The sequence below is a fragment of the Solanum dulcamara genome, chromosome 6, assembly GCF_947179165.1.
Source record: "Solanum dulcamara chromosome 6, daSolDulc1.2, whole genome shotgun sequence".
In the NCBI taxonomy this organism is placed as follows: Eukaryota; Viridiplantae; Streptophyta; class Magnoliopsida; order Solanales; family Solanaceae; genus Solanum; species Solanum dulcamara.
In genome coordinates this window covers 74,663,865-74,735,953 of record NC_077242.1, presented here as the reverse complement: position 1 = coordinate 74,735,953, position 72,089 = coordinate 74,663,865, and the positions used below count along the sequence as shown (strand labels likewise).

The following is a 72,089-nucleotide window of genomic DNA, read 5'->3' as shown; positions in this document are numbered from 1 at the left end:
GAGCTTATTAATCGGACATTTGAGATTATCTGGCCCGTATCTTGGCAGGGCATAACCCCAGATTTTCTGGTGGTTTTTGCAGCCATGGCTTCATTGGATCATTTTTTGCTCGGGATATACCACAGATCTGTGCCTCATTATCTGGGAACTCTTCTTAGTATAAGTCTGAGGTTGCGGTGAAAACAGAGAGCTGTGGGGAGTTTTTATGGGTGGTTTTGCCCCTCTCTGTCATTCTCCACTGCCAATGATCTCTCAAATGAAAGTTTTTTAATTGCAAATTCATCCTTAGTTGATTTACTTATTACTCCCTCCGTTCCACTCTTTAGAGACTATGAAAATTGTTGTTTGTGAAAGATGATCAGACATTTTCCTCTTGAGCTGAAAAGACTGTTGAAGCTGAGAAATTCTCTTATATGCAGAATTTTGATGTCTTTTCGTTTAAGCTCTCATATAAGCGAATTCCATTTGTTAGGTTAGCCCAAAAATAGAGAGTGAGGCTGCAGAGAGTATGGGATTTCTTTCAAGGGTGGTTGCCCCTGTCTGCTTTGCCTATGATTCTCCCCTTCTCAACAAACCAACAGCCTTGAAGAGAAAGAAAGAGCAACATAGTACTTCAGTTTTTGGTTTTCTGGATGATCATTCATGAAATTTCCCTAATCTTCAGTTTTATGTGTTAGACTGATGTGATAAGCAACTACCACCACGTCATTTCTGCTCAAAGAATGAGGCTTTGGGGGATCAGTTGATTCTCAGAGTGGATGACCATCTTCGACATGCAGGTGCTTTCTTTTCACTCTAAACCAGGCAACCTTTTTTTTTTTTATGTTTCTGCATATGAGTATATGTGGATTTGTGCTTATGTTTCGGTTGTCGTAATTTGTCTTCACTGGCTCTTCCAAAGCAATGAACTAAAAGAGGGGAAACAACAGGGCTGAGCTTGTTAACATCGGGCATTAAACTTTTGTTACCTGTATCTTGGCATGGCAACTTGAATTTCTGTGATTTGCTGGCATGGCAGGTTTCCAGAAATTTCAATGCTCCAGATACAAATCTGAGCCTCCAGTTGAAAGCAAAGCATTAACGTAGTAATAGTAGTACTTGGACCCTCAGTCTGATTTATGAGCTTAATTCAAAGTATCCTAATATCTTGAAAATTATGCAGCTATTTTCTCAAGGTGGCAGTGATAATACTTGCTTTTCTGGGCTTTGGGAATAAAGACAATCAGACCCGTATCTTGCCTTGGCAAACCCCAGTTGCTATGTGATTTAAGGCTTCTCTTTCACATGCAACCTGTACTTTTGCAGCCGTGGCGTGGTCTCTTTCTCTGTTCCTCATTGATAGTTCAGATCTGAGCCTCAAAATTGCAAGTAGTCCTGGGCATTTGCTTGGTGGAAACCAAACCCATTTCACTTATTTTGAAAGCCAGCTCAATGAGGCATCATGAGAAATGCGGACTATTTATTTATTTATTTATTTGTTCATTCAGTCAGTTTTGCTAGTAAGCCCAAGATTTCTTGCTGCTGCATGGTTGCGTGAACACCTAAACAGAGAGAATCATACTAGAAAAAGGTGAAGTTGAGACAGTGGTGATATGGTTCTTGGCAAACAAAAGCTACAAGTTGAGCATAGCTTAGAAAGGAAGAAGAATGAGGCATCAGAGAAATTGGGGTTTTCTTAAAGGGTGGTTGACCCTTTCTGCTATGCCAGTGATTTCTCCATCAATGGACCATAGAAACCAACAGCCCTTTGAAATAAACAAGAAAAAACAAAAAATCTTCATACCAAACACACCCCTATACCCTCTTGCTCTTCCTCTTTCTCTTTTCTTTGTGCTGCTAATGTTGTAAAGGGGCTATGATGATTGATTACTTCCTTTCTGGTTATGTTCAATCATGGCAATTGAGAAAATATCCGACCCTTATCTTGGCATGGCGACCTGGTTATGGCTTTGAATAGCAAACCGGTGTCTGCAGCCATGGCGATTGGCGGTGTCGCTCTTCTCTTGTTCAAATACAGCTAATCTGAGCTCCCAATAACCCATTACTACAACAACAATATATCCATAAGTGGGGTTGGGGAGGAGTGGTGTGTATGAAGCCTTACCGCTCAATTACCCATTCGAGTTGGAAAATCTATAATGGGTTTGTGTTGAAATTTCAGCTCTGAAGAATGAGGCATCGAGAAATTGGGATTTCCTGTAAAGGGTGGTTGCCCATCTCTGCTTTGCCAGTGATTTCTCCATTAATGGAACAAAAAAACCAACAGCCCTTTGAAATAAACAACAACAACAAAAAAATCATATCGAACACACCCCTATACTCCTCTTGCTCTTCCTCTTTCTCCTCTCTTTGTGCTGCTAATGTTTTGAAGGGGCTATGATGATTGATTGCTTCCTTTCTGGGCTATGTTCAATCATGGCAATTGAGAAAATATTTGACCCGTATCTTGGCAGGGCGACCTGGTTTGGCTTTGAATAGCAAACTGGTGTCTGCAGCCATGGCGGTGTTGCTACTCTTTTGCTTTGTTCAAATACAGCAAATCTGAGCCCTCAATAACCCAATATGGTTGGAAAATGCATTTTCTTTGAAATTTCAACTCTGAAGAATGAGTCGTCGGAGAAATTAGGATTTTCTGTGAAGGGTGGTTGCCCATTTCTGTTTGTGCAGTGACTTCTCCATTAGTGGATGAAAAAACCCAACAGCCCTTTGAAATAAACAAAAAGAAAACATAATAAAAAAATTTCATCCAAACACACCCTTATATTCTTCTTGCTCTGTCTCTTTATGCTGCTGCTGCTGTTACTATTGCTGTAAATGGGCTGTGATGATTGCTTGCTTCCTTTATGGGCTATATTCAATCATGGACCCGTATCTTGGCAGGGGGACCCAGTACGGCTTTGAATAGTTAACTATTGTCTGCAGCCATGGCGGTGTTGCTCTTCTCTTGTGCTTTGTTCAAATTCAGAAAATCTGAGCCTCAATAACCCATTTGGGTCGGCGAACCCATTAGGGGTTTGCATTTCAATTTCAGCTCTGATGAATGAGGAGTCGGAGAAATTGGGATTTTCTATGAAGGATGGTTGCCCATCTCTGCTTTGCCGTGATTTCACCATTGATGACGCAAAAAACCAACAGCCCTTTGAAACAAACAAAAAAGGAAAAAGAAAACAAATTGAGAACTTCATCCAAAGACACCTTATACTCTTCCACTGTCTCTTTGTGCTGCTGCTGCTGCTGATGTTGTAAAGGGGTTGTGATGATTGCTTGCTTCCTTTCGATAAAAGCAAGATTAGAAAAGAGAAAAACTTTCATCCAAACACACCCTTTGTGCTGCTTCTTATCTTGTAAAGGGGCTGTGAAGATTGCTTTTTATGGGCTATGTTCAATCACGGCATTGAGAAATATCTGACCTGTATCTTGGCGGACGACCCGGTATGGCTTAATGTAGCAAACTGTTGTCTGCAGCCATGTTTTGGTTGCCTTCTCTTTTGCTGTGTTACAATACAGCAAATCTGAGCCTCAATGACCCGTTTCATGGTCTTTGATAGTTTGTCCATTGTTGAAGGTGAATAAACCAAAGAGTTTACCCAAATACGGAAAAGATTAGCCCAGAAAGAAAGAAATGAGGCAAAACAGAGAGTATTGGGATTTTCTTTAAAGGGTGGTTGCCCTCTCCGTTCTGCCATTGATTTTCCTCCATTATCAAACAACCAACAGCCCTTTTTTTCATGAGAAAAGCAGAAAGAGAAAATGCAAAATGCAAAATGGGTTTAACTTATATAGAGTCTTTTCTTGTGTGCGTGTTTACTGTGTTCATGGAATGACATAAAAAGGCAGTGATGATGATATTTCTATATCTGGGCTAACCAATGCGGGCATAGAGATGACCTGACCTGTATCTTGGTGTGGCAACACGGTATGGCCTGTGATTGAGATTTCTCTCTCACATGCAACCAGTGTTTGCAGCCATGGTGTAGCTGGCTTCTCTTTTGCCTTATCATAAAACACATCTGATAAATATGAGTAGGAAAGTGGTGAAGCATGTGACTTTGTGCTCTTGACATGGAAACCTAAATGAATATTGGAAAATAATTAACTTCTTTCCTACGTTTGGTGAAGGTGGGAAGGCTATAGTAGAGTCTGGAAGTAATCACTATCTTGTCTTAATTGCAAAAATAAGGTTCAGAAATATGTTCATTTTTGTGTAAAGGATCCAGCCCAGAATGAAGGATGAGACTGGCTAGAATTAACTTATCCTCGGAAGACTATAGTAGAGTTCCTTGAGATTATTACGTGGAAGGACTTCTCCTCATTTTCCCAGTACTGTAAGTTTTTTATTTTCTTCCAGTTTGGTGTAATTTTATACTTTGTTCTTAAAAAAAACATGTTTCTACAGATAAATATGCTTCCTGGTTATTGCTAATTCACATAAGTATCATCCTTTTTCTTTATGCTGGTTAGCAAGCAAAGACCATGCTTCTGCTTCTGCATGGTTGCTATTCACAGGAAAATATTTAGAACAAAATATCTAAGAAAATGAAAAAAAATGGTGTTTATCTTGGTGCTAATTGAGTCAAACATTGGAGCTGAGCTGTTGAAATGTTGGTGAAATTCAAATTGAATACCTAAGTTACAAATCCAATTCTTCCAATTTGCAGATGCCTTTGCTTCTGAAATGGTGAGTTATAATACATTAATGATATTGTACCAATTTGCCTAAAACACATTGTGTTAAAGATCTGTTCAATTGAGTTCTAAAATAGTTCTATTAAGGCAACCTTTTTTAAAAAAAGGTAATAATTGAGTTCTAAAATAGTTCTATTAAGGCAACCTTTTTATAAAAATATGGTAATAATTGAGTTCTACTAAAGCAACCCTTTTATGAGAAACAATCTTGATGTTCATGAAATCTATCTTCAATTTTTTTGCTGACTTTTCTTTCGGCACATAATACCTGTAAAGATATGACACGTGGGCCTAACTCAACTCCAAAAACTAGCTCCTGAGGGGAAGATTGCCCAAGTCCATATAAAGAGACCACCAGTCCATTCCCCAACCAATGTGAGATTTTTACCCACTCTAACACTCCCCTCCACGCCCAGACCCAACTAGAGTGTGAATCGTGAGCCCAAATGGGGATGGACCTGGCTCTGATACCATGTAAAGATATGGCATCTGGCCTAATTCAAACCCAAGAGCTAGGGTTGAGTTAGACCTAGGTGTCATATTTTTACATGGTATCAATTACTGAATGTACATAGACATATTATCATATTGTATACATAGCACAATCATAGATAGAAGATATTTAGGGATTTTCTGATTTTGTTTCCTTAGATAGACTTGCTTGTACACATATAAATAACTCTCATTCTTGGAATGACATGAGTAGGAAGATTGTTCCATTGTCTCTATATTTTACATGGTATCAGAGCTACTAGGGCTCAAAATCATTGATTAGAAATTCCATACCTTCCTGGTAGCTTGAGAGGAGGTCTCGGCTATTTGGGTTGTCTTTCACTTACCAGTCCATGGTCTGGCAGAACTTGTTTTGGCTTACTGCTCCAGTATCTTCTCGGCATTCACGACATATTCTGGTAATCTTCTGGCACTAAAACTCTGCTTGGAAAGTGTGTTGTTCACTTCCTATTTTTTGACTCTAGCTCTTCGAAAGATCTTTTTTGATCTCTTTTTCCAACCACCATTAATTTTGAGCATTGGGTTTTGGTATTTGTTGGGTTTTGGTATCTGTGGATCTTAGATTCAAATTCTATTTGAACCTTTCCAGTGGTACTGTCTAGATTTAAGAATTCTGTTTGGAGACTGTTTGTTTCTAGGACTTGGGTGAAGTTTTAAGTTTCTTTTTAGGTCTGTTCAAGTCCATTTTCCAGATTGGGTTCAGGTCTCACCATTGTCCAAATATCTTCTTGGTCTGTGAGGGACATCTTTGTTGGCAGATAACTTATTTACAGGTCTTGTTAATTTGGTTGCAACCCTTGTTACCTGTAATCATCTGTAATCTATTTTAAAATCCTTTTGGACTAAACATTAGTTCAAAATGTCTGATCGGGTTTCAGCTGATGAGTTTGCTAAATTCTTTCAATATCATAAATCAGAGAAGGAATCCGCTTCAATTAACGTCTTTGTTGAGTCAAATAAAACATGTCTTATCATCTCTTCAAATAAATGGGTGATTGATTCAGGTGCCACAAATTACATGACAGGGAATCCTAATATTTTTTCTAGCTTCCAATCACACAAAGCACCCTCTCCGGTTACCGTAGCCGATGGATTAACTTGTAATAGTCTTGGATCAGGGACTGTTAAACCAACCTCATCTATTACTCTGTCATCTGTATTAAGTCTACCAAAACTGGCCTTTAATTTGATTTCTGTTTGTAAACTTACAAGAGACCTTAAGTGTTATATCTCTTTCTATCCCGATCATTGTTTGTTTCGTGATCTTACGATGAATTAGGTTATTGGTAATGGATATGTATCCGCTGATCTCTACATCCTTGATGAATGGGAATCTCTATCTGTTGCATGCTATAGTGTTGTGTCTCCATTTGAAGCATATTGTCGATTGGGTCATCCTTCTTACCTGTGTTGAAGAAACTGTCCTCAGTTTCAAAAAATTTCTACATTGGATTGTGAGTCATGTAAATTTGCAAAACACCATCCCATCTCATTAGGTCTAAGGGTTAATAAACGAGTTGAGTCATCTTTTGAGTTAGTTCATTCTGATGTTTGGGGACCATGTCCTGTTGTTTCCAAAATTGGGCGTAAGTATTTTGTCACTTTTGTGGATGATTTCTCTCGAATGACTTAGATTTATTTTATGAAGAGTAGCTTTGAAGTATTTACTCACTTTTGTGCCTTTCATGTTGAAGTCAAAACTCAATTCAATGCTTTGGTATGTACTCTAAGGAGTGATAATGCTAAAGAATACATGTCAGAAATGTTTCAGTCTTACATGAGACAACACGGTATTCTCCATCAGTTTTCATGTGTTGATACACCTTCTCAAAATGGAGTTGCTGAGCGGAAGAATAGACATCTACTTGAGATAGCTCAGGCACTTTTGTTCCAAATGAAGGTTCCTAAACAGTTTTGGGCAGATGCGGTCTTTACCACTTGTTTTCGGATTAATCGAATGTCATCAACTGTGCTTGTTGGTAATGTGCCTTACATTGTCCTTTTTCCAAACAAGTCACTATTTTTGTTGGAACCTAAGGTGTTTGGTATCACATTTTATTTCCCAGATTTTCGACCATCTGTTGCCAAGTTAGACCCGAAGGCATTGAAGTGTGTTTTCTTGGGCTATTCTGGCCTTCAGAAAGGGTATCAATGTTATTCTACTGAACTTGGCAAATATTTGGTGGCAACTGATGTGGTGTTTTCAGAGACTACACCATTCTTCTATGCACCTCCTGTTTCTACAAGTCAGGGGGAGGAAGATGAATGCTTAGTCTATCGGGTTACTCGTTTTGTGACAGAGCAATCACATGATGTTGTTCTTCAATCTCTTAGTTTTTCTATTGAGCATCAATCAACTATTGTGCCTTTAACGCATGCTCTATCTATACCAACAAGACCACCAATTATCCAAGTTTACACGCGGAGGCGAGAAACTGATGACACATGTCCTACATCAATTCCTTTGTCATCAAATCCTCCTCCATTTGATGCTTTAGAAAATCTAGACCTTTTTATTGCTCTTCGAAAAGGTACATGTCAGTGCAAATCCACTTATTCCATTGCCAATGTTGTTTCTTATGACCACTTATCTCTTGCATCTAGTTGTTTGATTGCCTCTCTAGACTCTATATAAAAGGGCAGCCCGGTGCACTAAAGCTCCCGCTATGCGCAGGGTCCGGGGAAGGGCCCGACCACAAGGGTCTATTGTACGCAGCCTTACCTTGCATTTCTGCCAGAGGCTGTTTCCAAGGCTTGAACCCGTGACATCCTGGTCACATGACAGCAACTTTACCAGTTACTCCAAGGCTCCCCTTCCCTCTCTAGACTCTATATCAATCCCCCAAACAGTGAAGGAACCTTAAATCATCCCGAATGGCACGACGAAATGCTTGAGGAGATATATGCTCTAGATGAAAATCATACTCAGGATTTGATGGATTTACCCAAAGGAAAGAAAGCAGTAGGGTGCAAGTGGGTGTTTGCAGTGAAAGTTGATCCTGATGGCTCTGTTGCAAGACTTAAGGCTAGACTTGTAGCTAAAGGCTATGCTCAGATTTGTGGGGTGGATTAGTTTGACACCTTCTCTCTGGTAGCCAAGCTCAGCTCTGTCCGTTTGTTTATTTCCTTGTCTGCTTCTCAACATTGGCCTTTACATCAGTTGGATATCAAGAATGCGTTCCTTCATGGTGATCTTCATGAAGAGGTATATATGGACCAACCACCTGGGTTTGTTGCTCGGGACGTATGGGGAAGTTTGTCATCTGAGAAAGTTTTTATATGTCTGAAGCATAGTCCTCGTGCCTGGTTTGGAAAATTCAACGATGTAGTTCAAGAATTTGGATTGAAAAAGAATAAGTGTGATCACTCAGCCTTCTATAGACAATCAACATTTGGTGTCATTTTTCTTAGATAGACTTACTTGTACACATATCTAATAGTCGTGCTTAATTCTACTAGAGGTTGCCACGTGGCAATTTGGTAACCGGAAAGTGTAATTGCAGTAAATTCATTGTAAGTGAGATTTATATATATAACATATCTTTATATATTAAAGTAAAGATATCCATCATATTTTATTACCTGAGAAGTATAAAAAATCATCTCAATTGTTGCATGTCACCTTAAACCTATGTTGATTGAACTCTTCAAAAATGTTGCCGCACTCATGTCGGATTCTCCAAAAATACACTATTTTTGGAGTATCCGACACTCGCCCTTCGATATTTTTGAAGAGTTCAACCAAAATAGCCACAAACAATAGCATGGTACATTTCTGCCAGACGGGCTAAAAGAGAATCTAGATATTAGTATGAGCCCGTTTGGATTGACTTAAAAAAAGTAACTTTTATGTATGAAGTGCTTTTAGAACTTTGAAGTGCTGAAAGTTATTTTTATAAATAAGCAGTTGAGTGTTTGGATAAAAGTGCTTATGATGTGAATTTTAGGGTTAAAAGAATAAAAAAAGGTAGTTTGAGAATTTAGTTAAAATATAAGGGATATAAAAGTAATTTCCATGGTCAAAGAAAATGACTTTAAGCACTTTGGAAAAAAAAGTTAGGAATCCTAACTTTTCATTTTTGACTGACTTTAAGAACTTTATGGCTTAAAGTCAGCATTAGGCAAACACGTCCAAAAGCTAAAAAGGGGCTTTAAGTTGGTTTTGACCAACTTAAAGCCAATCCAAACGGGCTCTATGTTGTATAACTACAAGCTTTTTCCTCGACAAAAGTAACAATGGAGATTGAGCCCAGAAGGAAAATGAGGCCAACAGGGGTAAGAGGGACGTCTAGGAGGGCAGTGTCCCCTCTGTTTGGCCTATGACTTCTCAAATAACAAAACTAACAACCCTCTTATTCTTCCTTTGCTCGAAGAAAACCAAGGAAATATCTGGCGCCTTCGCCGTCAGGCGTTACTAGATCCTTTACTCCAAAATTTCTACAATTTCCTGAAATCTATGGAAGAGTGAACATTTTCTGAAAGAGGCTGTGACGATTCTTGTTTATCGGCATTTACAGATATGGTCTGTTTTGAGGCCACTTTAAATTCCGTCCTCATTTCCATTTGGGCATAGAGACATCCCAACCTGTATCTTGGCTTGGCAAACACCAGCAAGGGCTGTGATTTGAGGCTTCTCTTTCACATGCAATTGGTTCTTTTGCAGCCATGGCATGGTCACCTTCACTTTACCCCAATAGAAAATTGAGATCTGAGCCTCATTTTCCAAATTTTCTTTCATGGAATCGAACACGAGACCTTCTTTGATGGAGAGAGATCAATAACACCCTCTTTATGCGACTGTTAATTAGTCTTCAATGGAAAGTTACTCTGGAATTGGTATTCTTCTGTTTTATGTGTTAGACTGACGTGATAACCAACTACACCATCACAACCGTTTCAACTCAGAATGAGGCGTTGGGGAAGTGATTCTCAATGTGGATGACCATCTTCAACATGCCAATGATTTCCTTTATGCTCTAAACCAGACAACCCTTTTTGATGTATGTTTCTGTATGTGTAGATGTGGATTTGTACTTATAATTCAGGCATCTTGGCTTTGTCCTCACTGACTGTGTTCTAAAGCAATGAACTAGAAAAGGGAAACAATTGGGCTTTGATGATAATGTCTGCTGAGCTAAATAAAATCGTGCATTAGATTCTTGTTGTCTGTATCTTGGCATGGCAACTTGAATATCTGTGGGTTGCAGCCATGGCAGGTGCCAGAAAATTCAATGCCCCAGATACACATCTGAGCATCCAGTTGAAAGCAAAGCATTAACAGTGCCAGTAGTATTAATACTTGGACCTCAATCTGGTTAGTAAGGCTTAATCCAAAGTATCCTAATTTCTTGAAAACTATGCAACCATTTTCTCAAAGTGGCAGTATGATATTTTCTTATCTGGCTTCGGGATAAAGACAATCAGACCCGTATCTTGGCTTGGCGAACCCCAGATGCTATGTGATTTAAGGCTTCTCTATCATAGGCAACCGTTACTTTTGCAGCCATGGCGTGGTCTCGTTCTCTTTTCCCCTTTAATAGCCCAGATCTGAGCCTCAATTGCAAGTAGTTGTTGACATTGTTTGGTGAAAACCCATTTTCACTTATTTTGAAAGCCAGCTCATAAATGAGGCATCAATGAGAAATGGGAATTGTTTATTTGTTTATTTATTTATTCATTTGGTCAGTTCTGCTACTGATGGTTCTCTTGTCTTGCTGCTGCATGGCTGTGTGAACATCAACAGCGAGAATCATACTAGAAAAAAAATGAAACATTGAGGCAGTGATGATATGGTTCTTGGTAGCCCAGGTGCCAGGTTTAGGGCAGCAAGAGATGGTTCTGTTAGCGAATCAAGTCCAAATTCAACTCAAACTCGGTGTGACATTTACAAAAAACTAGCCATTTTTGGATCCCAGATTCTTGTCCCTTAATTCATTATAATTGTTCTCTAATGGCTAAATCCTTTGCATTTTTCTTTTCCCCTTTTTTCCATGGAAGGTATGGTGAATTGGTCAGAACCAAAATATGATCTACTTGTTACAACAGTTATGGAGGATTTCATTGTATTTGGTGCTGTTTGTATAAATCATGGTGAAGTGCAGCTACTAAAGAAAATTTTGATGCCTCATCTCCCCAAGTTCCTTTGCTTATGCTGTCTGCTTATAAAGATGACGATTACCAAGAATTTTACTCTGTTTCCAAGGAGAAAATTTCAAGCAGAGTCTTTCTCGCAGAAGCTAAAGGGCGAGTGTCTTTCAACAAAGGGATGGTTTGCACTGTGCAATACACAGCTATAGGGAGATGACGTGGTTGCATCCTTTCTCACACACCCAAATTCAGCTTCCTGAACATACTTCCTCCAAACACACCCCTATATTCTTCTTGCTCTTCCTCTGTCTCTTTGTGCTGTTGCTTCTACTGATGTTGTAAAGGGGCTATGATGATAGCTTGCTTTCCTTTATGGGCTATGTTCAACTATAGCATTGAGAAAAACCTGTATCTTGGCAGGGAGACCCAGTTACAGCTTTGAATAGCAAACTGGTGTCTGCATCCATGGCGGCATCACTTTTCTCTTTTGCTTTGTTCAAATATAGCAAATCTGAGCCCTCAAATGAGATTTCAGCCTTGAAGAATGAGGCATCAGAGAAATTGGGATTTACTATAAAAGGGTGGTTGCCCATCTATGTTTTGCCAGTGATTTCGCCATTGATGACCAAAAAAATTAACAGCCCTATGAAATAAACAAAAAGGGAAAAAAATGAAGAAATGTCATCCAAACACACCTCTATACTCTTCTTGTTCTTCCTCTGTCTCTTTGTGTTGCTGTTGCTGCTGATGCTGATGTTGTAAAGGGGCTATGATGATTGCTTACTTTCCTTTCTGGGCTATGTTCAATTATAGCATTGAGAAAAACCTGTATCTTGGCAGGGGGACCTGGTTACGGCTTTGAATAGCAAACTGGTGTCTGCATCCATGGCGGCGGCATTCTTCTCTTTTTCTTTGTTAAGAAACACAACAAATCTGACCCCTCAATAACCCATTTCATGATCTTCATAGTGAGTCTATTCTCGAGTTGGAAAACCTATTACGGTTTTGTGTTGAAAATGACAAATCTGTTATGTTTGAGGGTATGTCCAAAATAGTCCCTTAAATATGCACTTAATAATTTTGGTCCTGGAAGTTTTCCAAAAGCTATCTCTTTTAGACTTCGTAAAATAATTTGATGGAAATAGTGGGGAAAAAAGGAAATTAGCTGGAACTCACATCAACAACATACCCAGTGTAATCCCACAATTGGGGTCTGGGGAGTGTGGCGTGTATGCAACCTTACCCCTACCTTGTGAAGATAGTGAGTTCCCGCTAATTTTGGGGGATATCTGGGGTGTTTGACCTTCTCAGATATGCCGATGATTTAGCTGTCAAGCCAAAGAATTTGCCCTAAATGGGAAAAGGTTAGCCCTGAAATGAGGCAAAACAGAGAGTTTGGGATTTTTTTTAAAGGGTGGTTGCCCCTCTCTATTGCGCCGCTGATTTTCCTCCATTATCAAACCAACAGCCATTGTTTATGAAAAAACAAAAACTGGAGAAACCATAATGGATTTAACATATATACACTGAGATCCTTGTCTTTCTTCTGTGTGTGTATTTTACGGGTTGATGAAATGTAACATAAAGAGGCAGTGATGATGATGTTTCTATTTCTGGGCTAACCAGTTTGGGCATTGAGATTATCCGATCCGTATCTTGGTTTGGCGACCCCGTATGGCTTGTGATTGCTGCTTCTGACTCTCGCATGCAAACCGGTGTTTGCAGCTCTGGCGTGGTTGGCTTTTGTTTTGCCTTATCATAACATACATCTGAGCCCCATTTGCTTGAAAGGAAAGAGAGAGAATCTTTCCGTGATTCAATTTTGGGATATGTTGAACCTGCTATTTTCTGCTACAAGCTATAAGTCATCTTGCAGTCCTTATGTATCATCATATTTGTTCAGTATCAGCTGAGTATAGCCTAGAAAGAAAGAAGAATGAGGCATCAGAGAGATTGGGATTTTCTGTAAAGGGTGGTTGCCCCACTCTGTTCTGCCCATGATTTCTCCATTGATAACCAAAAAGACCAACAGCCCTTCGAAATATTCAAGAAAATAAAAAGAAAAAAGAAAAGCAATCATCCAAACACACCCTTTGTGTTGCTGCTGCTGAGCTTGTGAAGGGGCCGTGAGGTTTGCTTTCCTTTTTGGGCGATGTTCAATCATGGCATTGAAAAAAAATCCGACCCTGTACGGCTTTGAATAGCAAAAACTGGTGTCTGCAGCCATGCCAGTGTCGCTCTTTTCTTTAGCTTTGTTCAATACAGCAAATCTGAGCCCCCAATAACCCATTTCATGGTTTACCATGGTGAGTCCATTCTTGGGTGGAGAAACCCATAATTGAAATTTTAGCTCTGAATAATTAGGCACTGGAAAATGGGAAATTGGAAGGTGAAAAAACCAAAGAATTTCCCCCAAAATGGAACAGGGTTAGCTCAAAAATGAGGCAAAGCAGAGAGTTTGGGATTTTCTTTTAAGGGTAGTCGCCCCTCTCTGTTCTGCCATTGATTTTCCTCCATTATCATACAACCAACAGCCCTTGTGCTTTATGAGAAAATGGAAAATGGAAAATGGATTCAACTTATATACACTGTCTTGATGCGCTTCTCCTTTGAATAGCAAACTGGTCTGCAGCCATGGCGTTGTCGCTCTTCTCTTGTTCAAATACAGCAAATCTGAGCCCTCAATAACCCATTACAACAACAACATATCTGGAAGTGGGGTCGGGGAAGAGTGTGTATGCAGCCTTACCCCTCAATAATCCATTAGGGTCGGAAAATCCATTACGGATCTGCGTTGAAATTTCAGCTCTGAAGAATGAGGCATCAGAGAAATTGGGATTTTCTGTAAAGGGTGGTTGGCCATCTCTGCTTTGCCAGTGATTTCTCAATTAATGGACTGAAAAAATCAACAGCCCTTTGAAATAAACAACAACAAAAAAAAAAATCATACCTAACATACCCCTATACTCCTCTTGCTCTGCATCTTTCTCCTCTCTTTGTGCTGCTAATGTTTTAAAGGGGCTGATCGATTGCTTCCTTTCTGGGCTATGTTCAATCATGGCAATTGAGAAAATATCCGACCCATATCTTGGCAGGGCGACCTGGTTACGGCTTTGAATATTAAACTTGTGTCTGCAGCCATGGCAACGTCGCTCTTCTCTTTTACTTTGTTCATATACAGCAAATCTGAGCCCTCAATTACCCATTCGGGTTGGGAAGCCCATTTGTGGTTTGCTTTGAAATTTCAGCTCTGAAGAATGAGGCGTCCGAGAAATTGGGATTTTCTGTGAAGAGTGGTTGCCCATCTCTGCTGTGCCAGTGACTTCTCCATTAATGGACCAAAAAACCCAACAGCCCTTTGAAATAAACTAAAAGAACTCAAATTGAAAAAAACTTCATCCAAACACACCCCTATATTCTTCTTGCTCTTCCTCTGTCTCTCTGTGCTGCTGCTGTTACTATTGCTGTAGATGGGCTGTGATGATTGCTTGCTTACTTTCTGGGCTATATTCAATCATGGTAAAGAATATCTGACCCGTAGCGACCCAGTACGGCTTTGAATAGAAAACTGGTGTCTGCAGTCATGGCGGCATCTCTCTTCTCTTTTGCTTTGTTCAAATTCAGCAAATCTGAGCTCTCAATAACCCATTCGGGTCAGAGAACCCATTACGGGTTTACGTTTAAATTTCAGCTCTGAAGAATGAGGCGTCGGAGAAATTGAGATTTTCTGTAAAGGATGGTTGCCCATCTCTGCTTTGCCAGTGATTTCACCATTGACGACCAAAAAAACCAATAATAGCATCGTACATTTCTGCCTGACGGGCTAAAAGAGAAGCTAGATATTAGTACATTGTATTACTACAAGCTTTTTTCTCCACAAAAGTAACAATGGAGATTGAGCCCAGAAGGAAAATGATGCCAACGGGGGTAAGAGGGACTTCTAGGAGGGCGATGTCCTCTCTGTTTGGCCTATGATTTCTCAATGAACAAAACTAACAGCCCTCTTATTCTTCCTTTGCTCGAAGAAAACCAAGAAAGCAAATATCTGGCGCCTTCGCCGTCAGGTGTTACTGGATTCTTTACTCCAAAATTTCCACAATTTCTTGAAATATATGGAAGAGTGAACATTTTCTAAAAGAGGCCGTGATGATACTTGTTTATCGGCATTTGCAAAAATGGTCTTTTTTGGGGCCACTTTAAATTTCGTCCTCATTTTCATTTGGGCATAGAGACATCCCAACCCGTATCTTGGCTTGGCTAACACCATCATGGGCTGTGATTTGAGGCTTCTCTTTCACATGCAATTGGTTCTTTTGCAGCCATGGCGTGGTTGCCTTCTCTTTACCCCAATAGAAAATTGAGATCTGAGCTCCTCATTTTCCAAATTTATTTACTGACAACCTGGGAATCGAACACGAGACCTTCTTTGACGGAAAGAAATCAATAACACCCTCTTTATGCGACCATTGATTAGTTTTCAATGGAAAGTTATTCTCTGGAATTGGTATTCTTCCGTTTTATGTGTTAGACTGACGTGATGACCAACTACACCACAACAACCGTTTCAACTCAGAATTAGGTTCTGGGGAAGTGATTCTCAATGTGGATGACCATCTTCAACATGCCAATGGTTTCGTTTACGCTCTAAACCAGACAACCCTTTTTTATGCATGTTTCTGTATGTGTTCATGTGGATTTGTGCTTATGGTGTCTTAGTTTTGTCCTCACTGGCTGTGTTCCAAAGCAATGAACTAGAAAAGGGAAACAATTGGGCTATGATGATAATGTCTGCTGAACTAATTAAAATTGTGCACTAGATTTTTGTTGCCTGTATCTTGGCATGGCAACTTGAATCTTTTGAGGTTGCAGCCATGGCAGGTGCCAGAAAACTCAATGCCTCAGATACACATCTGAGCCTCCAGTTGAAAGTAAAGCATTAACAGTGCTAGTAGTAGTAGTATTTGGACCTCAATCTGGTTAATGAGGCTTAATCCAAAGTATCCTAATTTCTTGAAAATTATGCAACCATTTTCTCAAATTGGCAGTATAATATTTGCTAATCTGGCTTCGGGATAAAGACAATCAGACCAATGTTGTCAAAGGCGCGCTTAAGCCCTGAAGCGAGGCTCAAAACTTGTTGAGCGCTTCGCCTCGCTTAATGTGCGCGTCAGTGTCGTCATCAAGGTTCTAAGACATACTTTTCCTTGCTGATGAGCCTCTTTTGAAGAGGTAACAGTACAATTGATATTTCACTTTTATCGTAAATTTTTCACTTCTTTGTTCATGTGTCACTCATGCTTATAATTTCTAGTCTTGGACTAAACCTATATATTTGTATTTTTTTCTCTCTTTGCGCCTTTTTTCGATAGAGTCATGCTTTATTTGTGTTTTGCACTTGAAGCCCCAATGGACCTTAGAGCTTTTTTGCACTTTTTGCTTTTGATAACACTGAATCAGATCTGTATCTTGGCTTGGCAAACCCCAGATGCTATGTGATTTATGGCTTCTCTATCACAGGCAACAGTTACTTTTGCAGCCATGGCGTGGTCTCTTTCTCTTTTCCCCATTAATAACCCAGATCCGAGCCTCAAATTGCAAGTAGTCATGGACATTGTTTTGGTGGAAACCCATTTTCACTTATTTTGAAAGCCAGCTCATAAATGAGGCATCAATGAGAAATGGGATTTATTTATTTATTTATTTGTTCATTCGGTCAGCTCTGCTACTGATGGTTCTCCTGTCTTGCTGCTTCATGGGTGTGTGAACACCAACCGCAAGAATCATACTAGAAAAAAGTGAAACATTGAGGCAGTGATGATATGGTTGTTGGTAGCCCAGTTGCCAGGTTTACGGCAGCAAGAGATGGTTCTGTCAGCGAAACTAAATTTAACTAATATACTCAGTGTGGCATATATAGATTACTTGCCATTTTCGTATCCCAGATTCTTGTCCCTCAATTCATTATAATTGTTCCCTCATGGCTAAATCCTTTGCTGTTTCTTTTTCCCTTTTCACCATGGAAGGTATGGTGGATTGGTCAGAACTAAAATACGATCCAACTTGTTACTATAGCAAAGTTTTTAACAGTTATGGAGGATTTCGTTGTATTTGGTGCCGTTTGTATAAATCATGGCGAAGTGCTGCTACTAAAGAAAATTTTGATGTCTCATCTCCCCAAGTTCTTTTTCTTATGCTGACTGCTGATAAAGATATTACTGAAAATTTTACTCTGTTCCCAAGGAGAAAACTTCAAGCGGTGTCTTTCTCCCAGAAGCTAAAGGGTGAGTCTCTTTCAACACAAGGATGGTTTGCACTGTGCAAAACACAGCTATTGAAGAGACGACATGGTTGCATCCTTTCTCAGGCACCCAAATTTAGCTTCCTCCACATACTTCCTCCAAACACCCCTATACTCTTCTTTCTCTTCCTCTGTGTCTTTATGCTGCTGCTGCTACTGATGTTGTAAAGGGGCTGTGATGGTAGTTTGCTTTCCTTTCTGGGCGATGTTCAATCCTGGCCTTGAGAATATATCCGAAGCGTATCTTGGCAGGGAGACCTGGTTACGGCTTTGAATAGCAAACTGGTATCTGCAGCCATAGCGCGACGCTTTTCTCTTTTGCTTTGTTCAAATATAGCAAATCTGAGCCCTCAAATGAAAATTTCATCTCTGAAGAATAAGGCATCAGAGAAATTGGGATTTTCTGTAAAGAGTGGTTGCCCGTCTCTGCTTTGCCAGTGAGTTCGCCATTGATGACCAAAAAATCTAACAGCCCTTTGAAATAAACAAAAAGGGAAAAAAGAAGGAAAAAATTTCATTCAAACACACCTCTATATTCTTCTTGTTCTTCCTCTGTCTCTTTGTGCCTTTGCTGCTGCTGATGTTGTAAAGGGGCTATGATGATTGCTTGCTTTCCTTTCTGGTCTACGTTCAATTATAGCATTGAGATAGACCCGACCTGTATCTTGGCAGGGCGACCTAGTTACGGCTTTGAATAGCAAACTGGTGTCTGCAGCCATGGCGGCGGGGCTCTTCTCTTTTTCTTTGTTAAGAAATACAGCAAATCTGAGCATCAATAACCCATTTCATGATCTTCCATGGTGAGTCCATTCTTGGGGGTGAAAACCTATTATGGGTTTGTGTTGAAATTTTGGCTCCGAAGAATGAGGGAGAAAATGACAAAAATGGTCTCTTATGTTTGAGGGTATGTCCAAAATAATTCCTTAAATATGCACTTAACAATTTTGGTCCTTTAAGTTTTCCAAACGTTAATACTTTTTGTCTTCGTAAAATAATTGGATGAAAATAGTGGGAAAAAAAGGAAATTAGCTGGAACTCACATCAACCACATACCCAATGTAATCCCACAACCGACTGGGGTCTGGGAGGGTGGTGTGTACGCAACCTTACCCCTACCTTGTGAAGGTAGAGAGGCTGGTGAGTTCCCGCTAATTTTGGGAATTTCTGGGGTGTTTGACCACCTCAGATATGCCGATGATTTAGCTATCAAGCCAAATAATTTCCCCAAAATAGGAAAAGGTTAGCCCAGGCCCCAGAAATGACGCAAAACAGAGAGTTCGGCATTTTCTTTAAAGGGTGGTTGCCCCTCTCTGTTCCGCCATTGACTTTCCTCCATTATCAAACAACCAACAGCCCTTGTTTATGAAAAAAGCAAAAACTGGAAAACCAAAATAGATTTAACATATGTACACTGAGATCCTTGTCTTTCTTCTTTGTGTGTGTTTTACGGTGTTGATGAAATGTACATAAAGAGGCAGTGATGATGATGTTCCTATTCTGGACTAACCAATTTGGGCATTGAGATTATCCGACCCGTATCTTGGTGTGGCGACCCGGTATGGCATGTGATTGATGCTTCTGTCTCTCACATGCAACCCATGTTTGCAGCCATGGCATGGTTGGCTTCTTTTTGTCCTTATCATGACATACATCTGAGCCCCATTTGCTTGAAAAGAAAGAGAAAAAGAATCTTTCCGTGATTCAACTTTGGGATATGTTTAACATGCGATTTTCTGCTACAAGCTATAAATCATCTTGCAGTCCCAATGTATCTTCATATTTGTTCAGGTATCAGCCGAGCATAGCCTAGAAAGAAAGAAGAATGAGGCATCAGAGATTGGGTTTTCTGTAAAGGGTGGTTGCCCCTCTCTGCTCTGCCCATGATTTCTCCATTGATAACCTAAAAGACCAACAGCCCTTTGAAATAAACAAGAAAGAAAAAATTTCATCCAAACACACCCTTTGTGTTGCTGCTGCTGAACTTGTTGAGGGGCTGTGAAGATTGTTTTCTTTTTGGGCGATGTTCAATCATGGCATTGAATAAAATCCGACCCATATCTTGGAAGGGCGACCCTGTACAGCTTTGATAGCAAACTGGTGTCTGCAGCCATGGCAGCGTTGCTCTTCTTTTTAGCTTTGTTCAAATACAGCAAATCTGAACCCTCAATAACTCATTTCATGGTTTACCGTGGTGAGTCCATTCTCCAGGTGGAGAAACCCATAATTGAAATTTTAGCTCTGAAGCATCGGAAAAATGGGAAATTCGAAGGTGAAAAAACCAAAGAATTTCCCCCAAAAAGGAAAAAGGTTGGCTCAAAAATGAGGCAAAACAGAGAGTTTGGGATTTTCTTTAAAGGGTGGTTGCCCTTGCCCCTCTGTTCTGCCATTGATTTTCCTCCATTATTAAACGACCAACAACCCTTGTTCTTTATGAGAAAATGGAAAATGCAAAATGGATTTAACTTATATACACCATCTTGGAAATAGCCTCTCTATCTCTATGAGATAGTGGTAAGGTCTGCGTACACCCTACCCTCTCCAGACCCCACTTGTGGGATCCCACTGGGTATGTTGTTGTTGTTGTTATATACACCGTCTTGTCTTGTGTGTATGTGTCGATGAAAGGTACATAAAGAGGCAGTGATGAACTGATGATGATGTTTCTATATCTGGCTAACCAATTCGGGCATTGAGAATATCCAATCTGTATCTTGGTGTGGCAACCCGGTATGACCTGTGACTGGGACTTCTGTCTCTCACATGCAACCGGTGTTTGCAGCCATGACTGACTGGCTGGCTTCTCTTTTGCCTTATCATTCTACACATCTGAGCCCCGTTTGCTTCAAAGAAAAACAAATAGATTCTTTTGCATGATCCAATGTTGGAATATGTTGAACCTGCGACTTTCTGCTGCAAGTTATACATCATCTTGCAAGTCCTAATGTATCATCATGTTTGTTCAGTATCAGCTGAGTCCTAATGTCCCATTTTGTGCTGTTTCAGCTACTCAAAGAACGCGATATCTGAGAGAAATGGTGATTTTTCCTTTTGGCAAGAAATCAACAGCACCCTTTTTATTGCCAACCATTGATTAGTCCTCACCACACCATTTCAGCTTAAAGAATAACACTGTGGGAGATGATTCTGTGTGTGGATGACTATCTCAGACATTCTGGTGTTTTCTTTCTGCGTTGAACTTCTCCATGTGGATGACCATCTCCGACATTCTGGTGACCTCTTTTTGCTTTAAACTAGACGACTGTTTGTGCATATGCATATTTCTTGTGTCTATGAGGCATTGTGCATATGTTTCGGTTGTCTTAGTTTTGTCCTCACTGGCTTTGTTTCAATGCAATTTAAACAGAGTTCATAAAGTCAGGAAGAGGAAACAATGAGGCAATGATGATGGTGCTTGCTGAGCTCATTGAGTCGGGCATTAGAGTTCTGTAGCCGGTGTCTTGGCTGGGCAATATGAATTTCTGGAATCTGCAGCAATGGCAGGCGCAAAAAACTCAAAGCCCCACAACATAATCTGAGCCTCCTGCATCGTTTCTCCATTGCCAAAGCCAACAGCCCTCCTCTAGTCCTTTTCCTTTCTTTCACTTTAGAAAACAAAGAAAACAGAGCATTAACAGCAGCAGCAGCAGTAGTTGTTGGACCTCATTCTGATTTATGAGCTCAGGTCCAAAGCACCTCAAATTCCTCGAATCTGTGCTACCATATAATAGATGAGTCAGTGATGGTATTTGCTTATCTTGGCTTAAAAAAAAAGGTTGTTCGGGTTTAGAGATGAGTAGATCTGTATCTTGGCTTGGCAAAAACCCATGATGGTATGTGATTTTAGACTCCTCTATCACATGCAACTGGTTCTTTTGCAGCCATGGCATAGTCTGTTTCTCTCTTTGATCCATTAGTAGCCAGCTCCGAGTGTCAAAATTGCAAGTAGTCCTTCTGGACATTGTTTGATGGAAAATCGTTTCTTTAACAGCCAGCTCATAAATGAGACATCATCAATGAGAAATGTGAATAGTTTATTTTTTCATTCGGTTTTGCTGGTAAGGCCAAGATGTGAAATCTTGCTGGAAGAAAGTAACAGTGGCTAGCTCTTTCTTGTAACTCTAGCTTCAGAAGATGCACATTATTGTTGATTTGTTGCTGCTATGGGTTCTCGCCTTGCTGCTGTGTTGCTGCATTATCACATAAACAGTGTGAATCATGCTCAAAATAAAGAAAAATGTGAAAAATTGAGGCAGTGATGATATGGTATTTGACAAATAGCAATATTGGGTTGCATTGTTGAGATGATATAAGACTCGTTAACTTGGCAGGGCAACCTGTTCTAGGCTGCAGCCATGGAATTTCTGAGAAACTTGATTACCTGGTCATAGAGAAATCTGAGCCTCATATTAAGTACTAGTAGTAATTCATAGTTCCCTTCTTCATTATTTTTTCCCTTTCTTGAGCCGAGGGTCTTTCCCAACAACCTCTCTACCTCCACAAGGCAGGGGTATGGTCTGCACACCCTCTACCCTCTTTAGATCTTACTTGTACGATTTCAGGTAGATTGTTGTTCAAGATTGCAAAAGGAGTTGGCTATATTTTCCTTTACATATCTTCTGTCTGGTTATAAATATTTCTTGTATATTTTTTGTTTTTGTTCTGAATAAAAGTGATTTTGCACAACACTTCTGCCAATGGATGCCCTTTTTTGCTGTCTCATGCCGCTATCTGTCTTGAGTTAGACAAGCACAGGCCCATCTTAGCTCACAAGCGACCTGCTTGGGGAGACCTTTTCGAACCCCATCAGTATGGCTAATGAACTCCTCGCATTAGTCTGTTATTTTCCTACTTTGGGCTCCGGTTGATAGTATTCGTGGACCTAAGAGCGGATAATAACAGTGGATATATAACTTTTTGTATGTTTTGCAATTTTATAGTGTTAGAGAATAGCTACTTTCTTGAGCTTCGACTTTTACAACAACTATGGATTCTTGTTTTTTGATAATATCCTATTTTATGCTTTACCTACCTTTTGTTAGAACGACTCTACCTGTTAGCTTCTTTTTTTTTGTTTGAAGTAATATAAGTTTATTCATTATATTGTTGATGCGTGACAACATAATTTCAATATTGTATTCATCAAAATAATACAGTAAAATATAAATCCCAATGTTATATTCAGCTAGCACATATCTCTAGTAATACTCAATGATCACACATTCACACCTATGAATGCTGACCTGTTTTCTGGTTGTGTAGTTATTTATAATCATTTGTCTTAAAAAAATCACAGATGTTTGAAGTTTAAGTACTTCCGCCTGACCTTCAGGCAAAATGTCTTAATTTAAGGCATTGGATAGCTAAAGTTGTTTCGAAGTTGGTGACTTATAATCATTGATCAGTTGATGTACGTTCTCATAACTACAATCTCTTGGAAGAAAAGTAGGTGTACAATTTAAATCAATTCAAAATTATGTGGCTTTCACATAGTGGACATAGAAATAAAACGAACAAAGTTGTGTGCCTTTTCTTTTGAAATGGTTAAATTTATCCTTTCACTGTGCGAAAAACGTTAGTCAAATGGTTTAAATATACTCTTCTTTCGTTAGTGAATGCATGGCTATAGAGGTTAAGACTCGAGTATAAAGATGTAACCTCTGTATGTGCCAAATATTAGACGAATCATGAACATGGGGATTTTAATTAAAAGAGACTTTTAAGTTATCTATTTGAGGATATAGGACAAAAGTTTTAAAAATTGGGTAAAAGGAACTCTAGTATAATTAGGTATTAATGGGTTATGCTAATTTAAAAAAGAATATTTTTATATACCCTAAAATTTTGCTATTTACAAACAGGCCCAACATATAAGAGGGTTGTTTAGCCAAAAGGCAACAAACAATTTTCAGAAAATCTGCTCATTTTTTCAGTGGGAGCAGCAGCAGCAGCTTCCCACATTCATCTTTGTCCTCTTCCATATCTTTTTTTTTCAATCTCAACATATTTCAGCCTTCCAAACGCCGATGTTTAAACATTTGTCTAAACAACTAACAAATATTTTCATATCTCGATCTCCAAAACAATTAACAAATATTTTCATATTTCTCTGAACAACTAGCTGATATTTAAAATATTCTCATTGTTTTAACTAAAGAATCATAAAAAAACACCTAAACAACTTAGGGTAATTTAAAATATCTTCTGGTTGTTTGAACTAAACAATTTTTGTTGTTTGAACTAAACAACTTAGGGTTGTTTAAATATCTTCTGGTTGTTTGAACTAAACAACTTTTGATTGTTTAAACAACTTCTGTTATTTGAACTAAACAACTTAGGGTTGATTGCTTGAACAACTCTTGTTTATTCTTCTCTTCTCTTCTTTTTTCATCAATTTTTTTTTATAATTTTTATAATCAAATCGGAGTAAAGAAAAAAATGAGGATGACAATATCCGAAGAAGAAGAAGATGAAAACACAAAAAATTTGAAAAGAAAGGGAAAAACGAAGAAGAAAAAAGGCAAAAAAGTTAAGGAAGAAGAAAATGAAAGGAAAAAGGAACAAGAGCTTTAAAAAAAATGGAGAAAAGAAAAGAGAGGAGGGAAAAGGAGAACATAGAATTTAAAAAAATTAAAAGAATGAAGAAAAATAAAAGAAGAGACCGAACAGATCATTTACAAAACATGAAGGAAATGAATAGATTTAGGGTTTTTATTATAAGTTTTAATATTTTAATTTTTTATCATAAATTTATAAATATTTTAAATCAATTCCAATTTTTAATAATTAAATATTTATAACAAAAAAAAAATACAAATCTATTATCCTTTATGACTCTCAAACGTCTCTTTTAGCTAATTTTTTCCATGAACATAGCTTGTCAAAAATATCTTTTCCTTCGATATATTTATCGTATCTTTGTGTTTTACTTGGGCCGATGATATATGTGAAATAATTTCTGAAGTGTGATTTTCCAGATATACAATTGATTTCAGAGAAATGAACAAAGCCAAAAAAAGAAGCTCAGAAGGAAGAAAATGAGGGTAACAGAGAGCTTAAGGTTTTTCCATTGAAAGGGTAGTTGCTTCTCTCTGTATTATCATCCTATGATTTCTCAAAGATAATCCCAACAACCCTTTCTTCAGGAACATTTGCATGTAATACCCTATTTTGGAACTGTTGTTTTATGCTTCCGCCGGAAAATTCAGTGTTGCCGTTGCCGGTGAGTATAATTGATGGCTTCAAAGAGGTGGTGATGATGATTTTTGTAATTGTTTTCATTCCCTTTCTGAGCTTTTTTAATCGGGAAATTTCAGATGGCGTCGCCGGGATCTCTTTTTTTGGCTTGAGCTTTATTAACAGATCTGAGCATCAAGATTATGTAAGCTGTTTCTGAATATGGATATATAGATGTTTTTTGTTATCAATTGCGAATCAACAAGTTCAATTTTGGCCTGATTGGAAATTCCCAGCTGCTGAACTTGCTCCGGTCGATCTCTTTTACCGGCGAAATCGAATTGTTTTGTTTCTTACAATGAAATTCCGGCCGAAATACTCTGCTTTTGAACTTGCTCCGGTCGATCTCTTTTACCGGCGAGATTGAGGTGTTAGTTTCTGTTCTCAAAAACTCTAATCCCTTCGTTTTCTTCCCAATGATGATTTGCAATGATGGAAACCGAATGGTGAGTTCGATTTGACCCTATCTGGATGGGCTTTTCGGGTAAGGCCCAATTGATTAGGGCATAGGGCACAGTATAAGAATCAGCATTAACAAGAAAATAGCACAAATCTCATTAGTTTAAGTATGAGGCGGCAGTGAAAGCAGAGAGCTTTAGGGAGTTTTAATGGGTGGTTTTGCCACTCTCTGTCATTCTCCGCCGCCGATGATCACTCAAAATGATTGCAAAAAACTACCCTTTTGGTGAAATTTCACTAGACCTTCCTCTGATTCCATTTGTTGTTACTCTCTCTGTCCAAATTTATCTTTAATGAGGCAATGAAGATTTGAAAGATTTTTGTCTTCTTTGGAAGATGAAACAGACATATTTCTATTGAGCTGGAAAAAAAATGGTATCTTGGCGTGGCAGCTCAGATGGGTCTGTGAGAAGTGGAGGAGAAAGTTTTTTTTTCTGTCTCATAAGGCTAACTGATGCTTGCAGCTATGGAGGTTTTTTCAAAAGCTTTTTGGTTTGTCTGAGAAAAGGCGAATCTGAGCCTAAGCTCATTAGTTTAAGTCTGAGGCGGCTGTGAAAGCAGAGAGGTTTAGGGAGTTTGAATGGGTGGTTTTGCCACTCTCTGTTATGCTCTGCCGCCGATGATCACTCAAATGATTTGCTAAAACCATCCTTTTGTTTGGTACTCCCTCTGTTTCTTTCGTTTGTTACTTCCTACCTCTCAAATTATGTTCAAGTAGGCAGTGAAGAATTGAATTTTTTTGTCTTCTTTGGAAGATGAAACAGACCTATATTTCCATGGAGCTGGAAAAGACTCTATCTTGGTGTTGCAGCTCCAGATGTGTCTGTGAGAAGTGGAAGAGAAAGGTCCATTTTTTATCTTTCTTTTCTGTCTCATAATGCTTGACAGATGCTTGCAGCCATGGTGGTTCTTTTTTAAAGCTTTTTGATTTTGTCTGAGAAAAGGCGAATCTGAGCCTACTCTAACAACGAAAACAACATACCCAGTATAAGCTGAGCCTACTCTATTGCCTTGATTGGCTTTTGTGATTCGGGGAATGAATTCCTGAGTTTTATAGCCTATGAGTTCTTTTGCTATCAAATTCTCAGAGAAACATAGGAGTGTGCCTAAAATGTCTTCTTTTGACCAGAATTCTAGCAATGTCAACTCCAAATGTCTATTTTTTAGTTTCTTTGTTTTGATAAATATGTTCCTTTTTGATACTTAAAAATATTTTCCCCTATTTTTCAATTATAATGAATAGGGAAGCTCTCTCTCTGAGATTAGTGTGCCTTGATGTTTTCTCTTTTTTTGAACTCTGTATAGAATCACAAGGCCTGTGCCCAATTGTGTTTCCGTTTGTCTATAAATCTAGGCATTTGAGTACTAACGTATATTCGTTACTTTGTTGCTGAGATGCTTAGTTTTCCTTATAGGTAAAGTCCATAATTTCGTCAACCTGACCTGTAGTTTGAACTGTAATTTGATTACTCATTTTTTAAAATGATGTAATACAACTGCATCAATTTATGCAGGAGCGCCGCAATTTGTGTTGTCAGAATACAAGCTAAACCCATAAATCTTTTGTGAGCAAGGCAGTTTATTTATAAATTATAAGGGAGTAAGCTCATTTTATAGTTTATGCAAATTTTGCAGTTGTTGCTTGTTTTGTGAGTACCACTAAATTTGGAGGTTTTTCCGTGCTAGTTGGTTTTTTTGGCACACTTTAAGATTGACCTAAACAAAAAGTCATACTTCTTGGTCTTATTCCGTGCATGAAGAAATTCATCCTAAATGATGAGTAATTTAAGTAAGCCATGGATTAACATCCAAATGAAGCTTTTTGTCATAGTTACTCTGATAGACGACCTCTATCAGCAATATATTATATTATCACGACCACTTATCTAAAGAAGTTGTTTCAGTAGTTGAATTTATGCTTCATTTAGTCAGGTTCTTGTTTCTGCTATGTATTATCTTAGGGGTTCTCTTTCATTGATGAATGATCCATACAAGAAGTATGTTGTGTATTATGTTAGGACTCTTCATCCTTCTTACTGTTGTCCTTCTAGTCAGTTTGTTTACTCTATGCACAAAAGATTTCATCCTAAATGATGAGTAATTCAAGTAAGCCATGGATTAACATCCAAATGAAGCTTTTTTGTCATAGTTACTCTGATAGATGACACCTATATTAGCACTATGTTATCACAATTACTTATCTAAAGAAGTTGTTTCACTAGTTGATTTTTATGCTTCATTTTGTCAGTTTCTTGTTTCTGCTATGTATTATCATAGGGGTTCTCTTTTGTTGATGAACAATCTATACAAGAAATCATACTTCCTTGTTTTATGATGTATTATCTTAGGAGTCTTCATACTTATTGTTCTCCTTCACTTGATTTCGTTCACTTCGTGCATTAAGCAATTCATCCTAAATGATGAGTAATTTAATTTAAGCCATGGATTAACATCCAAATGAAGCTTTTTGTCATAGTTACTCTGATAGATGACGCCTCTATTAGCTCTATGTTATCGCCACTAGTATAATGTATTTGTCATAGTTCTTTGTGTCGAGGGTTTTCTAAACTGCTTGTTGGTGATCCTTGGATTTAAGGAAGCATTTTCCCTCCTAAGTTTTGCCAATGAACATGCATATCTATTGTCGAAAGAGTATTTAACATTAGTTAAGTTAGAAAATAATTGCATGTTAACTGCAAAACAAGGCAACTTTGCCGAGGGGTTCTGTATTTGTTGATCCCCTCTTTTTCCCTGTTGCCAATATTATAAATTGGACAAGCTTGGAACAAATTTAGTTGTTGAACTAATATATGGTTCTGACTTCAGCTGATTCTAAGCTTGGCTACATTCTCATTCTCTTTTGACTGCACAATTTGAGTCCTGCATATGTTTTGCTTATACTTCAAACGTTCCTTTTTGGTTGTTTTAGTCCTTCGTGCTCAGTCCAACGCGTTTCTTTTGTAATCCCTTCTTTCAAATGGTCTCTTTGATTTTCTGTTAGATGCATGTCACGAGTTTGAATTATGATGCTGACTGAAAGAAGCTTGGTGTTTAAGCAGAGAAAGGTAGGGATGGACCTGTGCAGATACAGTTTCAAACTGTGAGCCATTACTGGGGGGATTTCTTGGTTATTAAAAAACAAAAGAGAATTCTCTCTACTGTTTTTATGAATATTGTTTGATATTAAGTGTGACAAGGTTTTCAACAGCAATATATGATGGGAATTATTAGTTGGTATAAAAACTTACCCGCATCGAGTGTTTACGTCATATTACAAGATAAAAATTTGAAAGGCAAGATTGGAAAGATCATAGCATGACCAAGGAAGAATTAAGAAGCTTCTGCAAAGATTTTGGATCAAGTAGTCGAGAAGGCAAGAAAAGTAAAAATGAAGAGAAAATTCAACAATACAATAATATAGTTATTGTCATTTTACTTTGGGAGGATAATAATCTAATATGTATGTAAATTTTACCTCTAATCTAAAAAATAGAGAGATTGTTTTTGATAACTTCTCAAGTAAAAATACTACAAAATAGGGAGTGAAGTACTACAAAATAGGGAGTGAAGAAGGTAGGATAAAATACTAAAGAAAGCATGATAAATTATATTAAAAAAGAAATAATCACTACATTAAAATAATATGATAATAATATGATAATCGCAATGTAAGAAGTATTAATAATACTAACAAAGATGAATACTAGCTGAGTCGTTGGTTACGCGAACTTTCATCTTGTCGGGTTATTTTATAATTCATTTTGCCATTTTTTCTTTTCCTACCATTTTTAAAAAAGAAAAAAATTGACAAAATAAGTGAGACAATTTTCAACTACCTAACTAAATCTCTTTTTTAATCCGAGTCCTTATGACTCCTTATGTCATATTCTGTCTTATTATTTCTCTTTAATACTTTTTCTACTTCTTCTTTTGTAACTTTTCATTGTCCATTTCTCATACTTCCGCATTAAAGCATTCATACATCTCCTCTTCACAAGTTCAAATTATCTCAACCACATTTTCTGCACCTTATCCTCTATCAAGGTCATATTTTATTTTATTTCAAATATCTTCATTTCTATCACTAATCCTGGTAACAAGTATAGATAAAAGAAAATTCCGAAAAAACAAAAAATATATATATATTTTTTATAAATCTACGTCTTATAAATAAATTGTTTTTTTATACTAGGTGACTGTAGAAAACATTTCCAGGATATTTTCACCAAAAATAAAACCCAAATAAAGTTCATTTTAAAACACAAAACTTCATGAACTTTATTTTTTCAACTCCAAATACTATTTCCCAGCTTTGATTTAAATTCTTTGATAAAGGAACTGTTCCTATGGTAATAAGATGGAATATTAGGACATCTCCACTCCATAACATTAAATTTTACACTAAAATAATGTTAATATTATTTTAGTGTAAATTAACTTCAACCCACTAAACTAAATTTTACATTAAAAAAATATCCTCTTTATACTCTTCTCTTTCTTTAATATTATATTATTTATTTTTTATTTCATTTATATTATCTTACTTCATTAAAAAAATTCTTTCTTCCATTTACACATTTATTATATTTGCATTTTTATTTTTGTGAAGGTTATAATTATATTTTTGTCCAATTATAATCTATAATAAAATTAAATTAAATTTTATATAAAAATCATAATTACGAATATTAAATTATATACGCCAACTTTAATATCTAAAATTAATGTTATAAATATACTACATAAAAAATAATTAAGTATACTAGAGACTTAATTAAAAATATATAATTTATAAAATGTTAGATTAAAAGTTTTATATAATGAAAATAATAATAAAATATGAAAAAAGTGATTGACCTCATTTGTCGTCTGAATCTGAATGCACATCTAAATGATTAAGATGTTGTTTTACGAATATAAAATAACATTTTTTGAAATAATTAAATATTCTTAAAAAAAATTGTGGCCAAATACTAGGTTAAACTATTAAAATCATTAAGTATATAGTTTAAAAAAATTAAAATTTATATGATTAAGAGACCAAATCTAACAAGTTTTTTAATATAGTTAAAAAGATTAGACTCCATAAATAATCATTTTAGACCTGCTCCTGCAATTTAGGGAGTATTTAATAGTTCAAAGTGTTAAGGGAAATGGAAAATGCAAAAAAGTTCAGAAGGTAAAGGAATGAGGCTAGAGAGATTTGAGGATTTTTCATTGAAGGGTGGTTGCCTCTCTCTCTCTCTGCATTCAGCCAATGATTTCTCCATTAAAATGTAAGAATCCCAACAACCCTTTTATTGATTTTGAACAGAGGAAGTATATAAATAATTAACAACTTTTGTTTCAAATGGGTTTCTATGCCCTACCAACTCTTTTTCTCTTCTTTTTTTCCTGATACTTCTACCGGAGCATTCAGTGCTGCTGGTGGGGGTGGTGGAAGTTGTGGTTTTGTAGAGGCGATGAGGATTTTTGTCCAGTTTTATTCCCTTTTGAGCTGATTAATTGAGCATTGGAGGTTATTCGACCCGTATCTTGGCGGGGCAAACTGGTTTTTGCAGCCATGGCGTGGTTGGACTCTCTTTTTGCTCGAGCTTAACACAGATCTGAGCCTCAATTTATCGGTCTAATTGTTAAGTTTAACTGAGGGAGTATTATTAACAGATTAACAGCTTCAGGGTATTATAAGCAAAAGCTTAGAAGGAAAAGAATGAGGTTAAGAGCTCGTTTGGATTTGCTTATAAGTTGCTTACAAGCTGTTTTCAACTTTGTTGAGTGTTTGGCTGGCCAAATTAAAACCATTTTGTGCTTAAAATAAGCCCAAAAAATAATTGAGTCAGTTTGGCTTGATTTATCTAAAGGAGCACACAGCTTATAAGCCAAAAAAAGTTGGGTTAAGCCAAACAGGCACTAACAGGGATTTTGAGGGTCTTCATTGAAAGTGTGGTTGCCTCTCTTTGCAGTCAGCCAATGATTTCTCCATTACCGTAAGAAACCCAACAACCTTTTTACCATTTTATAACGAAGTACATCAGTTTGTGTTTTGGGCGTGTTTCATTGTGAAATTTGAAAAAAAGAACTAGTTTTTGTTTCAAAATGGAATTTTCATGGACAAACATAACATCTCGTTTGGATTGTTGTTACATATTGTGGAGGACATAGATTAGGGTAGGAGGTTTGTAGGTAGTAGTGCATTGTCTTGCTATCTGCCCATAGCCCCATACTAGTAGTCATAATATTACTCATGTAGTTTCTTGTATTTCCATTTTGTTACTATCCAACATTTCTTATACTTCGACTATCGTATATTTTTGTAGTTAATGTTCAGTATATTTTGTTACTCTTTCTGGACTGCTTTGGACTGTTTTTCTTGAAACGAGAGTCTATCGGAAACCACCTCTCTACCTTAGAAGTAAGGGTAAGATATATGTACACTCTACCTTCCCCAAATCCCACTATGTGGGGCTATGCTGGGTATGTTGTTCTTGCTTTTATTGCTTCGGATGGCTTGAAAGAGGCGATGATGTTTTTTGTAACTTATATTCCCTTCTGAGCTGATTAACTGGGCATTCGAGGTTATCCAATCCGTATCTTGGTGGGGCATGCTGGTTTTTGCAGCCATGGCGTGGTTGGACTTTCTTTTTGCTCAAGCTTAACACAGATCTGAGCCTCAATTTACCGGTATCTTCATCAATTTTAACTGAGTGAGTATTATTAACAGCTTCAGGGTACTATAAGCAAAAGCTCAGTAAGAAAAGAATGAGGCTAACAGGGATTTTGAGGATTTTTAGTTGAAAGGGTGGTTGCCTCTCTCTGCTTTCAGCCAACGATTTCTCCATTATTTTGTAAGAATCCCAACAACCCTCTTATCAATTTTAAACAGAGGAAGTATATATTTTACAGCTTTTGTTTGAAATGGGTTTCTATGCCTTTCAACTCTCTTTTATTTTTTCTAATGCTTCTGCTGGAGCATTGATTATTGCCGGTGGAGCTGGTGGAAGTGATGGTGCTGATTATAATCGGACGGCTTGAAAGAGGCGATGATGATTTTGCCAATGTTTATTCCCTTTTGAGCTGATTAATTGGGCATTTGAGGTTATCCAACCCGTATCTTGGCAGGGCATGCTTCCAGATTTTCTGGTAGTTTTTGCAGCCATGGCATTGTTGGACTCTATTGTTGCCCGAGCTTAACACAGAACTGAGCCTCAATTTTTCTCTATTAAGCTTGATTTTTTTTTTAAAAAAAAAATAATATTTAGGTTGTGTTTGGTGTGAAGGAAAATGTTTTTTGAGAGTTTAGAAACAGAAAGCAAAAAGCTCAGAAGGGAAAGAATGAGGCTATAGAGAGTTGAGGATTTTTCATTGAAAGGGTGGTTGCCGCTCTCTACATCAGCCAATGATTCCGTTACTGTAAGAACCCCCAACAACCCTTTTATAAATTTTAACAGAGGGAGTAATATTAAGCCAGCGTTTGGCCCTGAATTCCCGAATATTGTTGGCAATTTGTTTTTGAAGTTTTAGAGCCCGTTTGGATTGACTTATAAGTTGCTGAAAACAGTTTATAAGTTGTTTTCAATTTTTTTGAATGTTTGGCTGGGCAACTTAAATCCATTTTGTGCTTAAAATAAACAAAAAAAAATAATTGGGCCTGTTTGGCTTAGCTTATCTAAAGTAGCTTATAAGTCCCAAAAAATAAGTTGGGCTACCCTAATTTTTTTTTGTGGCTTATAAACTGTTTTAAATAAGTTAAATCAAACAAACTCAGTGAAGTTTGATTATGCGTTTGGTCACAAATTTTTTCATGAATATTTGACTATTTGAAAAAATATGATTTATATCCGTAAGTTCTAAAAATTATTAAAAGTACCCATAAGTTTGTATTATCATTGTATAATGAACATGTTTCGTTAAAAAATAACCTTATAACATAATTAATAACAATCAACAACAAAATAACAATATGGGCAAGAATAATACATTAATCGCATTCTCAAACTTGTCACTGATTCAGTTGGAATTATAATCCATTATAAACAAATTGTTTTTTTTCTCAATCTTGTCAATCAAATTATAACTCAAACTTTTTCGGAGGAGGTAGATAAATATTAATTGGAATAAATAAATGATGGGTGTTTTTTATAAAATATAAAAAATTGGGGTAATTTTTAAATATTTAAAACTTCCCAAATACTAGAACTTACCCAAATACTAGTTTTATGTAGAACTTGGGAACTTGGGATATTTACCAAATATATTTGCCAAGTAATGGCCAATTATATGGCAAACACTAGTTTCCAAGTTTTTCCCAAAAATATTTGGGCCAAACGGCACCTAACTGTTTGTTAGGATGGTTGCTTATATAACGTTTCAAATAGATTCTGTACCCATTCATGCTATGCTCATACAATGGATTCTCTTTTCTCTCATGCTTCTACCAGAGCACTGAGTGTTGCTGGTTGGGGTAGTGGAAGCTGTGGCGGTGAGTATAGTAGGTGACTTTAAAGAGGCAATGATGATTTTTGTTAATGTTTAATTCCTCTCTAAGTTGATTAATCGGGCATTTGAGATTATCCGACCCGTATCTTGGCGGGGCACGCTCCCAGCTTTTCTGGTGGTTTTTGCAGCCAGGGTGTTGTTGGACTCTCTTGTTGCCCGAGCTTAATACAGATCTGAGAATCAAATTTTCTCTATTCAGCTTGGCTTTTTTGTTATATTTAGGGTGTGTTTGGTATGTAGGAAAATGTTTTTTTTTTCGAAAGTTGAGAAACAAAAAGCAAAAAGCTCTGAAGGGAAAGAATGAGGCTAAGAGCTGAGGATTTTTTATTAAAAGGGTGGTTGCCTCTCTCAACATCCAGCCAATGATTTCTCCATTAATGTAAGAATCCCAACAACCCTCTTATCAAGTTAAAACAGAGTGAGTATATGATTATCAACTTCTGTTTGAAATGGGTTTCTATGCCCTTCAACTCTTTTTTTCAATTCCTTTTTAATGCTTCCGCCGGAGCATTGATTGTTGCCAGTGGAACTGGTGGAAGCGATGGTGGTGAGTATAATCGAACGGCTTGAAAGAGGCGATGATGATTTTTGCCAATTTTTATTCCCTTCTGAGCTGATTAATTGGGCATTTGAGGTTATCCAACCTGTATCTTGGCAGGGCATGCTTCTAGATATTTTGGTGGTTTTCGCAGCCATGGCATTGTTGGACTCTCTTGTTGCCCGGGCTTAACACAGATCTGAGTCTCAATTTTTCTCTATTCAACTAGGGCTCTTTTTTGTTTAATATTAAGGGTGTGTTTGGTATGAAGGAAAATGTTTTCGCGGGTTGAGGAACAAAAGTCAAAAAGCTCAGAAGGGAAAGAATGAGACCACAGAGAGTTGAGGTTTTTTTATTGAAAGGGTAGTTGCTGCTCTCTGCATCAGCCAATGATTTCTCCATTACTGTAAGAACCCCAATAACCCTTTTATAAATTTTAGGAAAAGCCACCTAATTAGACATACATGTATACCATATCTACTAATCTAACCTATAGTTTCAATCTACTATTCCATTATTTAATAATTTTGTACCAGATTAGGAGTGAGATACATCACTCCTTAAAATTAGCCTTAAATAGAGCCCTTAATTATCTATCCACTTAATTCTCTCCATAATTTATCCCTTCACTCCAAATCAGCCCACTCTCTTTCCTAAGTTTCCCCTCCCACGTTTCTTCACCATTCTTTCTCCTCCTCTCTCACACAATCTTCTTTTGTTAAAACCACCTCCATTACTGCACTTTCAAACCTCCCCAACTGCCATAGGTTGGATTTCATCGACGGAGAAATCTAAATCAATTTATTAATACTTAGATAAATCTAAATCTATTTATTTTCTCTTTCAAGCAGTTCCTTCTTCGTGTTCGTTGATTTTGAGGTGAGTTTTATCAGATGCATAGAATAAACTATACCTACATCCATTACTGCATTTTCAAAGCTCCCCTTTTGAACTGATTAGTCGGGCATTTGAGATTATCCAACTCGTATCTTGGCGGGGCATGCTCCCAGATTTTCTGGTGGTTTTTGCAGCCATGGCGTGGTTGGATTCTCTTGTTACCCGGGCTTAACACAGATCTGAGCCTCAATTTTTCTCTATTCAGCTTGGATTTTTTTTAAAAAAATATTTAGGCTGTGTTTGGTATGAAGGAAAATGTTTTCGTGAGTTAAGAAACACAAAGCAAAAAGGTCAGAAGGGAACGAATGAGGCTACAGAGAGTTGAGGATTTTTCATTGAGAGGGTGGTTGCTGCTCTCTGCATCAGCCAATGATTTCTCCATTACTGTTAGAACCCCAACAACCCTTTTATAAATTTTAACTGAGGGAGTAATATTAACTTTTCGTTTGGATGGTTGCTGATATTATGTTTCAAATACTTTCCACACCCTTCCATGCTATGCTCAGACAGTGCATTCTCTTTTCTCTAATTCTTCTGCCTGAGCATTGAGTGCAGCTGGTGGGATGAGTATAATTGGTGACTTTAAAGAGGCAATGATGATTTTGGTCAACTTTTAATTCCCTTCTTAGCTGATTAATCGGGCATTTGAGATTATCCGACCGTATCTTGGCGGGGCATGCTCCCAGCTTTTCTAGTGGTTTTTGCAGCCATGGCGTTGTTGGACTCTCTTTTTGCCCAAGCTTAACACAGATCTGAGCCTCAATTTTTCTCTATTCAGCTTGGCTTTTTTTATTATATGAGGGTGTGTTCGGTATGAACAAAAATGTTTTCAAGAGTTGAGAAACAAAAAGCAAAAAGCTCAGAAGGGAAAGAATGAGGCTACAGAGAGTTGAGGATTTTTCATTAAAAGGGTGGTTGCCTCTCTCAGCATTCAGCCAATGATTTCTCCATTATGGTAAGAATCCCAACAACCCTTTTCTCTATACTATATTAAAAGCATGAAGACCCTTAGAAATGTTGATTGGAGTGTATAATTAAGAAATAATCATAAATATGTCCTTTACCTTGAACTCAACTGCCATTTATGTCCTCCAACTTTGGGTGTGCACAAGTAGACACACGCGTACTCGTCCTACATGGCACAATACATGCAGGACACCACGTATGATGCGGATTGCCATGTAGGACGCCAAGTAAGACGCATGTCTACTTGTTCAACTCTATACAAGTTTATGTGCTTAATTGTGCACACTCAAAGTTGAAGGGCATAGATGTCATATGAGGCTAAGTTAAAGGGCACGTTTATATATTATGCCTATAATCAACAACTCATTTGGATTGTCTTACATATTGTTTCAAAGGATTTCTATTCCCTTCAACTCTAATTTTAATGCTGCTGTCGGAGCATGGAATGTTGCCGGTGGAAGCTATGGTGGTGAGGATAATCGGACGGTTTGAAAGAGGTGATGATTATTTTTGTCCATTTTTATTCCCTTTTGAGCAGATTAATTGGGCATTTGAGGTTATCCGACCTGTATCTTGGAGGGGCATGCTGTTTTTTTCAGCCATGGCGTGGTTGGACTCTCTTGTTGCCCGAGCTTAACATAGATCTGAGCCTCATTTTCTCTATATCAACTGGGAAAATGTGATTTAGGGTTCGTTCGGTATTGGAGACGAGTGGGGAATCTGAGTAGCTCAGTTGGTTGAACTTTTACCTTGTTGGTGAGGGTTCCATTTTCTTCCTTGTAATTCCCTCCCCTATTTCATCTTCCCCAACCCCCATTTTATTTTTTTAGAAGGAGAGAGAGAGGAGTTATGTAGGTGTTGTTGAGTATAATTGACGGCTTGAAAGAGAGTGATGATTTTGTCAATTTTTATTCCCTTCTGAGTTGATTTATCTGGCATTCGAGTTATCCGATCCGTATCTTGGCGAGGCATGCTCCCAGATTTTCTGGTGGTTTTTGCAGCCATGGTGGTTGTTGGACTCTCTTTTGCCCCATTTTCACACAGATCTGAGCCTCAAGTTTTCTCTATTTAGCCTGGATTTTGTTTTAATATTTAGGGTGTGTTTGGTATGAAGGAAAATATTTTCAAGAGTTGAGAAACAAAAAGCAAAAAGCTCAGAATGAAAAGAATGGGGCTACAGTCTACAGAGAGTTGAGGATATTTCATTGAAAGGGTGGTTGCCTCTCTCTGCTGTCAGCCAACGATTTCTCCATTGATGTAAGAAACCCAACAACCCTTTAATCTATTTTAAATGGAGGGAGTATATTATTAACAACTCATTTGGATCGTTGTTACATATTGTTTCAAAGGGTTTATATGCTTTTCAACTCACTTTTTTTCTCTTCCATTTTTAATGCTTCCCCCGGAATATTGAATGTTGTCGGTGGTGCTGGTGGAAGTAGCACTCGTGAGTATAATCTTTGGCTTTTAATAGGCGATGATGATTTTGGCCAATTTTATTCCCTTCTGAGCTGATTTATCGAGCATTTGATGTTATCCGACCTGTATCTTGGTGGGGCATGCCACTAGATTTTCTTGTGGCTTTTGCAGCTATGGCGTCCTGGACTCTCCTTTTGCCTGAGCTTAAATACAGTCTGAGCCTCATTTTCGCTGTTAGTTTTGGTAAACAAAAGGTTAGGGAAATGAACAAAGCAAAAGTTCAAAAGGGAAAGAATGACGCTACAGAGACTTTAGGAATTTCATTGAAAGGGTGGTTGCCGCTCTCTGCATTAGCCAACGATTTTTCCATTACTATAAGATTCCCAACAACCTTTTTATAAATTTAACGGAGGGAGTAAGAGTTTGTTTGGATGATTGCTTATATGACTTTTCAAATAGTGTCTACACCCCTCCATGCTATGCTCATACAGTGCATTCTCTTTTCTCTAATGCTTTTGAGTGCTATTGGTGGGGGTAGTGGAAGCTGTTTGGGTGAGTATAATTGGTGGCTTGAAAGAGGCGATGATGATTTTTGTCAATTTTTTAATTCCTTTCTGAGCTGATTAGTCGGGCATTTGAGATTATCCGACCTGTATCTTGGTGGGGCATGCTCCAAGCTTTTCTGGTGATTTCTGCAGCCATGGTGTTGTTGGACTCTCTTGTTGCCCGAGCTTAGAACAAATCTGAGCCTCACTTTCTCTATTTCAATTGGGAAAATGTTGTTTAGGGTTTGTTTGGTATTGGAGACGAGTTATGTGGGGAATCTTGTAGCTCAATTGGTTGGCTACCTTAACTTTCAACTTGTTGGTGAAGGTTTCATTCTCCACCTTTTAATTCTCTCCACTATTTTTTTTAATGAGAGAGAGAGAGAGAGAGAGAGAGGAGTTATGGAGGTGCCGCTGAGTATAATTGACAGTTTGAAAGAGAGCAATGTATTTAGTCAATTTTTATGCCCTTCTGAGCTGATTAATTGAGCATTCGAGGTAATCCGACCTGTATTGGCAGGGCATGCCACCAGATTGTCTGGTGGTTTTGCAGCCATGGTGTTGTTTGACTCTCTTTTTTCCCGAGCTTAACACAGATCTAAGCAACAATTTTTCTCTATTCACCTTGGATTTTTTTAATTTTATATTTAGGATGTATTTGGTATGAAGGGAAGTGTTTTTGAGAGTTGAGAATCAAAAAGCAAAAAACTCTCAGAAGGGAAAGAATGAAGCAACAGAGAGTTGAGGATTTTTCATTGAAAGGGTGGTTGCCTCTATCTGCATTCAGCCAATGATTTCTCCAGCACTCTAAGAATCCCAACAACCCTTTTATCAATTTTAACGGAGGGAGTATATCATTTACAGCTTGCTTGGATTGTTGTTGTATATCGTTTCAAAGGGGTTCTATGCCCTTCAACTCTTTTTTCTTTTCTTTTCTTTTTTTGATGCTTCTGCTGGAGCATTGAATGTTTCCGGGGGAGCTGAAAGCGGTGTTCGTGAGTATAATCGGTGGTTTTAAAGAGGCGATGATGATTTTTGCCAATTTTATTCCCTTCTGAGCTGATTATTCGGGCATTTGAGGTAATCCGATCCGTATCTTGGCCCGGCATGCCACCAGATTTTCTGGTGATTTTTGCAGCCATGGCGTTGTTGGACTCTCTTTTTGCCTGAGCTTAACACAGATCTGAGCCTAACTTTCTCTGTCAGTTTAGGGAAACTAATGGTTGGGAAAATGAACAAAGCAAAAGCTCAAAAGGGAAAGAATGAGGCTACCGAGAGTTGATGATTTTTCATTGAATGGATGATTGCCTTTCTCTGTATTCAGCCAATGATTTCTCCATTACTGTAAAAAGTCCTTCTATCAATTTTATTGGAGGGAGTATATTATTAACAGTAGCTTGGATTGTTGTTATATATCATCAAAGGGTTTCTATGCCCTTCCACTCTTTTTTTTTCTTTTATTTTTTTAATGCTTCTGTCAGAGCATTGAATGTTGCCAGTGTAGCTGATGGAAGCGATGAGGGTGAGTATAATCAGACGGCTTGAGAGAGGCGATGATGATTTATGCCAATTTTTATTCTCTTCTGAGGTGATTAATCGGACATTTGACGTTATCCGACCCGTATCTTGGCGGGGCATGCCACCAGATTTTCTGGTGGTTTTTGCAGCCATGGCGTGGTTGGACTCGCTTTTTGCCTGAGCTTAAGCACAGATCTGAGCCTCAATTTACTGGACTCCATTACTGTAAGAAACCCTATAACCCTTTTGTCAATTTTAATGGACGGAGTATTCTAACATCTTCAGGGTACTATATAAACAAAAGTTCTGGGAAATGAATAAAGCAAAAGCTCAGAAGGGAAAGAATGAGGCTACAGGGATCTGAGGATTTTTGTTCCAAGGGTGGTTGGTTGCCTCTCACTGAATTAGCCAATGATTTCTCCATTACTGTCTCCTTTTTTGTACCTGGATTTGTTGTACTTGAACGGAGGGTCTTTCGGAAACAACCTCTCTGCCTCCACAAGATAGTGGTAAGGTCTGCGAACATTCTACCCTCCCCAGACTTCACTTGTGGGATTTTACTGGGTATGTTGTTGTTCTTGGTGGTGATGGTGGTTGCCTCTCACTGAATTAGCCAATGATTTATCCATAACTGTAGGAATCCCAACCCTTTTATCAAATTTAAGTGGAGGAGTATATAATTAACAGCTCGTTTGGATGGTTGTTACATATTGTTTCAAAGGGTTTTTGCGCCCTTCAACTCTTTTTTTCCTTCTTTTTAGTGCTTTCGCCAGATCATTGAATGTTGCCGGTGGAGCTGGTGGAAGCATGGTGGTGAGTATAATCGGACGGCTTGAAAGAGGCAATGATGATTTTTTCCAATTTTTGTTCCCTAATGAGCTGACTAATTGGACATTTGAGGTTATTCGATCCGTATCTTGGCGGGGCATACCACCAGCTTTTCTGGGTTTTTTTGCAGCCTTGGCCTGGTTGGACTCTCTTTTTACCTGAGCTTAACACAGATTTGAGCCTCACTTCTCTGTCAGTTTCGGCAAACAAAAGGTTAGGGAAATGAACAAAACAAAATTCAAAAGAGAAAGAATGAGGGCTACAGTGAGCTTAGGGATTTTTCATTGAAAGGGTGGTTGTCGCTCTCTGCATCAGTCGATGATTTCTCCATTACTATAAGAAACCCCAACAATCCTTTTATCAATTTTTCCAGAGGGAATATATTATTAACAGACTTTCGGCAGGGGAAGTCTGCATACACATTACCGTCTCAAATCCCACTTGTGGGATACACTGGGAATGTTGTTATTTGTTGTTGTTGTTGTTTGAGTATATTATTAACAACTCGCTTGGATGGTTGTTACATATCGTTTCTCTGCCTTTCAACTCTTTTTTTTCTTTTTTTTAATGCTTTCGCCGGAGCATTGAATGTTACCAGTGGGAGTGGTGGAAGCGATGGTGGTGAGTTCCATTATTGTAAGAATCCCACAGCCCGTTCATCAATCTTATTGAGGGGGTACTATTAAGGGTTTCATACCCTTCCATGCTATGCATGCTAATACCATCTATTCTCTCTATCTTTTTTAAATGCTTCTGCTGGACCATTGAATGTTGGCGGTGTGAGTGGCGAGTATCATCAATGGCTTGAAAGTGGCAAAGATGATTTTGTCGAATTTTCATCCCATTTTGAACTGATTATTTGGGCATTTGAGATTATCTGACCCGTATCTTGGCAGGGCATGCTCCAAGATTTTCTGGTTGTTTTTGCACCCATGCGTTGCTGGAGTCTCTTTTTTCCCGAGCTTAACGTAGATCTGAGCCTTTATGTCGGTTTGGAAACTATTTTATATTTAGGGTTCGTTTGGTTGGAGACTGGTTAGAGTTATGGCTATGCAAATGGTGGCAGCATAATTGACGGCTTGAAAGAGGCGATGATGATTTTGTATATCTTTTATACCCTTATGAGCTTATCAATCGAATATTTGAGATTATCTGACCCGTATCTTGGCAGGGCATGCTCCCAGATTTTCTGGTTGTTTTTGCAGCCATGACGTTGCCCCTAACACAGATCTGAGCCTTAATGTCCAGTTTGGAAAATATTTTATATTTAGGGTTTGTTTTGTTGGAAACTGGTTAGAGTTATACAGGTGGTGGTGAGCATAATTGACGGCTTGAAAGAGGCGATGATGATTTTGTAAATCTTTTATACCTTTGTGAGCTTATCAATCAGAGATTCGAGATTATCCGACCTGTATCTTGGCAGGGCATGCTCCCAGAGTTTCTGGTGATTATTGCAGCCATGGCGTCGCTGGACTCTCTTTTTGCTCGAGCTTAATACATATCTGAGCCTCATGTTCTCTCTGCCACGGCGTCGCCAGATTGCTTTGAGATGCGTTACTTGCGCCGAGAGTCTATCCGAAACAACCTCTCTATCTTTACGAATTAGGGGTAAGGCTTGCATACACTCTATCCTCCCCCAACCCACTTGTGGGGTTACACTGGGTATGTTGTACTTTCTCTGTCATTTTGGAAGCTATCAATTCAGTAAAACCTAGGCCCAAACCCTGTATTTAATTTAAGAACTTCAGTTAACATGTATAATAATCTATGATTTTGTAAATTTTTCATTCCATCCTAGGCTTATACTAATCGGGCATTTGAGATTATTTGACCCGTAACTTGGCAGCGCATGCACCACATTTTCTGTTGGCTTTTGCAGCCATGCCGTTGTTGGACTCTCTTTCTGCCGGAGGTAAACACAGATCTGAGCCTCAATTTATTGATTTTATAAAATTCAGTCATAAGACTAGTTGTTGATGTTGTTTTTGATGATGGAAGGATTTGAATCCATGAATTGCAACTTTACAGGTCTCTTCTGTTAAATTCTCTCCATAAACAAACAAAAGTGACCTGCTGTATATTCATATGTTACTTAATTAAACCTGCAACATTTATCTACATCATCTTGAAAAATAAGTCTTTGAACTTTGCAGGAATGAGTCAAAGCAGTGGAGTGTTGACTGGAGAAGAGATTTTCTTTGCCCATTAAGGCAAGATTTAACTCAGAAGGTTTTGTGCTCTTTGTACTATTTAATTCCTTGTCAGGAAAATGGCCTTTGAGCAGTTGCTTTGACTATGTAAGGGTACTAACATGACAAGCTTTTATCTCTGTCTTTCAATTGAAGTGTTATGTGTCCGTCCTCAAGTTTGATGCCCTTTTCTGTATCTTGAGAATCGAAAAATACTGAGGCTATGAAGATTATCTTTATAAGACTGAAAATATTGGAGTCAATTCCAAGGCCTGGCTTGGCAAAGACAACTTGGAAGGTATGTGAAGGAGGATGAGAAATTGTGTCCCTTCTCATGAGGCAACCAATATTTGCTGCCATGGCTGGCTTAGCTCTGCTCTTTGATTAAATAGGCGAAAATCTGAGCCTCCTTATCTCAGTTTAACTTACGTTTGATCACTGAAACCGTATCTTTTTGGTACTGATCTCATGACAAATATAAAAGACCGAAAGAGTTCATTGCATACTTAAGAGACTACGTTGAACCTATTCTCAAACATAAGGGACTATATTTGGCATTTCTTCCATTCTAGATTTGAGAGTCTATTTGCCTCTGTCTTCTCGACAAAGCAAAAGGTCAAAAGGGATAGAATGAGGCCCCGGAGAGTTAAGAGGATTTTTGTTGAAAGGGTTGCATCTCTCTGCATTAGCCAATGATTTCTCCATTACTATAAAAACTGCAGCATCTCTTTCTTCACTCTTTTGGATTAAAGAGCAGTCTCAAAAAAACAGTTATCTGTTGCATATACAGTCAGTCCTCGCTAAAACAGCCATCCTCTATGAAAACATTTCACTGTAACAACCATATTTTGACAGTATTCCCTTTCAGAGGGAGTATGATCAGTATGTATTTGGAGTTTAAACATTATTTGTGAGGAAGCTTGAAGGGTTTCCTCCTTGATATATGCTAAAACCATGAATCTTTCTTTCTTGCTTGCTTTCTTTGTGCCTTTACCAGAGCATTTAATGCTTCCAGTGGTGGTGGTGACCCGTATCTTGGCGGAGCATGTCCCCAAATTGGTGGTTGTTCAGTCATGTTATCATTGGATTTCTATTTGCTTGAGCTATAACACAGATCTGAGCCTCAATTTCTGGGAAATTAGAAAAAGCTGCACACATGGGCTGTTTAAATTGTCAGTGGTGATATGATTGATGGCTTGAAAGAGGGAAGATGATTTTATCAATCTTTCATTCCCTTCTGAGCTTATTAATTTGGCATTTGATATTATCCGACTTGTATCTTGGCAGTGCATGCCCCTATATTTTGTGGTGGTTCTTGCAGCCATGGCGATGTAGGATCTCTTTTTGCATCTGTCAAGTTGAGGTGTCCAAGTGATCACGGTCTAACTTAAAATTCGTGGCAAGTTTGAAGGGCTATCTATGTATTTGGCCTATCTAAAGTAACAGTATAATACAATGGGTAGCAACCATCCAAGCAAGCTGTTATTGATTCATTCGGTCTAGAGAGAAGTTATGGCAGTATGATTGACGGCTTGAAAGAGGCAATGATGACTTTAGCAACCTTTCATTCCCTTATGAGCTTATTAATTGGAGATTTGAGATTATCCAACTCGTATCTTAGAGGGGCATAACCCCAGTTTTTCTGGTGTTTTTTGCAGCCATGTTGTTGTCAAATCTCTTTTTGCCCGGGATATAACACAGACCTTGAGCCTCAATATCTGGGAACTCTCCTTAGTTTAAGTCTGAGGTTGCGGTGAAAACAGAGAGCTGTGAGGGAGTTCCTATGGGTGGTTTTGCCCCTCTGCTGCCAGTGATCTCTCAAATGAAAGTTTTTCCAATTGCAAAACAACCCTTTGTTGATTGATTTATTACTCCCTCCGTTTCACATTTTAGAGGCTATGAAGATTGTTGTTTGTGAAAGATGAACCGGACATTTTCCTCTCGAGCTGAAAAGACTTTAGTGTATGAGACAAATGTATGCATTTCAATTAGGGTCGTATTCTATGGTTACGATTCTACCATATATGTCTTTTTCATTAGTGTTTAGACAATATTTGGTTGACATTGAAGAAAAAGTCGTGGTATGGCAGCTCAGATGGGTCTTGTGAGGTTTGAAGAGAAAAGATCCAGTTTTGGTGTTTCTTCTCTTTCTCAAAAGGCTAACTGATGCTTGCAGTCAAGGCAGTTTTTAAAGCACTTTGGATTTTTTCTGAGTAAAGTGAATCTGAGCCTTCCCTGTTACCTTGGTTGTTCTAGAAGAACGAAGCTTTTGTGACTCTGAGAATCAGGGGTTCCTAAGGGTGGTTGTTCTGTCTCTCTGTTTCACTGTGAGTTCATAGGCGATGGATTCCTTTGTGATCAATAGGCCTCGCATTGCAAAATGGGAATGATTGTGTGCCAATATCATCTAAAAAATTGAAGTTGTTAAAGAGAGAGTACACTTTTGTTACTTACAACAACACCATACCCAGTGTAGTTGGTAGTCCCAACAATGATGATGATGATGATGATTGATGAATCCGTCAACTGTGGCCACCCCAAATAGTTGGGATCGGCTATATTTCTATCTAAATCCTTAACCTAATAAGCTTGAAATTTCAGATATTTGAGCTCATTTGTATCTTGGCTTGCCAAAGTTCAGGGAAAGTTTGGGAGCTGGTTTTATTTCCATTCTAATTTGCAGCCATGGCAAATTAGCCTTTTCTCTGATAGTTTTAACAAATCTGAGCGCATTTCTTTGTAACTTCCTATGCCTTCTACTATATTATAGCCTTTTCTTATGCTTGCATTTCAATAGTTTGAGTTTCACTAACAATTGGTGATAAGCGTAAGTTTAAGTTTGAGGTTTGATGAAGGTAGTGTGCTATGGTGAGCTTCTTTGACCGTGTCATTCTCTACAGTCAATTATAGCTCAGGTGATTTTCTTTTTATTAGAAGTCACCCTTTTGGGTGAAATTACAGATCACCTCCCTAGTTTGCTTCTATTATTACTCCCTCCACTCCCATTTATGCTTATCAGGCTGTGAAGATTCGTCTTCTGTGGAAGATGAATCAGACATTTTTCTGCTGAGCTGAAGAAAACTGCATCTTGGCTTGGAAGCTGCTATGAAGAGGAACTGTGAGTGTGCAAGAATAGTATGTACATAACCTCTGTTTACACTTTATCCATAATTGAGCATGTGTGCGCCTCTTTTCTGAAAATATGGTCTTGTTTGTGTGTATCTTGTGGTGGGAGGGGGTGGTGGGGAATTTTTGATCTCTGAAGATATATACATTTGATTAACTGTGACCAACCACAAGTAATCAGCAAACCACCTGCACCGTCCACTGTATTATTATGTCACGCTTGGGACTCGAACTTCAACCTAAATCAATGCTTGAACCTTTTTGACACTACACTATGGCTTATTTCAAGGGATTATAAAAGTTTATATATATCCAAAGAAGTCTTGCAGAATCTTGGCTTATTGCACCGTCCACTGTATTTTACTTGCAGAATATAGCTCCGACATAGTGGAGTCCATTGAACCCTCTTTGCTCTACCTAGCTCTGCCTGGTGGCAGTCAAAGTAGAGTTCATGACCACTCCAACTGCAAATCAAGAACGGTAGGATACTCCTGTGGAGTCAAGAAGCTACCATTTACAAAAGCTATATGCAGAAAGAAATGTTCCTTCTGTGTGATCACCTGCCACTAGACTACTGGTAAGTTCTAAATACTGAGCTAATTGATAGGCTCACACAAAGATTGCAGATGACCGACTATGAAAGCGGAACACGAACCTATTTCTGCTATTTTGGGTTCTTATTGAGAGTAGCGAAATCAACCTGTTCTTATTGAGAGTAGCGAAATCAAGGTTGATGATGAAGTCCTTGGGTTAATGAACCTTCGGGCAGATACTGGTAGGTTCTAAATACTGAGCTAATTGACAGGCTCACACAAAGATTGCAGATGACTAACTCTAAAAGCGGAACACGAATCTATTTCTGTTATTTTGGATTCTTATTGAGCGTAGCGAAATCAAGATTGATGATGAAGTTCTACATTTATGAGCCTTCGATGGATCTTGGATCAACGGGTAGAGCGAAGAAGCTCTTCCACAACAGATGTCTTGATCCTGGAAGTTATTTCAATATTTTTTCAGTTCTAGGTGATATTATGTCAGTGTTCGATTTATTATCATTGTTAATGTCCCTAAAACTGTTAAAGTTGGCTACATTATGCAAGTTTTCGACATAACATCTGTAATATTTTGCGAAAAAATCTATTGAAAATATTTTCTCTATCTCGTACAAGTAAAAGGTAAGGTTTGTGTATACATACATAAAAAAATAATTTCAATCATATATAAATAATGTAATTTTTTGTTGAAGAGGATTTAAATAAACATCTTCAATAGTACCTGGCTTCGACAATAAATGACACTTCTTACCAATATATTTAATGTGTCAAACAGAGGAAATATTTTTCTTGAGTTTCATTATGATGAGAATGTTGTTTTTAAGATTCTTTGAGTTATTTATGAAAAATTACAAAAAATTAATCTTAAAACGTCTAAGTTCATACTTATCATAATAATAATTATTCTAGAATGTGTGAGTATAAGGAATTACCACTAAATTTTAAAAAATAACTTAAACAGCACCTTGTATTATTGAACTACATTCTGGAACCTACCATTTCATTATCTGCCAAAAGAAGTCCATTGTTACACTTGTAAGGTGCTCCAATGTCCACGTCTATATCCACAAATATCTCCTCATCCCAATAACCTTATCAAGAAATCAATCAAAAAAAAAAATATCCAAAATTTTATACTCAGCTGTTTAATTTATTTAAAAAAAAAAAAAAAAGGGCAGCCCGGTGCACTTAAGCTCCCGCTATGCGCAGGGTCCGGGGAAGGGCCCGACCACAAGGGTCTGTTGTACGCAGCCTTACCTTGCATTTCTGCCAGAGGCTGTTTCCAAGGCTTGAACCCGTGACCTCCTGGTAGCTGTTTAATTTATTTATCTGATTTTAATTTTAATATCGAGCTAAGAAAGTAAAAAAGAAAGTTTGAATGTCGACGCCTTAATATTAAACTAAACATATGTGAAATATATAAAATATCTCTTACCTTACTCTTGTGATTTTAAAAATGTCACATAAAAATTCAGCTAACTAACCAATTAAATTATTAAAATTTTAGTAAAATAAAAAAATTAAAACGAATATATTAACATTACAAAGCCCCTTTTTCTAACCCTAAAAATCTTGAAAAACAAAAATACTAGTACTTTCTTGAAATTTGATATTCCACCCTATTACCTTTATATATATCATCATACTAAACCTTATCAAGAAACCAATCCAAAAGACACCAAATCCCTTTGTTTCTTGAAGAAAAACAAAAACAATACTTTCTTGAAATTTTGCAAAAAAAAAAAAATGACCACAAAAGAGATGGAAGTATTTAAGAATTTGGATGTTGAAAAATACATGGGAAGATGGTATGAAATTGCTTCATTTCCATCAAGAAATCAACCTAAAGATGGTGTAAACACAAGAGCCACTTACACTTTGAATCCTGATGGAACAATACATGTGTTAAATGAAACATGGAGTGGTGAAAAAAGAGGTTCAATTGAAGGAACAGCTTATAAAGTTGATCCAAAAAGTAATGAAGCAAAACTCAAAGTGAAATTTTATGTGCCTCCTTTCTTGCCAATAATTCCAGTTACTGGAGATTATTGGGTTTTATATATTGATGATGATTATCAATATGCTTTGATTGGTCAACCTAGTAAGAAGTATCTTTGGGTAAGTTCAATAATTATTTTTTTTGACATTTTGAAGAATGGCATGTTTGAATATGAGTGTTTGGGAGAAAGTAATTAGTTGCATCACTTTTATCATAACAATAACTTATTCAGTCTCACAAATAAGGTCAAATAAAGTTTGGAGAGAGTCTTGTTCTTAATATTGTGAATTAGAAAGCTTGTTTTTAAGCATTTACATTTTTTTTAATCATAACAATAACTTATTTAGTATGTTCTCACAAATAAGGTTTGAAAAGTCTTAATTTTGTGAGTCAGAAAGGTTGTTTCGATTGATGTTTGAACATTTACAATATTTTTATCATATTACTCATTAAGCTTTTGATCTTTGAGATATAAATATTAATTTTTGGATAAAATTTAAAATTAATTTTATTCAATATTTGATTTGAGGTATAATTAGTTAATTTAGAGATTATTTTATGTCATTTTTTGAATTAAAATGATGAGATTATTATCTCTTAAATAAAATAAAAATAATTTCATGAAATATTTTTATTTATTCCAATCTCGCAAATTAAATAACCCCTTAACCAACTTATTAATAAACAAGTTAGATAGTGTAAAATACTTTTTACTTGAACTTGTGATTAGGAAGTTACCACCTTAAACTATTATCATTTTTGTCATATTATCAATTCATACCCTTGTCTAGAAATTTTACTTAGTACTTAATTCTTTTTATATTAATAAAGAGACAAGTGTAAATATTGTAAACATAAAACTATTCGTATTTAAGGAACTTTTTGGTAATTAAAAGACACAACATCTTTACAACAAATCTTTACCTGTTGTAACAGTATAACATATTATTTGACGTTATAAGAAGATTTATCTTTAGATATTTATTAAATTTTGCGAATATTTATCTGTAGATATTTTTTTCTCTGTTATATTATATTATTTTTAACAAAATGTTATTTTGTTGATAGATATTATGTAGGAAACCACATCTTGATGAAGAAATATACAACCAACTTGTTGAGAAGGCAAAAGAAGTTGGATATGATGTGAGCAAACTTCACAAGACACCTCAAGCTGATCCTCCACCAGAGGGTGATGATGTCCCAAAGGACACTAAAGGAATTTGGTGGCTCAAATCAATCTTTGGAAGATAAATCCATATTAAATATAGTTTTTTAGAAAAAAAAATTACAATATAAATAATGAAAAGTTGTCTTGTAAAAAAGAGTTTGTTGTTTTAAATTTCAAATGTTTTTAAGGTTGTAATTTTCTTTAAGTGTCTCCTTGTTGTAGAGATGGTAGTTTAGTATATCTAGTAGTGTGGTGTTTTAAGAGAGTTTGTTTGTTAATTTTGTATATGAATTTATGAGTATGAAATGTTGAATATTTTTTTGTTTCTTTCAAATGAAGTTTCTTGAAATTCTATATATAACTATAGAGCGTGAAGTGTTAACGAAGTATTTTGGTTTATGAATTTTATAATTAAACCATTAATACAATTTGAATTATTATTAATTGTTTATTAAAATACATTTTTAACTACTGATTGTTTTTTCCGCTATTTGAGCGATGATGATATTTTAGATAGAAAAAATAATAATTTATAATTAGAGTGAGTTTTGATAAATAGTTTGATCATTTTTTTTCGCTATTTGAACGATGATGATATTTTAGATAGAAAAGAAATTTAAACGATGATGATATTTTAGATAGAAAAGAAATAATTTATAATTTGAGTGAGTTTTCATAAATAGTTGGTGATCTGGTGATCTTTCAAATATGAAATTTTTGTATTTGACAATTAACCTTCTTTTGTATAGGAACTTTGGATTTTTTTGGACATAAATATTCTCTCGAACTCACTTTATTTCAATTTGGCATGAAGTTTCTAAGGATAGAGACATCATTGGATTTAATGTAAACTTGGTGATTAAGGATACCACGTTACCCTCAAATTTCCACATTGTTGTCCCTACTCCCTACAATTCAATCATGTAAGAGTTTTTTTTTTGTAAACTCTTGGAAGATCTGTTGCCATTACGATCTTTATCAGAGTCTCTATTTTTTGGATGAGTACTATGTAATGAACATTTGTCTCTATTTTTTGGATGAGTACTATGTAATGAACATTTTGTACGTACTGAGTAAACTGAGCTTTTTCTTTTTACTAAAAGTTTAACTATGTGATATTTTCAACTTCTTGATCCGATTAATTTAAAATTTTTGTGTACGTAGAGTTATTAAAAGGGAAGTGTTCCTTATAGTAGTGAAGTCGCATAGAATTAAGAATGATTAGTTGAATACTTTTCACTGCAAAATTCGACAATGTATATAGGAAATGCTTAATATATCGTTACCTTTAGATTTTTTATGAAATTTCATTTCAATACTCGAACTATAATTTGTTTTAATTGATTACTTTGCTTCAAATTTTGAATTTTTTTTAGTGTGCATGATAAAAAATATCAATTAAATAGATAAATTATTAATCACTCAAAACATGTCATCTTCTTTAGTCGTAATTGGATGAGTTTTGAACCATTAACTTTTATTTATTTCTCGTGAAAAGTATTTTTCTTGCTACATATAATAAATTATATATATATCATATAATCTATAGTAGAAATGAGTATTAATTGTTCCCTACAAGTCTTTAAAGTTGTTTTGCTTGGGAAGGAAACATTTAAAATTGGATTCCATTGAACTACTACAGTCAAAGACTCTTTATGAGTAACAATTATCATTTATAATAACATGTCGACGAAGAGGCCGTACTTAATACTATAGGTCAAAGGCCAGAAAAAATAAATTCACTCCTAATGTCATTGGCTACCTTTTGAAAATAAGTTATACTAAGATTTATTTCTTATCATGGGTCAGAGTTAGATTCATTTTAATTATTTACATACCCAATGGGGTCAGAGTTAGACTCATTTTAATTATTTACATACCCAATGACTCCATGCTCCCATTGATAGGCCTATCTACGTAGGGAGCACAAGGGTATTTGAATCCCTCATCAGTTGTTGATTCGGGATTTTTATTTCTAAAAAATATCGAAAGCAATTTCTCTACCTTTCTAAAGTAAGAGTAAAATTTACATATACTTTACCCTCTCCCTTACACTGGGTTTGTTGTTGTTATTGAGTCTCAGCATTTATCAGAGATTGTACAAGATAACAGAAAGCCAAGACATCAGAAACAGGAAACATGTTATATAGTAACTATATTTAGGTGAATATCATCACTATCACAACTTTCAAACAACATTATCAATCTGAGACTGACTCTCTCTTCATCTGAGGATCCTATTAAATCAAGCTTACAGAATATTATAGATGATATAAACAAACAATTCTCCGATACTTCATATTATGCAACATAGACACGAGTTTGTCCGTGGTTGAATCACCCCCTTCCATCTTCTGATCTATAAGATCGTGCAGCATGAATTGGTTTTCTTCGCCTGCTTGTAGAACATCTGTTTGAAAATCAACCGATTTATGTCAGGAAATAAGTTGAAACTGATTGAGGTTCACAGATAATCTATAAGAGTCTGCAGCTACAATATTGCCATTAGCAAAGAATAACAATAGTTAAAACCCAACAGCAGAAAGTAGCACATCTTGTTCTTAATTTGGGTGATCCATGGCCATATCACAAAGAGGTTCTCCGAAATACAGTTCATGCGTAAGAAAACAGCTTATTTCAGACATTTACTTTCGCTGTCCATGAGCACGTCAACAAATCGCATCACCAAGAAGCTTCATTCATTCCTCTCCCCCCACAAGTAGAAAATTTAGCATAAAGTGTCTTTATATTCAGTGAAAGACCTCCCAATGGACATATAATGCAGAGCTATATTTGACTGTGTTCTTTGACACAAACTCACTTAGCAGGAAGATAACCCAATCTGCAGCCCAGTAGACCGACAGCGTGTGTATCTAGTGTGATAATACTACAGGGCTTGTTGCTCAGTTCTGTATGCCCACATTATTCAACTAGTGGTTCCGTGACATATCTACCATGCTTCTAGAGAATGTGAATTATTAAATACTTTCTGTGAGAAATATAGGAGAAAAATATTTTTGAATTGTGTAAGAACAATATTACACAAAGATCCTATTTATAGAACTATAAAACAATCATTTTCCAAGTAGAATACTATAAACTATTCATATTTCTATTCCTATTCTAAGTAGGATACTATAATCTATTCTTATTTCTATTCCTATTCTAAGTAGGATTGTATACACCTATTCATATTCTAACACTTCCCCTCAAGCTGGTGCATACAAATCATATGTACCTACCTTGTTACAAATATAATTAATACGAGGACCGGTGAGGGACTTGGTGAAGATATCTGCAAGTTGATCATTTGATTTCACAAACTTTGTAACAATATCTCCTGAGAGTATCTTTTCTCTGACAAAGTGACAATCAATCTCAATGTGCTTAGTCCTCTCATTAAACACTGAATTTGATGCGATATGTCGATAAAACACAGAGTGATAAATTCCTGAATTGCAATGTTGAACTTCTCCAACCAAGCTTGAGAAGACTGTTTCAGACCATAGATTGACTTACACAATCAACATACAAAAGCTACCAGTCTCCCCTGAGCAACAAAATCAGGTGGTTGCTCCATATAGACTTCTTTCTAGAGATCACCGTGGAGAAAAACATTTTTAATACCCAACTGATTAAAAGGCTAATGGAGAACAACAACTATAGATAAAAAAAGGCGGACATATGCTATTTTAGCCACGAGAGAGAAAATATCACTGTAAATCTAGTCCAAATATCTGAGTATGCCTTCTTTTTTTTGGCGAAAGTAAATCTGAAACAGAAAGAAAACGCTGCAGGAAAACTCAGATCTCGTAGAAACAATGCAATGGCCGCTGAAAAATGCTCGAAATATGGTATAAAATATATGGAACGTCTCGAAATCAAGAGATGAGTAGATCTTAAACAAGAAAGTCATCGTAAAACTGGCCGAAACATGCTCATGCCCTAGATTATTAGATTTGATGGCTGAAAATGATCACAATCTAAGAAATAAAACTATATGGGTAGGGTCAGAATGATGGCATGACCCTACTGAGAAAGAGAATGATATGGGTAGGGTCGGAATGATGGCACGATCCTACTGAAAAACAGAAATTATATGGGTAGGGTCGGAAAGATGGCACGGTGCTACGCAAATCAGATATGAAAAAGTAGTTACCGAAAAGATGGCACGGTGCTACACAAATCGAATATGAGAAAGTAGCCACCGGAATGATGCACGGTGCTACACAAATAGATATGATAAAGTAGTCCGAAAAAATGCACGGTACTACACAAATTAAATATGAAAAAGTAATCACTAAAAAGATGCAAGGCGCTACGCAAATTAGATATGAGAAAATAGTCACCAAAAAGATATACGGTGACCCAGACTTTTATTATCATAATCATTGACCAGACGAGCGGCATATATGAGTAATAGCCGCCCGCCGACAGCGGAAGCTCTTTAATTCTTTACCAAGATCGTAGAGGCTCTGATACCATGCGGGGAAATATAGGAGAAAAATATTTTTGAATTGTGTAAGAACAATATTACACAAAGACCCTATTTATAGACACTATAAAACAATCATTTTCCAAGTAGAATACTATAAACTATTCATATTTCTATTCCTACTCTAAGTAGGATACTATAATCTATTCTTATTTCTATTCCTATTCTAAGTAGGATTGTGTACACCTATTCCTATTCTAACACTTTCCACAATTAAATTGCAAATAACCTTTCCTGCACAACTCAATATTGAACTTAAAAAGCTACTTGCATATTTTTAAATAGTGAGTCATAACAATAGCATTTTGTCAAAAGATCTCGAGTATTATCCACACAACAGTACAGATAATCCGAATTGTCAAAATAAACTGATAAAGATAGTCGAGGTGAATCACGATTGATTACTCTCAAAGAAATATGAAGAGCAATCATCTGACAAGATAGGTTGCTCAAGTGGAAAGCAGAACATGCAATTATGTGAGAACTAAGCCTCACTCCACAAAAACTTTTTAGTGAGATTTAAGCCTTGCACTATTTTAAAACAACGTGAAGTTGCAATGGCTGAACTATAGCACTAATTTCAAATTTGTCTACGGTTTACCTCTTGATTCTATTAACACAACATGAAAACTTTGTTCTAAGTCAGCCCTTTCAAACATTTTCTTAGAATATTACGATCTTAGGTAGAACTTAACTGTTAAGACCAGCCCAAATTTCCAATTGTTGGAATTCCCCATTCGGGTGAAAAACAAAAAATTTATGTTGTAATTTGACCATTCTTAAAATTGGAACTTGTTAAACAACCCCAAAAATCCAAATGCTAGTCATGGCAATTCTATAATATCTTAATATCTGAGTACAAAGTTCATGGGGCATCAGCTGAATACATTACTATAAGTAAAAAAACTCAAGCCTCCTCAAACAAAGTGGACGACTCACCTCAGAAAAGTACGGACTTGTGCCAGCATAATTTTATTATGTTATTATATCAGATTAATTCGAGCAAATATGTTACACATAAGAGGAAAGATGAAGAACTGTTCATTGTTAAACAGCATTTATTTTCAAGATTATAATCCTCTAAACAAATACACGAGTAATTCTAACACATGCGTAGTCACAAATGTACCTGTGAAGCAGCACTGAGATCTGAACTCTTCTCAACCAAACTGTCTAGCTTCTCACCTCGTTCTAAGACACTGTCAATTGTCTTATGCTGTGTCAAAAGGTAAGAGAGACAAACATCAGCAAAGCTCGCAGCAATAACAAAAGAGAGGACCAGAATACTCATGCATTAATATGCATAAACATTTGACAAGTACAGTGCACATTTTGAAAGCAAATACAGAATAACTAGCGTCTCAAAAGAAAAGTTGCTTCTACAAATATTTAACTAATGCACTGAGTTTATTGTGCCATGGAAGTTTCATATTCGTTTTCCTAATTTTCTACCCTAACATAACAGCATTTGATGTTGAGGTTTTAGGATGTCAATACATGTTAAAGAATAGTTTGCTTAAATGCACCAGGAAGGTCAAAGAAATGAGCATGGCCTACAAGAGGAAGTGAGGGACAAAGTGGAAATAACTATGAAAGCTTATCAATGAAAAGTATAAAACCGTTAAATTACTCGGAATAATGTAACAAATGTATTAAGAACTCAAAATAAAAAACATAACTCGACACCAAGCTCGAAAGGGTTATAATGGCATCATAAAATTGGCATAAGCTATATGAAAATAAAAAACCCATACATCTTCCTTTCTATTTACCATGTATCTTTCTTTCTATTTTAGATATCATAATCATATTCCACGCATTTCCCCAAGAAGCAGTGAAGCTATAAATCCTTTTACTCCTCTTTATCAAAAATATCTTTTCTCCTGCCGGCTGCCAAGCACCTTATTCTAAAGCATCATCAATAATTTAAACAGAGTACTAAGATCTTCAACATCCTAAAGAGAACACCCCACACTCGCCGCAAAGTTTTCAGGTACAAAATCAACTAATGAATAAGAACATAGAGAATGGCCGGCAACTTACTCTATGGAACACCCCCACCCCCAAACCAAAAAAAGGGGAAAGAAAAGCATTCTTTCTTGCTCCTCAGGAAACACTACGGACAAGTAGGAGAGAATAAGGGTATATGCTGATTCTAGATGATCTGATCCATGATATATGTGACAAATTGAGTAGGACTAAATTATGAAGGTAGATACACATCCACCAAAAATAGGCAGCATACTTGTCAATTCTAAGCTGTCATAAACACAGTATCTTTAACATACATAAGATATTCTTCCGGAACTCCTTCACTATTTCTTTTTCCTTTCCTGGCGACAGAACTCCCCCCTCTACTAATCACTCACCATCAACTAACAGTGTGTTTGGTTCCCAAATGGGATGGGAATGGTAAAGATGAAAAAAATCACTAATTTCCTTCCCCAAAGCGGGGGAAGCATTATTACCTCTAATGTCTGGTAAGGTTGGAATATGAAGTACAAAAGATATACTTTCCTTCTTCCTGTCCAAGTTAAGAGGAGCTAAGAAGTAGACAGAGAAGCAACCTCCAATTTTACTTCTCCGATCTATTACATCCTCACCAAAGTACCAAAGACAAATGCGGAGAAGGGTAGAGTGGAGGGCTCATTATTCACCGAGTGTAAACCATGCACCAGTGACGCCCGGATTTCTCGGTCATAAAAAAAGGTACCAAACATTACAAATAACACATAGCCAAGCTTGGTTCCACTCTTTTTCTTTCCAATCTAACCAAACAAAGTGTATAGGAAAAGAAATTGGAGGAAAACTACATCTACTTCATTCTCTAATAGGCTATAGCGTACAAGATGACCTCAAGTCAGAAGTAACCGCCGAGTGAAAAAAAATCAGGAGTTAAATATCACATTTATTTCATATTACTAACAGCATAGCAAACCATAAGAGTCATGGACCAGAGTTGAGTACAATAATTAATGGCTCCACAACCTTTCAAACACGATAACCATTTTACTGCACAATATACAATATGTAAATAGCCTAGTGCTCCAAAAGCAAGTTATATGACAAATAAGGGCGGCATATAGTCTTTCATTGTGCCAAAACTATGATCATGAGAATGAAGCATACAAAACTAAACTCATGTGTTTGTCAAGAAAAATAGAAATTGCCCCTAACTTAATCCCAAAAGTTAGCTTATGAGATGGAATTGCCCAAAAATCACATAAAGAGACTACAAACCATTCTCTAAACCGATGTGGATACAACACACCCCAATTGGACATATGAAGCATGAACAACATAACATGAAGGCCTATACAACAACAACAAAATGGTCCGACTCTGATACCATGTTAAGCAAAATGGATCTTTAGAAAAAGAGACCTTGGGCCTAACTCCATCTCAAAGAGTTAGCTCATGTGTGGGACTGCTCAATATTACATACACATATATATAACCTATTACCTCGACCAATGTGGGAGACTCCATCATAAGCCAAAAATTTCAACAAAGCATGAGAAATTATGCATAAAAATGTTTTGAACTTGTCAAAAGCAATAAAAGACTAATTAGTAACTTTCTTGGCAATTTAATGCACAAGAGCAGAAGCTCTACACGAAAATGGCTGGCAGTGACTAGGAGTTACATGTCATATATAACCATCAAAGGGATAAAGATAATTGACCAAAGAAATGGAGAATATGTACTGTGTCCAGGTCTTCCAGAGCTCATTCCTCAATGATCAACTTATCGTTATCCAAATGCAAACTGCTTACTATCATCTTCGAATAAAGAGCTTAAAAAGACAACGTTAAGCAGACAATCATGAAAATAACACAATACTTACGAGAATAATTTTTGTTTCATCCAACTCTCTCTGAATTTTGAACAGCTTATCAGCCTCAGCAGGATCCTGTAGGGGTCAACATGACAGGACTTCAGTTCAAACATCAATTATTTTAAAATGAAGGTGGGAAGAATTTGATTGAAAAGGAAATTCCATCATCAACCAGCAAAGAAAAACAAAAGGGACACCTGAAATTTGGCTAGAGCTTCATTCAGATAAGGCCATGGTTGAGCATTGTCGCTTTGAACCGTTTTCCATGACTCACCAAAATTCTTCAGATACTCATCCAGAACCTGGAAAAATCAGAAGCAGATCCATAGTTTGATTTCTCCATATATAGAGTTTCTCCTCTCAAAGCTGAATATCTGAAATAAAGAACCTATACCTGGTTGAGCAGTGAAAATGCACTTCGAACTGGATAGTGATCATCCATGAAGCCCAAAGCACATAAACCATTTCGATTGTATGAATGTACCTTGTATTCTAAGAAAAGAAAAGAAAAACATACGTCAAACCTGTTGTGCATGTAACCAAAAAACATTCTAGGAATATACCATTGCATCGGTAGATTTTACCTTTTTCCAATTATTTATTAAATGAATAACATTTAACACATGTTACTTCCCTTTGATTTCTTATTGATTTGACCATATAACTTCTTTAAAAATGCAGTGAAGGAAAAGAGGGAAGACATCTATATACTAGATTGTATAATATCAATTAGCTTCTATGTGAATTCCCTGCAGCTTGAAAGATATGGTAAAGGAAAACAATCACTATCACAAAATCTATAGAGAATAAAGTAATAGAGGGATCACTAACACAAAATAAGACCACTTGTACTTCAGGTAGAGTTTGAGAAACTAAAAATCTCGAATCAACATATAATCAACCATTTCCTTAGAAATCTCCAATTTAGTAAATTTAAGAGAACTTGTTCCAAACACACAATTTGTTCATAAAATCCAACCATTTAAAAAGAATGATTACTGAAACCTTCCTTTTTAAAAAGGGTAATCAGCATGCCGACACTATTTCCACTGGCATGACTAAACATCTTGGGATCACAATTAATATTTTCTTCTGCTCATTTGAGGCTTTTCTGGAGGGAAACATGAAGAAATTTGCTATGTTTCTGTGGACTAACTTCTAGCTCTAACTAACAAATTCAACCACTAGACCTTTACATATGTCAAAATTTAAAAAGAAGGAAAAATGAAAAGCCCTGGACAATAGAATCTTTAGAGGACGGAATGAAAAGAGTATCTGGAAAGTGAAATGTATGCAGTATTTTCAAAAACACAAAAAAGCTCTAAAGGTCCTTTGGGCCTTTAAGCAAAGAGCATGGGCTTTAATGAAAAAAAAGGCACAATTGGAGAAACAATACAAATATGTATGTGTAGTCCAAGACTAATAATTATAACATGAATAACAAACATATGGACAAAGAAATTGAAAAAAGATAAAGTGAAATATCAATTGTCTTTTGAGAAGAAATTGTCTAGTGTCGCCTCTTCAGCATTACACTCATGGGCAAGAAATGTATGGCTTAGAGGTCCTTGATAAGAACACTAAAGCTCCCACTAAGTGAGGCGAAGCACTCAACCTGTTTTGTGCCTCGCTTCAGGGCTTAAGCACTTCCTTTGACAACATTACATCTAGGTCCAAAGCCGGGAGCAATTTATTCTAAAGATTGTCAAATTAACTCCAGCCCGCTCATTTCATTCCGTCCTCACCTCTAACAGATTTTCCTCCATAATCACATAAACCAGTCGTAAAAAAGGGTTCTTAACAGACCCGTTCCCAATTGAGCTAGTCAGCCCTTCATCCTTCTACTTATGTGCAAAACAAAAAAAGGCCCAACAAAACCATCCCCATCCCCCCCCTCGGTCACACACACAACCCCAAAACAGAAAATTATAAAATTCAAGTCTCAAAGCATCAGCAGCACCTATAGGACCAACAACTGCAACTTTGCAACATTTTTTTCCTTTTTATAACCATGGTATCCGGGCCGCCACTAATTCCACAAGATACCTCACACCTCCCACCATCATACCAGGTAACTCACATTAATATCACAAACCCAAATACCCAATTAAGAAACAGCAAATTGAGCTGCAACCCACATAACATCACAAATCCAAACACCCAATTATGAACAAAAAATCATCAATCAATACCGCATCTGCAATTTCACCAAAACCAAACAACACATTTGATTCCCCAAACCAAGATAACACAACCCCACAAACAATTTTCCATTAAATCAACCAAAAATTCCAAAAGAATGTTCGAAAAATCAAACCTTCATGCTGAACAGATTGTCGTTGTCCAGGTGGGTTCCTTTTAGCAACAGTCCGACCCACAAAAACGATGAATTCCTTAACGCTAGATCTCTGAAAATACCCAAAATGATTAACATCAGAAGCGTTTGCTAAGATCACAGGATCCGAACCTTCTGGAGTGCATTTCAACACCATCAAAGCTGTGATCTTCATCTCTCTCTTTCTCTAAACCTCTGAAATTTCTTGAAATTTTTTTCAAAAAAAATGAAAAATTATTCAAAAAAACACCAAAATAAATTTCAGAGAATTTTTCTCCTTTCTTCTATGGCCGCCCTTCAAAGAAATGGAATTGATCCTTCTTGAGATTACGCGATGTATATTGATTATTTTTTTTTATTGATATTAATTATTTTAATGGAGAAAGGAATAAGAATAAGGAAAAAAAGGAAAAAGGGGAATTTAAAAGAATGGTTCTTGGGCTAGAATATTTGTATTAAATTTATGACAATTTTATTTAAACACGCTACGTATAGTATGTCTTACTTGAACATTTTTTTACATGATAAAGTGTAATTATTATGTATTTTCAGCTCAAATTGAAGAATGTTTGTGTGTGTTTTGAGGCGTTAATTATATAGACAAGTTAATTAGGCAAAATATGTTTACTCATTTAGTTATATGTATTGGCCTCGGTTAGAATATGTTTGAGATTTTACGTTTTATTGAGATTAGTGTGTATAATCAAAGAACGTAATATATGTTGAGTGATAACTTATCTACGTAAAAGATGTTTAAGAACAAATACACAAGCTTGGGCCATAAATGTTAAGAACATTTTATCATGTGTTTTAAGTATTTTAATCAAAATAAATAATAACTCAAGTGTCTAAGTGAAATATATTGATAAATTTAAGACATTATCAATATATTTAGCCAAAAAGAAAGATCACTTAAATTGAACTCCAATCTAAGAGTAATTTTAAAATATGTTAAAAGACAAATAGATAAACTTTTGGGAAAATAACACTTATACCCCCAAAAAGAGAAAGTATTTATCCTTAAATATAAGGGTGTTCAAAATCGAATCGTAATCGATAAGCCAACCGCAAAATTGGCTTATTGGTATTGGATTAACGAATAAATGGTTGGGGAGGCATTAAAATTTTATAATTAACGGCTTATTGGTGTGGGGCGAATTATTAAATTTTCTTATCGGATAAACCGTTAACCTGTTAAGAATTACCATATGCTTACACTTTTATTTTAGGTATATTAGCCTCATTTAATATTTTACCATAATATATAAGAGTAATCAACTAATTATATATTTTTACTTTGTTAGTCCTAACTTCTAAAGGCTAAACTTATTTATTTTTCTATAATTATATATTTTGTCTTAAAAGAGGTAAAGATATAAACTGTTAAAGAAGCCCCGTTTATTCTGAATTTTTGTTTTTCATCACTCTAAAGTCTAACCCCGTAAGTACCTTAGGTCTCTTCATCTCTTAGACTCTTTTTGCTCACTACTTAGTAGCTTCTCAAATCTCAAGTTTATTTGCTTAATCCTTCGCTCTCGTTGGTAGGTACTGAGTAAACCTTTCACTGGACATTGAAAATGGGACAATCAATTTAAAATTAGCATCAATTTATCCATTTTATCTTGTTACTGCTCAAAATGTTCTGAACTAATCAACTTTATCTATTAAAGACTTGTTTTAATTACGTTAATTGTAGTTAATTAAAACTCCGTACTTAGTTGCTTAGTAGTCATTATCCCTATTCCCTTTGATAAATATTGCTCTTATGTTTTTGTAACTAGTAACACTTGACATGAAATATATATTGATACAAGCGTTAAATATTTTTAGCATCGGTCTTCACTTTGTGAGGCAAATTTTAAGTGTTTAGTACTATTATCTTTTTTATCACTGCTTATTGCATTTAAATAGTGGAAAAAGTCTTTTTTTATAAGGTGCGTTCATCGAAAAAAAGACACCATAGTGATTAGAGCTTAACCGATACACCGCCAGATAATCGTTCGATAATTGGTAATCTGTTAACGAACCAACCGATATCTTATTAGTTGGCTAGCGGATTAGTAAATTTAAAAATCGATATTCGATAGGTCAAACCGTTAAGTGAAACTATCCGTCCAATCCATCCGATAAGTAGCCCTACTTAAATATCACATTATTTTCGTACCCTTTTTAATTTTAAAATGACATAAATTTATTTTAAAATTTGCACGATGATGTCAGCGCCCACATGATACCGCTGGGGTATCAATATATCGACGGAGTACTACAGAGGATTAAACTCAATCCTAAGTAATATCAATATACCGACGGAGTATCACAAAAAATATAAATTGACACCTTTATCTCTTGATAGAATTTTTTGTTTCAATTTCAAATACTTTTCTCTTTTAATTAGTCCATTTAAAAGCTAATCGAGAAAGAATTTAAATATTGGCCTATTGTGCAAATGCCCCCATCTCTACCTTCTGAGCCCATTCTTAGCAGGCTTGGGCTGGTCAGTGGCCCAACTTGATATTACTAGCACTTGGGCCAAATCAGCCCAAAATTTGCGGAAGAAACAATACTAAAATAGTATAGTCAAACATTTCTGTAACAATCATCGTCTCTAATGATATATCAATGTAACGGTCATATTTTCTTTGAATTCGATTTTTCATATTATGTTATATATATGTTTCGTACAATAGAATTTCGTTATAGCAGTCAAATAATATCCAAACAAACTACACTATTATAGAGAAGTTTGACTATAATTTATGACGTAGATTCTCAAAAAATACCAAATAAAGAAAACCTTAAACAAAAATGCATTTATGTGCATTTGAAGTTTCAATCACCAAATAGAATTTGTGGTATAATAATAAATACTTTTTCATTCTTATCAAAAGGGTCTCAAATACAATTATTATTTTTGAAAAATCACAATTATCAATTTTAAATAAATTAATTGCATCGCAATATCTTATCTTCCCTCAAAGGGTCATTCTGGTAACCTTATAAAGAGTTTAATACGTATATAACTAATTCATGTATTTTTATCTCATCTTGTATTCCGTAATATATACATTTTTGCATAATTTAGGCAAACATTATTTACATAACCAATGTTGAATTCTAGGTAATGTATTATACCATTTTATGCATGACACCATTATATTATATGTTAAATAGATTGTGATATCGTTATGTGTGTTTGTGGATAAAATGTCCTATTTGACATGTTGATAAATAGTGCCAATGAGTGTTAAGACCAAAGAATTATTTTATTCACAAATGTCATAATCCCTTCATTTTCTTGTCATTATTTTAATTTGTACCCTATATAGTCCTAAACTGAAAGTAAGAGTCTAAAAAAAGCTTAAATTGAGCAATTATTATAGGTTTAATTATGGAAATCTTTTGATTATTTGATTATGTCCTTTTCATATTTTAAATCAATTAAAGAGGCTAAAATTTTATAATAATACAAAAGGCCTAGGACCCATATTACTCTTCAATATTATCAATTTCTTGTCTTTTGTGCTACCAATATGACATACTAATTAATGTCATTGACCCCTTTGGTAAAGGGTGTCATCTAATTTTGCTTCACAAAACAATTTTTATATGTATATGAGCCATAGATAATAATTTTTCAATTTTTTTTAATATATAATAGGTTGATAATATTTGAAAATAAATATAATGTGGATATTAATTTAGGACAAAGTCTTAATTACCATCGGACTTGGATTCAAAGTACTCACTTACAAGTCAAATTGTGATAAGAGAAGATCAATCTTTGCTTAAGCAAAATTCTACATATATATTTACTTACCAAAGAAGTAATGGAGTGATTAAAATTCTTTCGCCACCTAATTAAAGATTTTTGGATTCAAGACCCTAAAAATAAAGAATTTTTTAATTGAGAGATTTTTTGTCTTTTAGCGGACTTATTTATCAAAAGTCTAGATTAATAAGATTTTAGATACCATTACTATTTACTACTATGTTTTCCTCTTAAATGTGTTATGATTAAACATACAAATCTTTACTTATCGTGTTCAATATAAACTCATCTCAAATTAATGTGAAACATAAAAAACTAAAGTAGTGCTAGAAGTTATTCATATTTTCTATTAACGTATAAATATCTGAAAGACGAAACTTCTCAAAAGCATACGACGTATATGTTGACACCCAATTTTGACCCTTCACAAACGAAATTAATTTTTATATAGTAATTTTTTCTTATAAATCTAACCATTTTTTTTTACTCCACTCTTAACCAAATTTCAAATCATTTTTTTTAAACTCAAAATTTGGGCCTAAATTCATCTTAATCCAATATTGTCATCCACTCTCTACAAGTCCAATAACAACAACAACCTACAATATTCTAACACCTATTCACCTAAAGCCCAATCCTTATAATAGTTTTGGCCCAACACCAACTTATTACAATACATATATTATACATATATTATACTTATACAATATTATACAATACATATATTATACTTATACAATACTAACCCCACCCCTTTTACTTTTTCCTTTTCCACCTCCCAATCCCACCTAAATCATCTTTTCTTAAAATCCCAAACATCATCATTCTCCTATCTTCATCTTTTTCCTTTTCCTTTTTTTCTTTTTCCTTTTTCACCCCACCAAAACCATCATTATTCAAAACTTCATTATTACTCTCACCAACCCCATTCTTTTTAAAAGACTTCTTCATCTTCTTCATAAGAAAAAAAAAAGATGAACAAAAAAGAGGGAGACACCATTTTTTCACCAAGAACACACACACAAAAAAAAAAATGAAGAGCACACACAAAAAAAAAGGAGAGAAAGGAAGAAGAACAAAAGGGAGAATTAATCTACAATCATCAATATTCATCAATATACAAGAAGAAAAAGAAAAAAAAAAAGAAAGCAAGAACATAATACTACGAAAAAGAAAATCATAAAAAAAAAAAAAAGTTTAGTCTTGTATTTTTCATTTTTTTTTAGTTCTTTCTCTCATTTCTTGATAGGTTAAAGGAGTTCATCGCCCTCAAATTCGTCGTCTCAAGCGCTGCCCGAAAATAGGTAAGAATCTTTTCTCGATTTTATTTACTTAATTAATAATTATTTCATGTCTTCTATGTAGTTGATTTGTAATTATTTTTTTTAGTTAGCATGTGTTAGAATCAATTAGATTAATGATAAAAATGAAACTTTTTTTTTTGTCTTGCTTAAAGTGTAGAGACATCTTATAAAAAAAAAGAAAAATCTCAATTTCGTTCATGACTTTTTTAGTAGTTTTGTTTGACCATATAGATTCTCATATTTTTAATTTTTTCTTTATCATGATTTAAATAATAAATATATACTTAAGTTATCATTGAGTTAGAATTTTCATTTTTTCATGCCTTAATTGATGTAAATCTTGCTTTAAAATTTGAGTTAGTTTACTATATAGGTTAATTTCATGTTCTTTAGTTATTTAAATATATATATTTTCTACATGTATGCATGTTGTTAGTCACTATATTGATGTAAATCTTGCTTTAAAATTTGAGTTAGTTTAATGTATAGGTTGATTTCATGTTCTTTAGTTATTTGAATATATTTCTCTCTCTCTATATATATATATATATTATTATTATTTTCTACATGTATGCATGTTGTTAGTCACTATATTGATGTAAATCTTGCTTTAAAATTTGAGTTAGTTTAATGTATAGGTTGATTTCATGTTCTTTAGTTATTTGAATATATATATTATTTTCTACATGTATGCATGTTGTTAGTCACTATGTTACTTTATATGCACTTCTAGTTGCATTCTCCAAATTGACATAGAAAGATAATCTTCAATTTATTGTCTTAAAATATTATGTTATATTTGTTTGTTCAATTTAAAATGAGTAGTAGCTTATATGATTTTATTTTGGTGCATGTGACACCATCCGAGTCCATCTTTGGACTAAATCCTCGCATATCATTGAGTTTTGAGTCAACTTCACCCTTGTTTGAATTTTGAAAGCTGATACGCAGATGTAAAGGAGGTTTACTATAGGTTCCGGAGGAAGAAAATAGACTGATATACAATCTATATACAGGAGATACAGAAAAAGGGTGACTGTATATATTGATATATATTTATATATAATCATGATATACAGAAACGAAATGGGCCAAAGGTCCAAAATACAGGTGGCCCAATATCTTAGTCCAGGTGTACAGAAACTAAGTATTGGGCCGGATTTTGTTTTGTTTATATTGTTATTCTATTTATTTGGGTTGTAATAATTTAATTTATTTATGGTTGTGTATACTTGCTTAGATGTTAATTTTTAGTTTGGTTTGACTTAATCGAACTCTCCTTAAAAGAGAAACCATTTTTCTGTTAATTTGCTCTAAAAATGACTTTGTTCAAGTATTTTTCTTTTAGTTAGATATTTAAAAAAAAATAGAATTTTCTTTCAAATTATCTTAAAGTTTTTTTTTATATATAAGTTGATGTTCTTTCAAATCAATTGAGTTTAAAGTGTCTTTCGGTAAAAGAAAAAATATTCTAAATAGCTCAAATAATTTTTCTTATGTAATCAAAGTCTTAATCATCTTTAATTTTGCTAAAATATATTAGATCTACCACTTCTCTTTAAATATATTTAAAATCCATTTACTCAGTCATTTAATAGAATATATTTTCTTAATAAATTATCTCAAATATCTCAAGTTGATTTACTATTCAAATAAATATATTTATCTTTACTACTTACAAGTAATTTTTTAAAGTTAGTCAAATACTTTTCAAATCGTCGGATAACCGCACGTTAGCGGCCATTTTGAGTGCTCACACCTTCTCAAAGTGGAAATAAGAACCTCGTACCCTTTTCTCTGAATTTTTAAGACTTAAATCTGTTAGGGTCTTTTAAATTAAGTTTTCTTAATTTCTTTAAAAAATTAAGTGGCGACTCCTTTTTTTTCTAAAATTGATTTTTTCTCTAAAAAATTGAAATTAATTTTAAACCATCTTTTTTCGATATAACATAAATGGCGACTCTGCTGGGGAATAATTAGGTTCTAACCATTAGATTTGATTGTTTATTTGACTAACTATTTGGGTTTGTAATAATTAGTAATTCTTGTTTTCCTTATTTGTGCAATTATGTGTTTAATTTATATATTAAATTGTTATTTGCATTTCATAGCATTTTTCCTATTTAATGTATAGTATATTAAAGAACGATTTTGCGGTACCGCAGTCGGGCTTTTTATACTTAACCCTTTTCGGAACGATCGACAATTTATTGATACGTCATGCGTCCAATAGTTGTCGTAAGTTCCAGCCTGAGTTGTCCGCTTGGGTTACCAGTCTTGTAAAAGCCACTCTTAGTCAACCTAGCGTAGAGCAAAGCCAAATCCCTAATTTAGTGCATTGGCCTAAGATGACCCAATACCCAAGGCGTATTGGGCCCATTAGAAAGACCACCTTGAGTTCAAAACGGCCCTCGGCCTAAATGGACAATCATACCTATATGTTTAAATTTGAAGGTTTTATACGCGGTTTGGCAAACCATTGTCCCTCGGGGTTGGGAGTTTTTTTTGTAGCTTAGTCTAGTCAAAGAAGGACCTTCAGTGAATGACACTTCATCCAAAAGGCGTTGACGTTCAGAGATGTCAAGAAATCAAGAAAGAAGGATTTTCCACGAAGGCTTAGTTGGGATTGTACCCCTGCGTGGGACTGATTATTTATATTCCTTTTTTCTATTTATGTATCCCCATTCAAATTATTCATAATATTTGTATAAATATAAGTTTTGGGGCAATGGAATGTTTCTTTCTGTTATATCGAAAAAAGATGGTTTAAAATTAATTTCAACTTTTTAGAGAAAAAATCAATTTTAGAAAAAAAAGGAGTCGCCACTTAATTTTTTAAAGAAATTAAGAAAACTTAATTTAAAAGACCCTAACAGATTTAAGTCTTAAAAATTCAGAGAAAAGGGTACGAGGTTCTTATTTCCACTTTGAGAAGGTGTGAGCACTCAAAATGGCCGCTAACGTGCGGTTATCCGACGATTTGAAAAGTATTTGACTAACTTTAAAAAATTACTTGTAAGTAGTAAAGATAAATATATTTATTTGAATAGTAAATCAACTTGAGATATTTGAGATAATTTATTAAGAAAATATATTCTATTAAATGACTGAGTAAATGGATTTTAAATATATTTAAAGAGAAGTGGTAGATCTAATATATTTTAGCAAAATTAAAGATGATTAAGACTTTGATTACATAAGAAAAATTATTTGAGCTATTTAGAATATTTTTTCTTTTACCGAAAGACACTTTAAACTCAATTGATTTGAAAGAACATCAACTTATATATAAAAAAAAACTTTAAGATAATTTGAAAGAAAATTCTATTTTTTTTTAAATATCTAACTAAAAGAAAAATACTTGAACAAAGTCATTTTTAGAGCAAATTAACAGAAAAATGGTTTCTCTTTTAAGGAGAGTTCGATTAAGTCAAACCAAACTAAAAATTAACATCTAAGCAAGTATACACAACCATAAATAAATTAAATTATTACAACCCAAATAAATAGAATAACAATATAAACAAAACAAAATCCGGCCCAATACTTAGTTTCTGTACACCTGGACTAAGATATTGGGCCGCCTGTATTTTGGACCTTTGGCCCATTTCGTTTCTGTATATCATGATTATATATAAATATATATCAATATATACAGTCACCCTTTTTCTGTATCTCCTGTATATAGATTGTATATCAGTCTATTTTCTTCCTCCGGAACCTATAGTAAACCTCCTTTACATCTGCGTATCAGCTTTCAAAATTCAAACAAGGGTGAAGTTGACTCAAAACTCAATGATATGCGAGGATTTAGTCCAAAGATGGACTCGGATAGTGTCACATGCACCAAAATAAAATCATATAAGCTACTACTCATTTTAAATTGAACAAACAAATATAACATAATATTTTAAGACAATAAATTGAAGATTATCTTTCTATGTCAATTTGGAGAATGCAACTAGAAGTGCATATAAAGTAACATAGTGACTAACAACATGCATACATGTAGAAAATAATATATATATTCAAATAACTAAAGAACATGAAATCAACCTATACATTAAACTAACTCAAATTTTAAAGCAAGATTTACATCAATATAGTGACTAACAACATGCATACATGTAGAAAATAATAATAATATATATATATATATAGAGAGAGAGAAATATATTCAAATAACTAAAGAACATGAAATCAACCTATACATTAAACTAACTCAAATTTTAAAGCAAGATTTACATCAATATAGTGACTAACAACATGCATACATGTAGAAAATATATATATTTAAATAACTAAAGAACATGAAATTAACCTATATAGTAAACTAACTCAAATTTTAAAGCAAGATTTACATCAATTAAGGCATGAAAAAATGAAAATTCTAACTCAATGATAACTTAAGTATATATTTATTATTTAAATAATGATAAAGAAAAAATTAAAAATATGAGAATCTATATGGTCAAACAAAACTACTAAAAAAGTCATGAACGAAATTGAGATTTTTCTTTTTTTTTATAAGATGTCTCTACACTTTAAGCAAGACAAAAAAAAAAAGTTTCATTTTTATCATTAATCTAATTGATTCTAACACATGCTAACTAAAAAAAATAATTACAAATCAACTACATAGAAGACATGAAATAATTATTAATTAAGTAAATAAAATCGAGAAAAGATTCTTACCTATTTTCGGGCAGCGCTTGAGACGACGAATTTGAGGGCGATGAACTCCTTTAACCTATCAAGAAATGAGAGAAAGAACTAAAAAAAAATGAAAAATACAAGACTAAACTTTTTTTTTTTTTATGATTTTCTTTTTCGTAGTATTATGTTCTTGCTTTCTTTTTTTTTTTCTTTTTCTTCTTGTATATTGATGAATATTGATGATTGTAGATTAATTCTCCCTTTTGTTCTTCTTCCTTTCTCTCCTTTTTTTTTGTGTGTGCTCTTCATTTTTTTTTTGTGTGTGTGTGTTCTTGGTGAAAAAATGGTGTCTCCCTCTTTTTTGTTCATCTTTTTTTTTTCTTATGAAGAAGATGAAGAAGTCTTTTAAAAAGAATGGGGTTGGTGAGAGTAATAATGAAGTTTTGAATAATGATGGTTTTGGTGGGGTGAAAAAGGAAAAAGAAAAAAAGGAAAAGGAAAAAGATGAAGATAGGAGAATGATGATGTTTGGGATTTTAAGAAAAGATGATTTAGGTGGGATTGGGAGGTGGAAAAGGAAAAAGTAAAAGGGGTGGGGTTAGTATTGTATAAGTATAATATATGTATTGTATAATATTGTATAAGTATAATATATGTATAATATATGTATTGTAATAAGTTGGTGTTGGGCCAAAACTATTATAAGGATTGGGCTTTAGGTGAATAGGTGTTAGAATATTGTAGGTTGTTGTTGTTATTGGACTTGTAGAGAGTGGATGACAATATTGGATTAAGATGAATTTAGGCCCAAATTTTGAGTTTAAAAAAAATGATTTGAAATTTGGTTAAGAGTGGAGTAAAAAAAAATGGTTAGATTTATAAGAAAAAATTACTATATAAAAATTAATTTCGTTTGTGAAGGGTCAAAATTGGGTGTCAACAGCTGTCCCTTTCTTTGGGTAGGGTCGATGAAAGAGATCCTGGACAAAGAAAATTGACAAAATCAATTTTGACCGACCATATTTCATCTTTTTTAAAAAGGGTTGATACGGATTTTGGATTATGGTTAGAACCCAAAATAACCACACGCCTTCCGATAGAAATATAGTTTATTGTGGTGGAAGTCGTTTTCTTAGCTCGTGTCCTATGAGTTTGACATTATTCTTTGGACTGTGTCCCAGTTCGCTGCTAAAAGGATTCCACGTTGTGCTGCATCCTCTTTGATGTCGTTCGCACTTTCTTTCATCCTCTTTGCATGTTGGAAAAATCCTCATTGATTCGTTGGTAGGATAATGCTGCACTATCGGTAGGATTGTGATCCATTGATAGGATACTTGAAAAAATAACTATCTGTCCATCGGTAGGACAAATGAAGATCCATTGGTAGGATATGTTGCATGTCCATTGGTAGGACGAATGAAAATCCATTGGTTGGATATATGCAATGACCTTCTTGGCAATGAATATGCAATGACCCTTTTGGCAAATGAAAATGCAATGGCCCTCTTGGCAAATTAAAATGCAATGACCCTTTTGGCAATGAATATGCAATGGCCCTCTTGGCAATGATGAATGCAATGACCCTCTTGGCAATGATATTACCACCTCCGGTAATATAATATGAATAAAATATGAATGGCCCTCTTGGCAGATGAAAATGCAATGGCCCTCTTGGCAATGATATTACCACCTCCGGTAATATAATATGAATGCAATGACCCTCTTGGCAATGATTATGCAATGGCCCTCTTGGCAATGATGAATGCAATGGCCCTCTTGGCAATGATATTACCACCTCCGGTAATATAATATGAATAAAATAAAATATGAATGGCCCTCTTGGCAGATGAAAATGCAATGGCCCTCTTGGCAATGATGAATGCAATGGCCCTCTTGGCAATGATATTACCACCTCCGGCAATATAATATGAATGCAATAAAATATGAATGGCCTTCTCGGCAAATGATATTACCACCTCCGATAATATAATATGAATAAAATAAAATATGAATGTCCCTCTTGGCAAATGAAAATGCAATGGCCCTCTTGGCAATGAAAATGCAATGGCCCTCTTGGCAATGATGAATGCAATGGCCCTCTTGGCAATGATATTACCACCTCCGGTAATATAATATGAATGCAATAAAATATGAATGGCCTCTTGGCAAA

At 35.7% G+C, this 72,089-nt stretch overlaps 2 protein-coding genes and 2 long non-coding RNA genes across 8 annotated transcripts; 3 read left to right on the top strand and 1 right to left on the bottom strand.

Moving 5' to 3' along the window:
- The first annotated feature begins 24,434 nt into the window (after positions 1-24,434).
- On the top strand, positions 24,435-27,438 carry LOC129891518 (uncharacterized). Its single transcript, XR_008767207.1, has 2 exons — positions 24,435-25,936; positions 26,032-27,438. It is a non-coding gene; the product is annotated as an uncharacterized LOC129891518 (long non-coding RNA).
- Positions 27,439-33,222: 5,784 nt separating this feature from the next.
- On the top strand, positions 33,223-46,939 carry LOC129891517 (uncharacterized). Of its 5 annotated transcripts, none has more exons than XR_008767205.1 (5): positions 33,223-36,162; positions 36,569-36,670; positions 41,907-42,395; positions 42,637-45,807; positions 46,169-46,939. It is a non-coding gene; the product is annotated as an uncharacterized LOC129891517 (long non-coding RNA). The 5 variants fall into 5 exon arrangements; XR_008767203.1 differs by having other exon boundaries at positions 36,569-42,091; positions 42,282-42,395; XR_008767204.1 differs by having other exon boundaries at positions 36,569-42,145; positions 42,282-42,395.
- A 1,026-nt stretch (positions 46,940-47,965) lies between these two features.
- Positions 47,966-49,837, top strand: LOC129891516 (temperature-induced lipocalin-1-like). Its single transcript, XM_055966903.1, has 2 exons — positions 47,966-48,470; positions 49,420-49,837. Exons 1-2 carry the CDS (start codon positions 48,099-48,101, stop codon positions 49,603-49,605), a joined length of 558 nt encoding a protein of 185 aa, XP_055822878.1. The 5' UTR covers positions 47,966-48,098; the 3' UTR covers positions 49,606-49,837.
- A 1,809-nt stretch (positions 49,838-51,646) lies between these two features.
- On the bottom strand, positions 51,647-60,599 carry LOC129891515 (VAMP-like protein YKT61). Its single transcript, XM_055966902.1, has 6 exons — positions 60,173-60,599; positions 58,250-58,347; positions 58,053-58,157; positions 57,865-57,930; positions 55,147-55,233; positions 51,647-51,932 (listed from the first exon to the last, which is right to left on the bottom strand). Exons 1-6 carry the CDS (start codon positions 60,363-60,365, stop codon positions 51,882-51,884), a joined length of 600 nt encoding a protein of 199 aa, XP_055822877.1. The 5' UTR covers positions 60,366-60,599; the 3' UTR covers positions 51,647-51,881.
- Between the last annotated feature and the right edge of the window lie 11,490 nt (positions 60,600-72,089).

What these genes read in the sequence shown, in the direction of transcription:
- LOC129891516 (XM_055966903.1), top strand. Translation starts at nt 48,099, where the DNA reads ATGACCACAAAAGAGATGGAAGTATTTAAGAATTTGGATGTTGAAAAA. An exon ending in CTAGTAAGAAGTATCTTTGG is followed by an intron (nt 48,471 to 49,419) that starts GTAAGTTCAATA and finishes TTTTGTTGATAG; the next exon opens with ATATTATGTAGGAAACCACA.
- LOC129891515 (XM_055966902.1), bottom strand. Translation starts at nt 60,365, where the DNA reads ATGAAGATCACAGCTTTGATGGTGTTGAAATGCACTCCAGAAGGTTCG. An exon ending in AAGCTCTAGCCAAATTTCAG is followed by an intron (nt 57,931 to 58,052) that starts GTGTCCCTTTTG and finishes TGACCCCTACAG; the next exon opens with GATCCTGCTGAGGCTGATAA. An exon ending in ATCTCAGTGCTGCTTCACAG is followed by an intron (nt 51,933 to 55,146) that starts GTACATTTGTGA and finishes ATTTTCAAACAG; the next exon opens with ATGTTCTACAAGCAGGCGAA.